The sequence below is a fragment of the Populus trichocarpa genome, chromosome 2, assembly GCF_000002775.5.
Source record: "Populus trichocarpa isolate Nisqually-1 chromosome 2, P.trichocarpa_v4.1, whole genome shotgun sequence".
NCBI lineage: Eukaryota > Viridiplantae > Streptophyta > Magnoliopsida > Malpighiales > Salicaceae > Populus > Populus trichocarpa.
In genome coordinates this window covers 3,552,197-3,622,195 of record NC_037286.2, presented here as the reverse complement: position 1 = coordinate 3,622,195, position 69,999 = coordinate 3,552,197, and the positions used below count along the sequence as shown (strand labels likewise).

The window sequence follows — 69,999 nt, the reverse complement described above, 5'->3', positions numbered from 1 at the left end:
TTAAATAAAAACCTAGAGCAGGAAACGTAATTAAATAAAAATAAAAACCTTGGTACCCTTAAATTAATAAAAACTCCAAAACATTTTCTTGGACACAATTCATAATTACCGTTGATTAAGTAATTGCACCCCACAGACATGTTCGTGTTCAAACTTTGAAATATTTGGGCTTCGCCATGCAAAGGTCAATAATTAAGATTCCAAGGGACAATGTATAACGTGTTTTTAAATGTGACGTTGAAAAGATAAGCACCGGCGAGCTCTGCGAAAGGATTCGGTTGAAACCGATCAAGTACGGAGATAGAAATTTTTACTATTAAATAAATATATAAATTTTTTTAAGATAAGTTACATGAATTTTTAAAGTTAACACTACAATTTTAATTCAAATACATTATTCAAAATATTAAAAAATAAATTTGAAAATATATAAAAATGAAGTAAAAATAAAAATAAACTCACTATTAAAGTTACATCCTTTGATATTTGTGGAATATAATTCATCTATAATCGAATCTGAATCGATATTGTAACAACCCCTCAACCTCAACCGGGATAAAATAACAATATCATGTCAATTGAAAAACAAAGTAATTAAATTTTTTTCCTCTCTTAATTTCTCCTTTCTTCATTTGATTCTTTCTTAGGTTAGTGTTTTATAAGTTGAACTTTGTAAGTTTACAAAACTATTAATTCACTTTTCTTATTTTTTTTATGTTTTTCCCTTATTTTTCTCTCTCGCCTTTTCTTTTCTTTCTTTTCCTATTCTGCTTCTGCCCAGTCGGAAACATATAAAAGGAAGGAAGAATTGATTTGTTTTATTTTTTAATGGCAAATAATTATTTTACCCTTAATGAGTCGTTTTGCTTTTATTTGACGATCCTTTTTATTTGTTAGCACTACCAAACTCTGTTCATTCTAAAATTTTAATCAGATTTTATTTAATATATTTTAAGATTCCTTGTAAAATTTTAGCTCAATCTGATGGTCAGATTGAAAATTACACCCAATAACGTAAAACTGACCAAATTGTAATTTTTTATCAAATTTCTAAATTTTTCCAAAAATTCTGAAATTTTAAACCAAGTTAAAAAATCATATTAGAAGGCTCCACATAAATTTTCAGAATTTTTTGATAACTCAATCAAGAATTAAAATTTTTTTATACATAAAACTAGTAAAAAATATTGATAAAATCTTGACCTGGGATAGAACCCACCCAAGCCTTTGCATTGCCTCCGCCGTTGAAACCGACCATGTCCATAACACTGTTTTTTAAAAAATGTTTTTTTATCTAAAAAAATATTATTAGATGTTTTTTTTATATATAATTCTAATGTGTCATGTTAAAAATAAAAAAGATTGAATTAAAAATTATTTTTTTTTATAAAAATATCATATACTGCCTTATCAAATAGACACTTAATAATTTGTTTACTTTACTGTTCTTATCTTCTTTCTTTACCGCTCAATTTTCAAAATGATCATGATTGCAAATGTTCCCCATTTCTTTTTAGATTTTTTTTATTTATATAGAAATGGGAGAAAACTTTAAAGAATTGTGATATTTTTATAATTGTTTAATGAGTTTTGAAAACTTTTTTTTTAAAAAAATCGGCTAATGGCTTAATAACTCTTACAAAATAAGTTCTATGAACAAGATATGAGAACTTTTAATACCTAAATTAGCAAATGTGTAAGCAAGATGCTTTGTTTTACAGTAAAAAAAAGAGTCTAAAGTGCAGGTTTGAGTGGCCCAGTATAGCTAGGCTTGTTACAACAAAACCCAGACATATATACGTGAGACATGTACACCTGAGGCAGATCCTCATGTCTAGGCAGTAGGCAGTATTTTTTTTTTTATATATATATATAAGATATAAATGACCTGTCATTCATCTTTTTTTAATGAAAAAAATAAATAGATAGATATCGTTTATTGTCTAAAAAATAATATTGCTAACTTGGACTCAGACCCACGCACTAACCAATTTAGCTACGGGACAAAGATCTTACCAACTGATTAAACAAAACATATTAATATGTTTCTGTGTTCTTGAAAGAATTGAAGAAAATACTGCTATTAAAAATGTTTAATTTAGCTGTGACTTTGTTTGTTTTTGTCTTTTAAAAATATATGTTTTTAAAATTAATATTTTTTTAGTATTTTCATATCATTTTAATATACTGATATCAAAAATAATTTTTTAAAAATAAAAAAAAATATTATTTTAATAAATTTCTAAATAAAAAACATTTTAAAAATAACTACAACCCTACTTTCAAATATTTTCTTATAAAACTTGAACTAGCAACCTTCGACTTTGACACGGGCTAACCACATGAGCTCCGGAAAAAAAAAGCTAAGATGAGAGAGAGAGAGAGATCAACTTATTTCACTCTTCAAATATATTATAAAATTGAACCCATGCCATTTAATTGTTTTATTAATTATTATATATTTATGATAAAGTCCAATTAAATAGTCGTGGTATATGATTAATTAGAAGACTCGTTGAATTTTGAAATTAGCTTCTTTTAATTGTGCTAAATTGCATGCCTTATCAATTAACATATATTTTGTGCTTTTTTTTCTTCGTATTTTTGGAATTTGAATCATGGGAACTCGTCTTATTTCTAACAAACTCATTAATTGGGACCTTTTTTAAGCAACAGTACCGTAAGCAAGCGCGCGCACCCATATGAAACATATTCGCATTTAGCTTTTCTAATTAGTGATTTCAAAATATTAGTGACATGGGTACAACTTCTTAGCTTCAACCAATGAGCATATTCTATGCTTGAGGCAAGCAGATCTTCAATCAAATTTATGATATTCTCGATCCTCGCTTATAATCCAGATTGATTTGATCAATTAAAGATCAGAAACTGGATTAGATTGATGACATGGGTGTGATCCAACAACTATAAAGTATTCCATATTAATCTAAAGAATGACAAGGGTATTTAATTTTTATTAAATAAATAGAGGTAATGAGATTTGAGTTTATATTATTTTGTGTTTAATTTTTATTAAATAAATAAGAATGATGAGATCCGAACCCGTGGTTGGTTAGTCATTAAAACTCTGATATCAAGTCAAAGAATCATCTCAACATAACAGTTTAAACTATTAGATGATATCCCAATATATATATGATTTATATTATTCTATAACACACCTCTTCAACTGAAAGTTTTTTTGAGCTTGAAAGTTGCACATATATACTTATACTACCTTGTGTTTAATTTTTTGTATAAATAAATAAGGGTGATAAAATTCAAACTCGTGACCGCTTGGTTATTGAAATCTTTTTGAGTTTGAAACTTGCAGATATCTATATTATCTTGTGTTTAATTTTTTTTATAAATAAATAAGGGTGATAAGATTTAAACTCGTGACTGCTTGATCATTATAATATATAAAATTTTAAGATATGTTTTATATTATTTTTTAATAAAAAAATAAAAATAAATTAACACTTAAAATATAATTTGAAAACCTGTCTCGGCTCGACGGATTTAACCGTGATGAGTATGTTAAGTTTTGTGCTGTCGCTTCGTAGGGTCTGTGGTATTTCTGGTGTCCAAGGTTGGGTGGACAGAGTGGTGGGGTTTGCATTCTATTAAGAACACTACTAGTAATTTCTTATGTTTGTTGGCCATCATGACATTAATACACACAACAAATTAAAAATAGTTTTCCACTTCGATCATTCCTGTGGAAGCTTATCACTAACCATACGTGCATTTCATTATTATGACCATGTACATAGCTACTCAGTGGTCACCTTTTCTCCCCAGCCAATGAACTCCATCTCTTTCCTAAATCTTTGGACTCTAACACACACCCACTCTTCCTCCTGAATTTAAAAGTGGAAAGGGAAAGTCAACCACTACTACATCCTCAGAATGAAGTAAAAAAAACACTACAAAAAGTTTCAATTTTCGATTCAAATTAACGAAAGACTACCTCCACCATCATGCACTACGCTTCTCGAATCCTCAAAAGGTTGTTTTTTATATTATTATTTTGAATCCAAACTTAATAAATAATTATTTTAGTTCGTTTTTTACGTTATTATTTTTGGATTCAAATTTTTTCATTTTTTTTTTAAATGAATGCAACAGTACTTCAAGTGTGTGTGTGTGTGTGTGGCTGTCCTGACCTGATGTGAGAGAATTTTCTCGCAATATATATATCAGAGCTCGTGCAAAAATAGCTTGATGAAAAATAAAGAAGACAATAATAAGTGGTTTTCTCGTACCAACTTGCATGAGTCTCATTATATGGTATTGACCACTGACTGGTGATGAAGAGACTGATATTTACATGATCACATGAAGAAGCAAGAAATGGTGCTTTACACAGATACTCAACTCGGAAACTTTCTTCAAAGTCAACGCACCTTCCAAGTCCAATGTTAGTAGAAATTTTAAGTATATCCACTCTCATTTTGTAGAAACTTTAATATCCCCCATCAATTGTATGATCCGTATATACTCCTTACTATTGATCAAGATCAACATTAATGTTTTTTTTTATTTATCAATTGTTTGTATTTAATTTGCTTGCTTAACTAGAGGATTGATCCGGCATAACTATCCGATTTAGCCTAAGGTTTAATATAAAAAACAATCTATATTAATGGATTGTTAAATCTATTTACCGATCATATGAAATCAATTCAAATTTATAAATATTTTAAAAAATATTATTATTTTAAAATCTTTATAATACTAACCTGATCGATCGGATATAAATTAAGTTTAGTTGCATCAATTTAAATAAATCAACTAGGTTAAACCTATCAATTCAACTTACAACTTGATTGTGATAGGTTTGGATTGAGATTATCCTCTTCAATCCTTTGTGTTGGATTCAACAACTATGCTTCGTTGTAAACCACCGATCGATGTGTGGTGTCGACCAAGATAGCCGCATCAATTGGAGCACGTGAAGTGCTGAAACGAGTCATGGACACACATTAATTTGGGCAGTACAAACAAACATAATTGACTAAGAAGTTAACTGGCATGAGCTAGCAAGTGGCATAAAAACGATAATGTTGTCTCCAATGCTGTTAGACTGTTTGAACAAAATACCAGAATATTAAAAGGTGGAAAAAAGATTGCAAGATCGAATAATTAGAAAATAGAGGGATTTGCGTATTAGAAATGTCGCCTATGAACTACTATTAGTGTATTCCAGCCATTTAACCTGCTAGCTGTCGCAGCGAGTTATAAATTATTTTATAAAAAAAAATACAAGCTGCGTAGGTTGTCTAAATGTGTTTTTTTATATATATATATATATATATATATATATATATATATATATATATATATCAAAATTCAAAGTATTAATTGAAAAACATATGCAATCATTTAACTAAATAAATTAATAATTATTTATATAAATAAATAAAAATTATTAACACTAATCAAGAAAGAAACTGCACAAATAAAATATTCACCCGATTGTATTTACTAAACTTATTTATTTAGTTAAATAAAAGATAAATCAGTCTTAAAAAACTCATGACTTAAATAGTAAATACAAATAAAATTGACTGAATAAATCCAAACTATACAAATATATATTACGCAAAACCGAACACTTCAACAAAATATAAAAAATGAACACCTGCTGATATGATATAAAAAAAGATGACGCATGCAATGCCACCGGTTACCCAAACTTGGTCTTCCACCGTGTCCATAGAAGCGCGATTGCATCCCCATTCTCCTAATGTGGCACGTGACAATGGTTGATGGGCAATTTATCACCGATCAACATCTTTTTTTTTTCTTTTTTCTTTTCTCTATCTCTCAGCATAACTACATGTTTGTCCTCTGTTTTTTTTTTTTAATTTCAGTCCTTGTCCTTATGTTTTGGATGGTTTATTTTTGTTCTTGGCCCTTTTCTTTTTTTCAAATTCAAAGTATAAATTTAAACCTTGTACTTTATATTTTTATATTCATTTAATATGTGGTATGTTCACTGACAATATTCAATTTATTTTATTTTCTATCTTACCTTTATTTTTTTTTAAATCTTTACATTCTTTATTTCTTTTAAACAACGAAGAGCTCACCTCTTTCAACCATCACTACCCCTTCAATTCTCTCTAATTTTTCTCCACCACCATCATCACAAACAGCCCTCAAAACCAAAATCAAACCCAAATACCCAATTCGAAGGCTCTATTTTTTCAAGGCTATGCAAGGCCTAAAATTGAGGACAGTGATATAAAATAAGATGAGATGAGAATAAAAGATAGTTTTGGTAGTGATACGCATGTTTATTTTTTATAGGAGAAAGAAGAGTGATAAAAGAGAGAGATCAGAGTAAGGGCCATTTTAAGAAAGCTGTTTTTTTTTTAATAGTAATGTCCACTCTTTATTGCAACAAATAATAAAATGGTTTGACATCTTATTTACTTTTGTATTATTTATAAAAAATAAATTTCATTTAAAAATCAATTTTCAACGCTCAAAAGGATTGTAAACGGTCACAAATATGTTATTAAGTAAATTTTAAAGTGGGAACTTGTGAAGATGCTAGATATAAAGTGTAAGTACTGCGTATAAATTATTGGTGGGTGGGAGCAATTAAATTGTAATTGATTTTTATATGCAAGCATCTTTTGGGATATATATACTTCATGTGATCACGAAAAAAAGTGGAGACATGCTCATTGCCTTGGAGATATTTGTTACTATTTTGTGCATGGCATGAGATCGATGGTGAGGGAATATGTGCCTAAACAAAAGATCAGAAGGTTCCTGAAGCACATGATCGATGTTATCATGGATATGTGCTTCTTTTATTGACAATTCTCCATTCCCTGAACTAACCACAGCACCACCATGAAAAAAACCTTAACGAATGGATACCCTAACTCCACGATTGGTTAATGGACAGCACTGCCTTCCTGCCCTCCTCTTTTAGGGCATGTTACCCTTTCCCGATCGCCTGGCCCATGCAGCCAACCATTTATTAGAACTTTCAATTCTTCTCTGGCTACCCCATCAATCCACCATTCTATTCCTTTTATTATTATTATTATTAAAATGAATGTTTGAGTTAGCTTGCGTGTATTTTTACTATTCCACAGACCCTGAAATTAACGACCATATAAATTTTCAACGACTTTGAAATTTATTGGATTTGAATGTGATATTTAAAAAACAAACCTATAACCTAACTAATTAAGATACACCCCTCACCATTCTATCCTTGTTTGCATGTCTGATATCTTAAAGTACTCCTGTAAATATGAGGAAACCTATGAAGCCAGTGTGGAAATTGGTGATACATTCACCAAGGCATGCATGTTATCACCTGGAGAAAAGCAAATAAGAGCACATGGATGATCATGTGTGTGTTGACGTGTTGCTCTCTCTTTATCGGGACCTCTAGTCTTCTTGATAGTTACCAGGCATTCGTACTCTAGCCGTACACCTCAACTTGCAATCTGTTTACCGTTGGAGCATCCGAATTACCAAAATGCCACCATCAACATTAGATTGAACATCTATTTTAAAGAATTAAAACCAATTTATCATTATAACTAGGGCATCTCCTATGGTGAGAGCCATTTGAAAAGGCCAAATTAGCATGATGACATCTTGAATGGTATAATTTAGCTTCTTTTTTTTCTCATGAGGCATTCCAATGAAAAATGATATTTTAACAAGCTATTTTGTACTTTACAATATTCAATGAAGAAAGAGAGGAAGTTTAAAGAAAAAAAAACAGTAAAAGATCATTTATTTTAACAGTTATTGTTTATGTTTTTTATATGACTCTCGCATTAGAGATGTTTTTATATTTTTAATTGAAATAATTTTATTTTTAAATATAAATTTTTCAAGTATATATTATCCAAGTGATCCATGCTGAACTTCTCTTCTTATTTGGGAAAGAAATGGCATGTAATGCCAAAGAAACATCCAGCTGGGAACTGAGGAGGAAGATTAATTCCAATATAATTAACGATATGAACTGCCATAAACATGTTTTACAAGATCCAAGGGTTCAATACCAAAACTTGTAATTAATCGCTGGTGAAAGTTAATTAAATACTAGCAGCGGTAATGGTGGTGGTAACAGTAGAAGCTAGTAGAATATGCAGTGAACAAATCATTCGTGAAACCAAGAGAGATCTAAGTGGCCACCCAAAATGGCTCCCAATTAAGTAAGCCTTCGTTGCTACTCCCACTTTGCTTGCACCTGCCTGGTCTAGCTAATTTCCCCATCCCCATTTCACCCCCAACACTTCCATTAATACCCTCCAACTCCTCTCCGCAAATATCACCACCACCACCAGCTTCATCATCTCCACTTTGATCATCACCATCGTCATCTTGAACAACAACTTCCTCACCATATTCTGCTTCTGCTTCTTGCACTTCATTGTCGAAGTTATTAGGAGAGCTGTCCTTCATCAAATGTAGCCGAAGCCGGCCATCGGTTCTCTCTGCATGTAAATGAACGTGGCAAGAAGAGACGGTTACTGCTTCCAAGACTAGCCTTCCACCTTCTCGGTGAGGCCTCACTCGAACATTGTTGGAGCCACTAATCGAGCTCAAAGGAGGTGGGAAGCTAACACTTCGACTCGTTGTTCTTGTTTCGCGCAATTTTGGTGCTGCCCTAGTCTCATGATCCACGTTTTCTAATGACAGGAAAGCCATCCCATCTCTGCTTTCGCTCCCCTCGCTACCAGTTTCACTCCCCAGGCCCTCGGTGCACATTTCTAAGCTCTTTTCGCTGAGCATAGAAGAAGAGCTCTTAAAATTTGGAGGGACATAGACTTTGTCGTTCTTTTCTGTGGTGGTTTGAGAGGTATTGTTAGCAATAGACTGGAGGAAACTCCAGCCACCCGTGTCAGCATTTTTGTTGTTTTCCAAGTCACGGTCTGAGTTAGTGACAAAAGGCTTGCAAATTGTTGAAGAGCGAGAAATGTTGGATTTGGATGGAGCCAATTTGAGCCTCAAAACACGTGGTTCGACGAGGTAGACCGGCTCTAGGCATGATTGGAGGCCTGGACAATAACTTGAGGAGGACATTTTTCACAACTGAAATGTGGAAGGTCGAAAACAGAGGGAATCAACGAGCCTAAACAGGGGAGGAACAGGGGAGGCTTCTTTTTTATTGAAATTGTAGGAGTTTGGAGGTTATGGGATCAAGGCAGTGAGATTGAGATGAAAGAGATGTTTTCAAACAGAACCTGTTGTTCGGTTTTGGTAGGATTGCAGATTAGGGACTTGTGCAGCAAGAGAGAAAGAAGCAATTAGGACTTGGGAGTAATCGGATAAGATAAATGAAGGGGGGAAGACATAAATTTATAGAAGGAAGTGGAAAGGGCAGCACCACCAGAGTTCTTTTATTTTATTTTCTTTTCTTTTAACAAAAGAGACATCCCACATTACTTTAAAAATGGAAATAACTTGACTAACTATGGTTCAAATTCCTTTTTTAATATTACAAAAATAATATTCTTATATTTTTTTTATAAATCATTGAGTTAATGAAAAAAATATTACATATGATCAACTCACTATTGATCCAAATTCATAAAATAATGGGTCCCATAATTATTTTTATGACATTTCTTATATAATTTATGTGAGTATGTCAATAATAAACCTTACCTATGTAATAATATATTTTCGGTTTGTCTAACCTAAAGTCTTTGATATCAAATTCTTCATATTAAAGAAATAAATTTATCAATAGAAAAAACACGTTGACAATAGTGTTTATATATAGGCATTTCTATCAATAGTAAGTAAGTTTGTTTTCAAGAATGTAACAGCTTCTGTTTTATAATGTATTTTTTTAAAAAAATAAAAAATTATTAAATTGATTCTTTTTAGTGTTTCTTTGTGGTTTTGATGTGTTTATATTAAAAATAAAAAAAATTATTTTAATATTTTTTTAAACAAAAAATACTTTTTAAAAATACAGCAGTACCAAATCCATTACAAAAAAGAGAACAACTTTTTAGTTTTTATGCCCACCGGAATTGTTCAATCTTCTAATCTACTTCAAGGTGGAAAGTAAAAGGGAAAGAGGGCGGAAAACTGAACCCAGTTGATAATAAGCGTAAAACTCTATACTGAGGATAAAAAGAATTGAATTCACCATTTTTTTGATATTTTTGTAAAATAAAAGGGTAAACTATATATATATATATATAATATTTGAAGTATTCCAAAATCCCCATTCCTCTCCGAAAAAAAAATAAAGAAAGAACATAAAATATGTCTGATGTACCTTAAAAACTATTTGACTTGGAAAAAAAATTACTAGTGGGATTCTAGATGCTAATTGCCTGGATTAGAGAGAAAACATTAGGCTTTCCTTCCAAATTAGCGATTAAACAAAAAATGCAAGACAAGCTCTCGTATTTTATAAGTAAGGATTCCTCCTTTACTTTTTTTCAGTTCTACTTTGTGCTTTTGAATATATTTAAAAATACATTATTTTTTAAAATATTTTTTATTTTAAAATATATTAAAATAATATTTTTTATTTTTTAAAAATTATTTTTAATATCAACACATCAAAATAATATAAAAATATTAAAAAATATAATTTAAAATAAAACTTTTAAAATAATAATAATAAAAAAAACATGTACGCCTTCTTATTTTATTATGAGTTGGTATCTTAGGGTCAAAACCTAGTCTGAGTATGTGGAGTACCTGTAGAATTCAAAGCTACGCACTGAATTTAAGGGCGGGCTAATTTGTCCCTATACAGTCACTAACTTTTTTTTTTTTAGTTTAATATAAATGTTCGGAACAGCCTGTAAACACTTCAACTAATCCCACGAGTCCTGAAGTTAACGACTATATAAGCTTCCAGTGGCCATCATATGAGCAACCACAGGGCTCGAACCTGAGATCACAGAAGGAGTAAATTTCTTGATCCCAAGCTCTTACCACTAGGTCACCAACTAGATCATCTGCAACTTAGTTACTGTAGTTTTTATTTTATTTATGTAGGTCCCTCAATCAATTTATTTATTTTTTCAAAATCACAGTGTAAAAGTTAAGGAGGTTTCAACAATTATATAATTCTCTGCCTGCCACCCATGAGCTGTTGTTTCCTATACATACTTCAGACTGTCATTGATACTTTTTAGACTTTGTGTTTCTTTATGTCTGAAATATATCGTATGAATAATATTTATATCCATTTATGTTAAATTAATTAAAAGAAAATACCCAAAATAAATATGACCACCTACTTGATTTCACGACTATTACAAAATTTTTTACTCGTATACAATCCAAAATTGCCGTCACTATCACCGTTGATCCTTTCCACATATCTTTTCCTTCAAGATTCTTAGTTGATATTTTGATTGTTGGGTGTTGAGATTTCTTAATGACAAGATGTGAGCATATTTTGAATGTTAATTTTTATTTTTCAAGTTATTTTATTTTCTTATGAAAAACTAATTTTATTTTGGTTTTTTAATTTTTAAATATGTTGGAGAATCACATGCTCGTACAAGCATGAATTTTTTTAGATGGGTTCCCGAGAGCAAGCGAATAGATTTACTTAGTTTTTGCAAAACAATCGCTCGAGGGACCTTCATAAAAAAATTAAAAGTTAAGGGATGGAATTTTCATTCTAAAATGTTTAGGGGGGCGTCCAACCAACTAACCACTTGATGTGTTTGTTTTTTAGGTAGTTTTTGTGGTTGTGATTTAAAAAAAACAAGTTTTAAAAAAATGTGTTTAGGTGTGGTTAATTGGATTTAGATACGTGTTTGATAAAAATCATGGTTGGGGTTTATGTGCAGCAAAAAACATGTATAAAATGTTTGGTTTTAATTGCTTTAAAAAAGTGCTTTTTATTTGGAAATGCATTTAAATAATTTTTTAAATAATTTTTTACATCAGCGCATCAAAATGATTTGAAAATATAAAAAAATAATTAATTTGAAGTAAAGAAAAAAATAAAAAAAAATTCAAATTTTGAAAAAAGTGTTTTTGAAACACAAAAACAAACAGATTTTTACGAAACTCAGTTAAAAAAGCATGTAAAAACTGTTTCATAAAAACTGCGTTTTAAATTCAATTTTTAATGAGCCCTATAATATAAAACACAGTTTGATATATTACCAAATATCTATTTTTTTACACCACAAACGCAAAATCAATTGCAAAACAAACCCGGTGGAACTTGACTTGAGAACACAGGTAGACGCGGCTTTTTGTTGTTCTTTTTTTCTTTTTCATTTTTTCCATTTTTGATAACCGATCCATCTCAGCTATTCTCGGTGGAATAAATCATGAGTTAGTACCTATAGTTTGGTAAAATTAATTAATTAGGTCTTGCAGTTTAAGAAACTGTATAATTTATTCCTTGAATCAATCCCATTTTTTTATTTAAGAAAATAGAAAAAGAAAAGAAAAGTCAGCAAGATAGAAAACTTTGATTAGAAAAAAGAAAGGATATATTTGGAAAAAAAATAATAAATTGAGAAGATTCGCTCCTAGCCGAAGACTTTTTAATTATCTCTAATAATGCAAAAACGAATAAATTATATTGATAAAATACAAAATTCAAACTATGATGAACACTTTTGGTGTGCAGATATTGAATTCTAAATCTATTACCACGCATCACACAACAAAAAGGCATAAATGTTCCATCTTGTAATGTAAAAAAAGAAAATTATTCATAAAAATGTAAAAACAAAGGATCATCTAAATTGTAAAATGTCGTTAACATAATGCTCGCACATCCCCTGATATCAACAGCTTCATGTTGTTTGAGATTGTTCTCTTGAAACCACATCTTCATCTGTTCACAGTTTTTCTTGTAATTGAAAGTACTTTACTTGGTTCACAGTTTTTATATAATGTTAGAAAATTTGTTTAAGAACATGGTTGCTAGGTATATTTGAAGCCAAAGGTCTGTTTATTTTTTAGGTTAAAACTTTATTGGAATTTAATCTTTAATTTAACGTGGAACATTAATATGATTTAAATAAATTATGAGTGAACGATAAATTGATCTAAAAAAACTCTTGGCTGGTATGTTTTGGTGAAATCCAAAACTCTCTAAAAGCTTCTATCCCATATAAAAAACAAATAGTTTTCCAAGTATTTATAAAATAAGAGTTTGGAAGATTTAAATTGGGCTTAATTGGCACCCAAGTTTTTACTGGAAATGTCCTAAGTAAAGTGAGTTTTGAGCTTAAACTCACATGCACGCTTTCGGTGCCTGAGTTCGGGTTTATTGTAAAATAATCCTTTCAGCTACAAAATATTATTTTTTACCAACTAAAATTTGGACTTAGGCTGGTACATGAAGAATTATTTATATTTTTTTCTGGTCCATGAAATGAGGAAAATAATCAATTTTCCAGAATTCTTTCAAGGTTACATGAGCAGATTTTTCAGTTCAAATGTCACATGATTTAAATAAAAAAAACATTCATGTTTAATTATGGTTTATTATAGGTAATCAAAGCTATTAATGGGGGAAGTTCATTAGTCTTTGGTTCCTAAATTCTCTATAAAAAGAGGCTGAAGTAGAGTGTTTGAGATTGGTTAAATCTACATTATTTTGACAGAATTTGACACTCTTCACCTTATTTTCCAGCATTGTGTTATGGTTTTAAACCTTTGTTATTCCTCTTAAAATTTCTTTTAATCTAGAGCTTAGGTTCAATCCTTATAGAAAGATTATTGGGCAATATTTCATTGGTTTGTTGGATTTTTGTTGAAATGTTGAGAGACTTATTGAAGAAAGTTATATTGTTTGCACCTAGTAAGTAGCAATAAAGCTTTAAGAACAAATGATTGATTATTGACAACAACAAGGATTGATCATTTTAGACAATTATGCATATCTTCGTGTCATCTTCAATGTGGAGTGACACGTGTCAGTTTTGGTGGTCCAATTTGTCATTGGTGGGCTTTTTTTTCCTCTTTATTTCCCTTAAAAATACAGTTTGACCCTTTTTGTAATTAGTATTTCAACTCTAGTCCTTATTTTTTTTATTTTTTGTTTTTATTCTTGGCTCTTTTGTAGAAGTTTTATTTGTTTTCAATTCCATCTTTCAATCATATTTTACCAAATATTATATTTTTCAACTTGGTCCTTATTATTTTGATTTTGATTTTTTTTCTTTAGCCCCTTTATAAAAGTTTTGTTGGTTTTTAATTTCATCATTCAATCCAAATTGATGTATTATGTTTTTCAATTTGGTCCTTATTTTTTTTTATTTTTAATTTTTTTCTCAGCCGTTTTGTAAAAGTTATTATTCTTCTCAATTTCACTCTTCATTCAATATATTTTTTTGTTTTTTATGTCAATTTTGATCCTTGTTCTTTTATTTTTTTTGGATCCTTTTGCTAAATTAATTGTTCTTTTCAATTTCACCATTTAATCAAATATAATTTTTTTTAATATTTTAATTTTGATCCTCATTCTTTTAATTGCTATTTATCTAGTTCTTTTGTATAATTAAAGTTATTTTTTCAATTTTATCCTTTAATATTGATTAATTAAAAATTAAACTTCATGGTTTTTTCATATACGATTCTTCGAGTCTAATCATAAGCTAAAGACTATTGAATTCACTATTTTATTCAATTTCTTAACTTTCAAGTCTACATTTTGAAATGCAAAACTTGCACCTGTCATGCAAAAAATCAATGATTAAGTAGCCCATCTGTATTTATCCACTGCATCGAGATAAAACAACCGTCCATTCTATAAAAAGTAAGGAGTAGGGTTCACTTTTCCAATAGAACAAGGGATGTTTATGCAAACATCCACCATGAAAACAGAATTTAAAAGAAAAGAAAAATAAAACCAGAGAGAACTAATTAAGAAGACAATGATCCTTTTCGGCTACTTGATGACCGGAATATTATATTACGACCGACCGACCGAGAAGAACCCATTGGCAGAGATTAAACACTAAACTAATCCTACCTTTAAATGTCTTGGAAGTCAAGCGGTCTTCCAACTTTTTATTTCAATAATTACAATTAATCATGATGCTTTTGCTTAAAATGCAAAACCTTACTACTCTGTCATATCATATTAAACAAATTAACGTGCAAATGTACCTTTCTCTGCATTGGCCAATTCTTTGCTTGTCTAATCAGATGCTAAAGACTGTACGGACATGCATGTTTACTTCTAAACAATTCAAGTTTTTTTATAAGCACAAAGATTTTCTTTAAAGCAGATAATCTCCCACTAATCTCATCTTGTCATTTTGCTTTTTTTAAAACCGGATCCTAAATACGTCACAGTTCTTAATTTTTTTTTTTTAAGATGTTCAGATGTACAAATGTATTTTTTAAAAAAAATAAAAATTTAATAACATGTGTTTCTCACTTAATACAAAAGATGGTTGCAATAAATTTCTCAAGATTCCAACAATAGCATCTTGTTTAGATGTATCTCTAAATAAAGTCTATGAATAAAAGATAATGTAACTCAAATATCTCTAAGCAATATTGAACTTAAACTCTAGATTTAGGAGGAAAATAAAGTTTAAAATAGAAAAGAAAACACTTAAAATTAAGATGAGGAGGAGTATGTAAAATCTAAAAATAATACTCTGTAGTTCAAAAGGTTATTTTACAGTAAACATAGGTCCAACCTAAATTCTGAGCACGAGTCGAGTTGTGCATGTACACGCGTGTGATTTTAAGCTTCAAGCTTACCATGCTTAGGTCCTCTACCCTTTAAAAACTTGAGTGTCTATGTTAACTTCTCACATTCTCACTAAATAAACAACTAGAAAAGTTTTTTTTTTTTAACATGGGATGTAGCTTTTAAAAGGTTATAGGTTTCTCCAAAACATGTCAATCAATAATTCTCTGAGATTAATTTCTCATCTATCCATAATTTATTTAAATCATATTAATATTTCATATTAGAGAGCTTATGTTGTAGATTAAATTTCAATAAAGTTTTAACTCTAAAAATGAGTGAACTCCAATTTTATTTTGGCTTTAAATGTGCTCATTGGTATGTTTTACATAAAGTTTTCTAGCAATTATAAAATTTTGTGTGCATCTCTTTTCCTATATATCTTTACTTTTATTTATGTTTGGATTGTGATTGTGTGTTTATGTTGAGATTAGCTTAAAAAGGTTGGGTGTGGATTGAGCTTATGTTTGATTTAAAAGAACTAAAAATTGAAAAAGTTACTTATAATTTTAAAAAACTCCTAAATCCACTCCTATTATGTGTCATAGAACTACATTATGTTGGACTCGATGAGTTGGTGAAAGCTTTTTAGTTAGTACAAAAGATTTAATGTTCGAATCTTACTTTAAACAATTTGATTTTTTCAAAGGAAACTTTTTGACCCAAAAGAGTCTTAATTAGATCGATCAGCTCAACTAGGTTTTCACGTGGTAGTTTGGGTTTGACCGAGTCAATATTTGACTGGTCTCATTACAAACTCGGTCTGGATTAAGTTCTAAATCAATGATTTTCTAAGTAAATATGTCTAGTTAGACCAAATTTGATAACAATAATTACAATTATCTTCGCATGAGTAGCATTAATGATAAGTATCAACTAATATAGTCCTGCCAAATACCAAATCAGATTCCCCCCAAGGTTTTAAAACGGACAGTCAAAGTATAGTACTCCCACTGCAAATAAACTAATCTTTCCTTTGAAAGCATTTCTTGAATTCTCTAGAATACTTTTTTCTTCAAAGGTTGGATGGATTATAGAACATGGGAAATGATCCAATAATGCTAGAATACCCATTACCACAAGTAGAATGGGTGGGCAATGATAATAAAGCTAGACATTTTAACGAATATGCTTCAGAATTCAAAACCATAATTAAGACAGCACTAGCCCCCTTGCTTGCCACTAAATTTGAGTCTAACATGAAATGCGGCTCAGTGAGATCGTAAACCCGAGCATGCCTTTTTCATTAGCGAAAGACAGGCATTGCAGACCGAAGAGATAAGATAGATTGTGTCTAACCTCCCCAGTAACGTAGGCTCAAGGCAAATGGATATGACAGTCAATGGGATTATGATAAAAATCCATCCTCGATCAGAGAGACAACACAAAAATCGAATCCTAAGCATGCAGCAAGGACACGTATAGTTTACATATACTCTTTCTAATAAAGGAATTGTTTGCGAGAGCTCCGATCTTTTGTGTTTGGTCCTTGTAGTGTATATATATTTTCCCATGAAAAGCCAGAACCTCCGATTGTTGCAGCGTGTAAACTTGGCTCCTCCTTTTTCCATGTTAAGAAAAGTGATAATGACCGACTCCATGAGTTTTGAATAATGTGCTTGTTACAAAGAGACATATGTAATGGACACGTAGAAATTATCACATAATGCTAGATTTTTGTCACCCTCGTCAAGCAAAATGATCAAATGTCATCATGAAGACTATAATAAAGAACTTAATAAAGCTGAGGCTATGGGATAGCCAGGTTTAATCCTTCAGTGTTGGTATAAATATGAAGATTATTCTGTGATATTCTTGTTAAATCATCCACTATGCACTGTTGAGATAATGAACCACGCATGCTTTTTTCTTCTTTTTTGAGTAAACCAGCTCTTTGAATCGAGCAATTAAAAGCAGTTTCCAATTGAGCAAGGCTAGATACCAAACCTATTAGCATGAACGAGGGAATCTTAGTAGTATATATTCATTGGCGGTCCTAAACAAAGCCTTTATCGCTCTCTGAATCCAAGAAAAGGTGTCCATGTGCTAGGCCTAGCAGTGAGGGAGACCAAAGAATATGTGCCGTTCACACACTCTCTCTCAGCCCCAGCCATCAAATTTGCTTTCGCTATCAATCTTGGTATGCTTTTGTTTTAGATTGGCCGAAGTAAAGGATCGACCCTAAAGGCAAAAGGGCGTCTAAAAGTCATGATGTCTGGCTATCGCCTTGGCCCCAGATGCACGAAAGCCCTAATCCCCTGATTGTTTATATAACTTTGTTAAATATGCATGGCTATTTGTCAATCGCTGCTTCAATAAGATCTTTACAAAGAAAGACGATGAGGAATCAAAATTCATGGCGTAATTAAAAAAGAGTGCGCACTCTCTCATACCTTTTGACCATTATAGTAGTATTTGCTTTTCGTCATTCTAGTGATCATGCTACTGTCCCTTGATGATTTTCAAAAAGAACCACGCAAAGCTTGCAGAGATGTCACGAAATTACTGGTTGCTGCATTTGTTAATAAAAAAGATCACTACAAGAATCCGACGACAAACTTTATGGATGGTCGGCATTTAGATATTGTTGTGGGAAGCTGATGCTGAGATTTCTCAACCCAAGCAAGCAGGGCGTTTAGATATTTAACAAAAGGGTAAAAAATCTGAGCTTAGCCAAGCTCTTTAGGAAAATTATGGTCCATGAACAAAACTAAACAAACATAGAACAAACTATGATAAATACTCATTGCTCTATATGGAAAATACGGCAATGCTTTTGATACCTGAAAAAATTTCGTCAGGTATGGTTAATGCACCTCATATCAATCAAGGTGATAGTAAGGGCACAAACAAAGAATCTGTCTCTTGTTTTCGTGTTCACTGAGTTAGGGAAGGGCTACTAGCTGCTGATCTGACTTTGACAAGCCGACACGCATTCTCGATGCATTACATCAGAGAAATGATCAGCTCGATATAGATTCCACAACTTTTATTCAATTGATAATCAATAAACTGAAGTCATCATTAGCATAGATTTGCTAAACAGTGTTTTTATTCGTACTATAATAGCTTTGCACTTGCTTCAAAAATAAAAAGCTGAGGGAAAACTGGCAGGTGATGAAGTTTAAACTTAAATCCATTTTGTCATGATACATGAACATTTTGTATTTCAATGCGTAGTGTTCTATGTTTTTTATCAACATTTGATAGTTCTTCTTGAAGATCTAAAAGTTTGCCCAGTCTTTTTTGTGCTGCATCTTGATAAGGCTTGCCAATAGTTTTTACAAAGTTTTCCAAATTTCCAACAGTTTCCATGAGATCCTTCTGCATGGCCTCTTCAACTTCACCTGCGAGGCCATCTGCAATCCTATTTACCTGGTCTACCATTGCTTGCCTACGGGCTGGAAAAGTCGAAATTGCTACAAACCTATTATAAAGCAAAGGTTCAATCAGATATTGAATACCTTATTGCATGTTTGGATTCAAAGATATCATCAGAGGAAAAGACATAATAACAAGAACTGCTTGCTGATAACTTGATATGGATCCAGAATACAAGGACTCGCGACACAAATGCAGAGTGAAAATATGAACAACCAGCCATTCAAGTTCAAATTTAGGGGAATAAGCCAGAAAATATGTCAAGTTTGAACGATGTCTTCAAAGAATTTGATGATATCAATCATGCAAATATGGCACGAACATAAAATATTTGCAAGTACACTTTAGCAATGTGGACAAGAAAAAGGAAAGAAATAACATTACCCTCCAGCAGTGCAAAGGCCAAGAACAAGAAGATCTTCTAAAGTCGTAGGCAGTACTGATGTCAGAAGTGAAGCAGATAAATTAGCAGCTCCTAGTCTGCCAAAAGTCCCAAGGAACTAAGACCAAAGAGAACATTTGACCTCAGGCACAAAGACCAACAAATTGACTAAAATGAAAATGGAACTTCTTCCATGGAAGTTCTCGCTGCATCTAAGATAAAAGTTACGAGGAATCCCATTGAAATATCATAAAAGAGCCGATACTTCAGTTCATAAAAGTACCTAAGGCAGAACCACTTCCTCTATGCCCTTATTCTTTCTTTTCCAATTACATGACTTGGGCTTTTAGATTATAATGCAAACACATAATGCTACCAGAAATTAATTGGGCTACAAGGTGTCATTCTAAAATTGCTGCCAGATAATTTTCTTATTTCATCCAAGGTTCCACTATTGCCACCAGAAATTATCCAGGCTATAATGTGTTGTTCGTAAATTGCTAGCAGACAAATTTGTTATTTTGTGCAAGGCTCCACCTTCCTAAAAATCCAAGAATGCACCAGTGCACACCAGATTCTGCACTCATGCAATAGAGAATGGAGAAAATCAAGTGTTATCAATCTCTCATGACACAAAAGGTATCATAGTTTGTTAGCAGGAAAATTATTTATGTTTAAATAAAATATATATGTCTCGACACAGACTATACCAGACTGTTTAATTATTTAATGATGCCAGCTTCTGCTCAACAAGGTTATAAAATTGTCTAAAAGCAACTTAAGAAAATTTGGCGCATGACCACAAAAAATTAGAACTAACCACTTCGCGTATTTGTTTTTCAAATAGCTTTGAAGTGACCCTAGCACTGAAGTTCTCTGTCACTCTCATGCTGAGGTCAACTTGTTTCGCCAAATAATGGGTTTCTAAATGTATCTGGGAGGGTTGGATAGTCAACTGAAGTCCATCATTTTTCAAATGATTCTTTGTATAGTTTCCCTCCATGAGCACTGTTTGATTTTAACCATATCACGTATTCTCCAAGCAATTTCTGTAAGCCAAAATAACAAAAACAAGAAACAGTGAATGAGCAATTAAAGCCAATGAACTCTGAAGGATATGCAGTTACCAAAGATGCCAATTAAATATTGAAGGAAAGAAAGGTTTTAGTGGATCTTAAAATGAACCACTAAGAGAAGCAGGCCACCTTAAGACTAAGAATCAGCCAAATGCCCCAGATGGCTATAACAATTATTTTAAGCTTTCCAAATAAATAAAGAGGAAAAAATGATTGATGATAATACATGTTAAAATACAGCATAGTAACAAATATAAAGCATCATCAACACAGGTCCTCGAAAAGGTAAGAAACAATAACTCACTTGTGCATCTGTTAGTGCAGGACCGATTATATCATTTTGAATCTTTGAGGTGGCCGGCATTGTGGCAGACTTTTCCCCTCTGAATATAGATGAAGCAACAAGATCAAGATTTGATAATTGTAGGGTTGAATCTTAGAGCTCCAAAACATGAGATTTTGTCACATCGATCTGCAATTTCATCCATCAGTTCAGCACATAAATGGTATAATTTCATGAAAAATTACCACAAATTTACATCTAATTCAATAGTGTGAGTCTGTGAGTAGTAAACATCTTTTCTGGAAAACTTACCAGCATAGTTTTTCTCCTCCATGAGATGCTCTCATTTTCCAACTGTGTAGCACACTCTTTCACACAATCAATTATTTCTGTTGCAGAGGTTAGGTCCTGCTTGGCATATTGGCAATCTTGGTTCACAAGAGTTTCACAAGCAGAAAGTAAACGTTCAGCAATCACAATTGGGGTTTCAAGTTTAAGCCTTGTTCTTTCCATTCCTGTTGTTGTTGAGACATCTAAAAAACTATATAAGAACTGTTCAAGTTCGTAGAATCCAGTGAATTTCAAATGAGATTCAGAAACCAATAATTCAGAGTATTCTTTTCCAGTATGAGAAGAAGCTGACAGTTTTGCTTCAAGAGCAGACCGAGCAGATATAGGATATAATATCATGTCATCAGTGTTCAGCAATTTCCTTGTATTCTCCCTTAATGAACAATATAGCTTCCTCGAGCTACATAAAATCACATAAACAAAAGTAGACTCCTGTAAGTAGCTTGAGTGGTGTGGATAACAAGAAATATCGACAAATAATATGGAAAAAAGTATATAATTAACCTCACTGGAATTCTGATAGAGGCCAGATTTATTTAACATGAAAATAACTTTCTTCTTCCACTGTTGAATATAACGAAGAAAAGCAACCTGGAAATAATATCAGGAGGGAGACCAAAATTACTTTTGGAAGCAACAAATCACTGGTTGAGATGCTTTAACCACTGAGAAAACAAATTTGATATGATGCTGATATTCTGTAAGTCCAAAGCGAGGGCCTCTCAAGACCACATCTTATATTAATATGCATGTGCCAAAGATGAAGCAATTGTTTGGATTTATATTGCTCCAGGTCACCTTTATACTAGGAATTTTCTCTGCAAAATTCACTTTCAAAATAATTGAAGGTACCTTCAACAGAACCTTGATGTAGTTCAATCTTATTTGGATGGCATTGAGGAGTTCAAATGCAGTTTTTCAGTAACTCATTTCTTACTAACATTTTCCTGGATAATGAGTATAAAATGTAACACATGGGTCAGGGCATTCAAATCCACTGTGTTTCGGAACTATAAAACATCATATATTGCTATGTCACATTCACAATCACACATACCTCACTTTCAGTTAATGGCTTGTCAGCAGAAATAACAAAAAGAAGCAAATCTGCATGAGGCACAAATTCTTCAGTAAGACACTGTTGCCTTTGGAGAATGACATTAGTCCCTGGTGTATCAACAATATTCATCTGTTTAAGAAAGAATGAAAAAATAAAATGCATTAGTATGAAATGCAATTTCCAGATAAAATGCAATTCAAAGCAGCAACTAGTATGAAATGCAATTCAGCAGGAAACAAAATATCATGTTGTAGAAGTAAAAAGAAAATTTACATTTGCACATGGCAGAAATTGCTATGGAGACTTCTTGTAAGGTTATGCACATCCAAAAAGTTCACATAAAAAGGATAGTTGCAGCTGAATGTTAACTAAACCGATCATAAACACACAAATTTCATGCTTTTGCACAGAAAAGAGGTAGTTCTGCCTATCCCTATGCATAAAATACCTTGGAACCTTGCATTTTGACATAAACAAGATGACCCAAGTAGGAATTTATATAGAACATCTCAGAACTGAATTCAGGAGTTCAAGTGAGATGAAAAGTGAAAAGACTTCCTTCTTTAAGAATTGGAACTGGCAGGTAGCATATATAGTGACCATCTGGATGCCTTTCATGGCGTTGTTGCTCTTCAGAATCACTCTTGGAGTAGCATAAGAAAGTGATCTCATTTGTTGGGAACAACAACCTCATTAAGGAATCTTTTTCCAAGAAGTGTATTAATAACAGTTGATTTCCCAGAGTTGAACTCACCCTGGATGGTATCAATAAAGACCAACAGTCATGGGAGAACAAAAACCTTTGGCAGCATGTTCATAAAGATAACGACACCAAAAACCAACCAATCTCTATATGAATCTTAGTATTTTTTTTCATGATAACAAACTTATCTACGTTTATTACAGAAAAAGTTTTTAAGAAAAGCATATGAAGAGAAAAATCAAGGAAAGCTAAAAGTGAAAAATGTTAATGTCAATGCCTTTCTCTGGAAGGGTTTTAGTGCATCATTTTCACTTACGAATGCTAGGTCCAACCTAGATAGAGGGTAGGATTGAGGAGAGATAAGAACAAGAAATGGATCCTTAGAAAGTATAAAAGGCATAATGACCCGTGATTTGATTGAACAAGGTATGGAAAAACAATGAAGTTAACACCCAAAGGCCAAAATGTAACAGTTTAGTCAGCTTGTTCATGGAGTTATTAGAACAAAAATGGAAACCCTGAGACATAAAACAATGCTCTGATCTCATGCAACATACAAATGAAAGTCAAGGCATAAACTTGACACAATTGTTTTTCTTCGTTAAGAAGTTGAACAAAACTACAAGAAAAATACTGAAGACCATTTTAACTCTAGATCTTTTCAAGTAAATAGTAAAAGATTTATAAAAAATGTAGAGCTAATACCAATGTATATCCCTGGAACCAGAATTTGTTGAAGTTCAGCACACAATTACCACTATAGCCAGTAAAAATGGCTCATCAATCTGAGATACCACATCAATGAGAAGTGAAAGCTCCCCCATCTGTCATTCAAGTCCAATACGCTCATTCAGGCTTAAAAAGCAAGAAAAAGAATTGACAAATATGTAGATTATCACATGAGCATCCAAATGCTAAATTTTTAAATAAAAGATCACCAGCGGAGTAGCTTTCTGCATAACATCAATAGCTTCAAGCAATATTGATCTCTCATTTTCTATGAGCTGTTTTTCTCTATCCTCCATTTAACAAAGCCTGCCACCGTTGTTTTCTCATGATTATCATTTTCCATATCCAATGATTTGAGCTTGCTGGAGCTTTTGAACTCATCCTGAGATTTTTTATCTGTTGCATTCGCAGTGTCAAACATTTGACTCAATCATCATCACTAAATAACTTCAAATCTTCCAATGACAAAACTAAACCACTAGCACCAGAATTGACAAATTTTGATGCTCCCATGGACACTTTGGCCTCCCCACGAGAAGCATAAAGGGAAAAGATTGGTATATTCACATTCCCAAATCCAGAGCTCATTTCTACATCAAAATCTTTCTCTAGGCCAAGAACATATATAAGAAAATCAGCACCTTCAGAATTTGACTCATTCAATGCAGCATTTGGTGTTTGCACAATCCTGGCTGCTAAAGGCAGAACAACTGATTCAGATTTGGAACCCATCAGCATATTTGTTACCACAAAGGCAGGAAGCCCTGTAAAACAACAAAGAAACACATTACCCTTCCATACATGAATTATTCCAAGCATCCATTACATGTATTAAACCAGAATGAACACAATTCTCTACAAAATCCACTTCAAATACTAACTCAAACCATATGCAAATAAAGAAATTACGCACAATAATCATAAAATTAATTTGGAGAGGCATTAAAAAGAAAGGAATCGTAGAAACTAAACTTAAAATGGATAAATGAAGCGAGACCGACCTTTATCAGACAGCACAACACCACGAGCATTAACAGCAGCAGCTATATATACACGTTCTCCAATCAACAAATAAGCACGATCTCTCACCACTGACTTCACCAAAAAGGCTGCCTCGTAAAGGCTCTTCCCGCTGCCGCTGCCACCACCACCATCACCATCACTGCTGCCATTGAGGACCACAATCCCTACCGACTTACACACAGCCACGAATGACGTCCTCCGAGTCCAGCTGGGGGACAATGTTGGGGACTTTAATTTCGGGGCGTTTGTAACCGCCAGGGAAAAGGGTTCTTGGTGGTGGTGGTGGTTGTTGTTGATTTGGAAAGTTTTGATTGGTGAACTGTTTTTGTTGGAGAGGATAGGGAAATGGTGGGTTCGGTGAGGGGGGGATTTGAAGCGAGGGAAAGAGGGGGAAACGGGTGAGAAAGAGTGAGGGTTTTGGGGTGTGGAGGGAGAGGAGAGGTATCATGGAAGTGAAAGGGGAGAGAAAGAGTGCGAGACGGGAAGTGGGAGAGGGAGGAGGAGGAGGCTTGCCTCTTGCTATGAATTTGTGCAATCGTATCTGTTTTGTGTGCGAAGGAAAGTTTGAAGACAAAGCTTCGACAACCTCGATCAAACTTGTCTTGCTGTTTTGTTTGAGAAAAGTTACGTACAAGTCCTCTAATTATGTAAGGGGTTTCAATTTGCTCTTCCATTATGTTCTAACTTCTAACTTTCAACAATTTTAACGTTCACTATAAAAAAATGTTTACAGTTTCATTTTGTTTGTATACTTAATTTGAAGCTTTAGTTTGGGTAGAATTTAATTAAGATATTTTAATAAAATTTAATATTTAAAATCAATTCCTTTAATTCACTATATTAAAAAAAATGTTAAAACTAGTTTTTTAAAAAAATAATTATTTACTCTTTTTTTTAGAGACTAGAATAAAGATGATAAGAGTAAAATAAAAAACTAAATAAATTGAAATATGTGTTTTTCAATGATATGAATTTAACTTTTTATCAATTAAATTCGCATAGAATATATATTGATAATGTCCCAAAAAATCTAAGCGCCTCTAAAGTAGACTTATATTTTGGATAATTGATTAATCTTTTAATTCTAGAATTTTATTTTATTTTTTTTAGCCAAGGTGGTTGGAGAAAATACAATAATTTTACAGAGAGATACTTTGAAAATAAATATATGATAGAGAATGGAGATTCTGAACCTTTTGTTTGAAGAATTCATAGTTTATTTATAATCCATGAATTTCTTTTTTTAGAGGAAGAGATAAAGTATACTATTGTCATGATAGTATTAATGAAAGAAAATATATCTGATATATATATTAATGTGAATGAAAATATGATGTGTCATTAAAAGATTTTTATATATTATTTCTTACACAATATTAATATTGATTTGATCTAGAAATGGTTCTTAAAAGATTTTTTAACCTGCTAAGGAATAAAGAGATAATAACATTGGATTTTCATTTTGAGTACTTGTTTTAGCAAAATAAAAAATACCTTCAAAAAAAAAATTTAATAAGATACCGAACTCATAAGCGCTTAGCCCGGAACATACCCGAGCCAAGGGGAAAGGCCGTTGAAGCAAAGCTTTGTTGCCGCATTCTGTCATCCTTGGCACAGAGGCCACTCTGATCTCTGCATTTTTTCCAAGTTTTTTTAATAAGATATCCATGAATAACACTGCGCTGAAATTGGCTGGACTCTCCAAGTAAGATATTGATGTGGGGATTCAATTGCCAGTTTATGAATCTCCAACCCTGACCAGATGCAGCAGAGTCTTCTTCTTTTTTTACCATTCCGACAATCAAGAGCAACTCGAAGGCCCTTGAAAGTGTACAATTTGTTCCTGCTGTTCCGAATAGACAGAATACCACTGAGACTCGATAAAAACACAAGACCATGTTTATTCCATAATATGATATATGCTCGAGCTTTTGCTCCTACTTGCTGTAGCGCATGGAAAATTCAAAATGGGTCGTAATCTCCTAGGTTATGTAGTTGATATTTGATTCCAATGAGTCTCATGAAACTTGTAAGGGTTGATTCTCTCTCAAATCTCTCTTTCTTTATTTCTCTACTCAAATTCCTTTTTCCTCAAATGGATTTCTAAATGCATATTTGTTGCTAATATAAACAGGTTTGATTTTGGTATTAGAAGAGTAGTTTTAAAGATTTTAGTTTTGATTTGGGAAAGATGTGAAAGAGAAATTTTTAAATAAAGGGGAAATGATGTTCAAAAGGAGAAAAAAATGTGTTTTCGAGAGATAATTTTTTTTTTTTTTGTATTAAATATATATGTGAAGATATTATAGTTATTTTGACCGATTAAAAAGATATTTAAAAGTAAGGTAGTAAATATTTTTTAAAATAATTTTTACTTATAAATATATTAAAATAATATTTTTTAAAAAATTATTTTAACCGTTGATTTAGGATTAAAAAAAATATAAATTACCTATAATTTAAATTGAATTTTTTTGAAATTGTAATGGATGCTTAAAGGTGTTATATATATATATATATATAGACACACACACACACAATAATACAACGACAACAAAAAAATATATATATATATACAATGAAAATAACTAATTAATAAATAAGGGCGCAGGGGCAACAATAACGCATGACCTTCTTTCAGTCACCTCATCTGACGCCTCTTCTCTACTGTCTCCGAAGCATTTTGCCCGTGAGAGAAACACCATGGGAAGGAAACCCAATGCTCTTGTCAAGCTCAAAGAAAGGGTTAATGTCGTAAGTTTAACCACCATCAACAACATGCTTGCCCTTTCCCCCCTTTTAACAATTGTCCGTAGACCAAGTGATTCTATTTCTTTTCTTTATATTGTTTTTCGGTCTGTTCGTCCTGTCTTTCACTTGTTTTTTTTTTTTTTTTTCCAAAAGACTGGTTTTTCTCTTTTATAAATTGTTTTTTTCTTCCTTCTTTCAGTTCGTATTTTGTATGTCCTGGTTTATTTTACTCATTTTTCTATGTAGTCAATGTTTTTGGTTAAAGTTTTCATCTTTTAAATTGGATATTGAGAAGTAGCTTGGAAACAACAAAGTTTGTTAATATGCAATGACCCTTCGTCTTCTCTGCTTTTTAGCATCTTGCGATTGCTTGATAATCATCCTATGTAATCATGGTTCGGGGTTACAAAGTCGCTATTCCAAAAGGTGGTTTTTATAGTTTAGTTTTGCGCTTGTTTTATTCTATGATTTTCCTTTGTTAATGTTTGTGGTTTTGAATTACAAATGTCGTATATGTGGCATAGAGGAAATTTCAAATTCTAGCCTCGTTATCGATGTGCAAGGCTTGAAGTGTCCACCCTTTTAGTGTTGTTTTTTGGAAATATCACCATTTAGCATTTATTGTATTACCATTCTTACAGTTCCTTGAAATGCTTAGTTGTTTGATTTGATTCAGTTTTGAACTGATAGTTGTTTGATTTTGATGGAAGGCTGAGAGTACAGTTCCTACTGTTACAGAGGTGCACTTGGAGCACAATAATAGCAATTCCTTCTTGCAGCCTGAAAGCTCGAAACAGCCTGCAAATTCTTCCTTGGAGGGAGTGGAACTGAACCTTCAAATGCAAGCAGACTTTGCTAAGTCATCTTCAAAAAAGAAAGCAAGGCAAACCCCTGCCAAGGTTAGGCGATCTGAGCGTCTTCAAACTTCAGCTGTGGATACTCAAAACCAAGATATTGAGCGTGTCATTGAAGAGATAACTCTCAGTGGAAGCGATGAAGAAGAGGACCCTGTGGATGCAGAATTGCCGGAGCCTACTTTGACGGGCAAAAACTTGGAAGGAAAAGTAGACTATATTCTGAAAATGCTAGAGGTGCAACGTAAGACCACAGATGTGAAGTTTAAGGTATTAAGTTATTACCTGGGATGTAATTAGCTTTCTTGTTCTATATATCTTTGCCATTTTTATTTACTCCATATGTAACAGTAGTTGACTTTGGATCAGGCAACCAAGAACTCTTTTAGTGGGAACTGTAGCGGTGGGGGTGATATCACATATAAAAGCTTATATATTGATTCCGAAAAGAAGGTGATCTTACTCCAGTGGCATGTTGAGAATCCTTTCTTTTGTTATGTTATCATCCTTAATTATTTTTAGTTTAATTCTTGGATTTCATTTTTTGGTTATTTGCTTTGTAGGTTGAAGCCTTAATGGAGGAAAATTATCAGCTTACTTTGAAGTTACAAAATGCTCTTGGCAAAATAGAAGCAGTATGTTTTTCTTCCTTTATTTTGTCTATGTTTTAATTGGACTTGTTTATAAGTAGATGTGAATATTGAGAGGTAACCATTCTCTAGAAGCATTATAATGTCCCATGCATTGAGGAATAAATTGGATGTTTTTCATTGTAGTGACAATGTTTCATTATCTGCTGATGAGCTTTTGTTGACACCGCTGAGTGAGTTAGTACGGGTGGTTTCTTGTATGTTGGAATTTCCTAAGTTTTTGGTAATAGTTATCTGTGTAAAGGCTTGGGGCACATCTTGGGATCATTTCTTTCCAATCAAAATGTAGGTAGCAAAGTGTAGGTTCTATACATTCTTTTACTAGTGTTTTAAAAATAAATACTTTAAAGTTTTCATTGTTTCTTCTATATCTCCTCATGGTGTCCATATCACTTCACTGATTGCCTAGACAACATGACAACCCTCTTTTGCTTGAGTTCTTTAATACATGTATACCAGAAGCATGCAAGATCAATTCTGGGCTACTTCTGTTTTCTTTACACATTTTTTTTTTGTGAGACAGAAATACATTAGTTTACAGGCATCATACTAGTCTCTCTCTGCTCCCCCCTCTTTTGCTTGAGTTCTTTAATACATGTATACCAGAAGCATGCAAGATCAATTCTGGGCTACTTCTGTTTTCTTTACACATTTTTTTTTTGTGAGACAGAAATACATTAGTTTACAGGCATCATACTAGTCTCTCTCTGCGCCCCCCCCCCCCCCCCCCCCAGCCTTCTTTGCTTGAGTGCTTTAATACACGAATAGCAGATGCATATGACACCAATCCATGGGTTTAGGCCAGTTCTGTTTTCTTTATCTATTTTTTTTTTCTTTTTTGAGACGGAAGTGGTGTTAGCGCTGAGGATTGAAATTGTAAAAAATTCTCTCAAACAAATCACACTCTTCAGCTTCCTGAAAGCAATGAGTTTTTCTTTTCCCCTGCTAAGTTCATATTATCTATAAGTTGTATATGACCTGTCCAGCTGGCAAATTTGATGCGTTTGAATAGGTCATGCGTTTAACTTCTTATTTATTTCTTAATTTCTTCTTGAGTTGTGATGTGCTTGTTTGCGTCCTTTTCATAACCAGAAATGCTTTACGGATGGAAATGGGGGAAATAACGCAGTTGTTTTTGTCACGATCACACATTTTGACATGACTTTGTTTTCTGTAGTATGAGAAGGGGAACCCTATGGTTTGTGAGATGCTGGAGAAGTTCAATGAGATCTTGCTCTCACAACTATCATCTGAAGCAATTGATGGCAATTTTACTGCACCTGAAACTGGTACTGCTGCTAAGAGAAAGAGACTCGACAAGCAAACAAGAGGGAACGGACACTCTGACAATCTCATGTAGTCTTTGTTTTGCTTCGATGGAACTAGTGGGCTCTTGGACAGAATATCAGGAGCCCACGATCACTTCTTTCTTTTTATCAAAGCAATACTTTTGAGGTTCAAGTCGCTGTATCATTTGCGCGCGCCCGTTTATCCGCAGCAGGTGTTTTTATCCTTCACTTTTCAGCAACTCTCTGTTTGATTAGCCATGAAAGGAACTGAACAGCTCTGATAAGTTCATTATATTGCTCACAAGGAATGGCAACATCGGGCACTCAAAGGAATTGAACAGTTCTGATAAGTTCATTATAGTATATACACTCTATTGCTCACTTTTGAGGTTCCGCTGTTGGTGAAGGAGATGGATAAACAAAATATACGCGCAGTGAATCCCTTAATTGAACAGTTCTGAAAAGTTCATTATAGTATATACACTCTATTGCTCACTTTTGAGGTTCCGCTGTTGGTGAAGGAGATGGATAAACAAAATATACGCGCAGTGAATCCCTCCTTGCAGCCCCATTTATTCTCATTATGATAATAGTGGGAACAAAATTACATCGTACATGGGGAAGGCACCGAAGATCCACATATCAAGCAACCCCCATGGCTTCATCTGGTGTAAGGTTTTTAACAGAGAAAAACACGACAAAAATTTACAGTTCAAGTGGAACTAAAATAAGAACCCTGATCAAATTACTGACAAAACCGGTGACTGCCTCTCATTACTCTCCTTATTTATTTACTCATCCCCACCTTCGTAACAGGATTCATCGATTGAAGTGGCAAATCCAAAAACATTCTTCTGAGGTGTTTTTGCAATTTCACAGTCATCTTCATTGTCTTCCATGATAGAGGATGATGGAGAAGAAAAGTCCAAGCACATTCCACGTATAACTTGCTCATAGGATGCAGAGAGATCTTGTGTTGTGATTTGGTGGTACTCTACAAGCTGGTGAAGACATTGATTTTCCCGTTTAAGATTAGCATTTTCATTTGCTAATCTGGATTTTTCTGCAAGTAGTGCTTCCATTTGAAGCCTCATCTGCGTCGATGTATAGGCATATCGTGTTGATCAAAATTGCAACCACAATTATTCTACCATAACCTAGTCAATTTGAGTTGTACATCAAGGGCTTACCAGATCATCTTCTTCTGGTCTAGTCCCTTCACAGAATCCATCTCGAATCCTCCTGTTTTCCTCTTCAAGCAGAGCGCATCGCTCTTGCATAAAACATAAATCGGATCTTATGGACTTCAGTTCCCTAGCAAGTGCAGCTGCTTTTGTTGCCATGGAAACTGCCAGCTGCAGAACACCAAAGGACAATAGCAATTAGCACAAAACTTGATAGCATGCAACAGATCAAACACAGCACTAAACAGAAAGGAGAAACCAACATTTTTGGCTCTCTTCAGCCTTTTATTCTCAAGGCATTGCTCATTTCCCTTGTGAAAATCATTTTCTTGATCTTCTGATCTGTCATCTGGGTCAAACTTCCTCTTCAATACTTTCTTTCCTTCTTCTTCATTTTGTAGCTTTTCTTCATCTTCTCGTTTGATCTCAGAGTCCTCGAGTACACTGTGGAATATTTCTCTCAATGTGGGTGGTTCAGCTAGATGTCTAGCTCCCTGAAAACAGAGAAAACAGGGAAGTAACAGATTGACATCAGAACCAGAATTTATCTGATCGAAAAGAACAGCTCCAGGATAAGCAGGTAAAATATATTTCTTATGGAGACAAAACCAAGTTTGACAAGTACAGTAAACAAGTTTTAAAACTCTGAAAAGAGTTTCCATCTACCTGAAGAGCATTGTCCAGGTTATTAGAGAGCTGAGAAAGGTTTTGAGAAATGGAGTCGAACCCTCTTAGGAGAAGCAACGAATCTTCCTTCATTCTCTTAGCTCGATCTGATTCACCTGCTCTCTGTAAAAAAAACAAAAACCATCTGTATTAAGGCTACAAAGAAATCGAAACAAGAATCAATGGAAAGAAAGCTGAAACTTAAAAGTTAAAACAGACCACATATGTGCCAAAAGAAGGATCAAGATTGAGCTGATCTTGACCAATTGAGACATGGCGTTGCCGATTCTCAAGAAGCGTGCCCATCCGGCTACGCAGAGCGCTCCAAAAACGCTTGTCTGAATCCGGGCTAAACAGAGGTGAAGAAACCATCAAGCTAGTAGACTCCTTTAAAAAGCAACCAATGTAAACAAAATTAGAGTGTAAGAAATCAGCTTAAAAGAAGAGAATCAAAGAGAAAAGGAAGGAGGGGGGGATACCTTGTTGAGGTGGGCAGCTGGGGATGGGGAATCCACTGAAGCAGCCATGAGAGGGTTAACGGCTAGTTTCTTAGGAGGAAAGACTAATGGTGGTGGTGATGGGCATTTAAAGGATAGGGCACCGATCTTAGGCTAACGTTCGAAAATCAATCTGAAGTATTTTTTTTAATGATCTTCTTTGTCTTGTTGGACTATCTAAAAAGTGTACGGACTTGGTCCACTCCTTTGAGATCATTTAAAGCAGTTGTGTTTTTTCAACGCGCCAGGTGGGCCCTCATTTTCTGATCCAACGGTTGCGATCTGCGATTCAAGATCCGGTGAGATGGGGTAAATAAAGTAAAGTAGCAGCTCCTGCCAACGTTTCCTTGGAACATGACACTTTAACTTATCTTACATGTAGTGATTATTAAGTTTCAGAAATTAAATACAAATATAAATATCTTTTTATTACTTTAAATTAATGTCTTTTAGATTACGAGAATATATCCATTTGTTTTAGGATGAGAAAAACAAACACGAAGATCAATATAATCGACATGAGGAGGCATTGATGGGACAAAACAAAAATAATTTTAGTGTCTGTTAGATTTTAAATTTATTTTTTAATGGTTATAAGTTTGAGTTTTTTTAAGATCATTGAAAATTTACATGGTCATTAATTTTAGAATTCGTAAGATTAATCGAGATACACACAAATTGATATAAATACCCACATTAATAAAAAAAAAATTCAACATTAAGAATTAGTCAAATTTTGAATATAACCTTGTAATATAATGTGTCAAGTATATATTAGAGTTTTTATTTATGGTTGGATATTTTTACATCATAAAAAAAAAGAATATATATATATATATATTCAGCTCAAATGATTGGAATTTTAATTCGAAAATTCATTTTAAACCTAAAATTTTTTCATGCGAAATTTTTTTTCTATCCAAGCCATGCTAATGGCAAACCATCTCCGATTTTTTTATTAAAATCATGGATAACACAACAATTATGGTATGAGCCATCATGGCCAGCTAGTGTTTTTTATTTCTATAAAAAAATACATGGATAGCATTAACAAATAAACCGCTCAACAACCAATACTAACATTAATTTTTCAACAATAATATGTCTCTTTCCCTATATATAAAAAAAAAAACTTAAGAGCTAGGGTTTATAAATAAACCCAATCACCCATGCAAGAGGGGATGCGATTCTAGCACGATGCAATCTTCATACAAAGCCAACATTCCCAAGCTATACTTAGCCATAAAAAGCAGGACCATGCTAACATAGAGCCATACAACCCTGACCATCCCGAGCTACACTTAGCTATAAAAGGCCAAACCAGGCTACACACAACCATACAAAACTATACCATACACATTCACATTCCCTATTTTTTATTTTTCTCTTTATGTATATTATTCCCTCTTTATACACTAACCCATTCATAGAAAGCCTAAGTTTTATTTGAAGTTTTTCTACTATTTCTCCAAGAATATTGTCCGGGGTTAAGTGTATACTTAGTAATGTTGTTGAAATTAATTTTTTTAAAGTGTTTAAGAATTATTTAAAATATAATTAATTTACTGAATTTTCAAATAAAAAATATTTTAAAATCATTTTAAAGATATTAACTGCAATCCTGAATAAAGCAAGGTAGGAAATTTAAAAAAATAAAAATAAATCTGTGAACTCATCACATTCATGGTTCGCTCTGTAAATTTTCTCATTAACTACAACCAATCATCTCAATTGTAACATTGAAATTACCTGGGAAATTAACTGCATAAAATAAATGAAAAGTCCGGCCGTTACCTTTATCTCCAAAGAACTGCTGGTTCTCAATTCTCATACCATCAAAAAGGCAACAGTCTATGGCTACTCTTGCTCCTCCATCATCCTCCTCTCTCACCTTCTCCGGTCCATCTTTGAAGCTTTCTCATCTTTCTCTCTTATGCTCATCACGCCTTTCTCTTTCTTCTTTGTCGCAATTATCCCCACTCTCTTCTTCTCTCTCAATATCTCCTTCTTTTGCTGCACAACCCATATGTTCAAGACGCCTCTTTACCTCTTCTTTCACAGTCAAGGCTAGTGCTGCAGAGAAAAAGAAGGTCCTTATAGTTAATACGAACAGTGGTGGTCATGCAGTTATTGGGTTCTATTTTGCTAAAGAGCTTTTGGGTTCTGGCCATGAAGTCACTATCTTGACTGTTGGTGAAGAGAGCTCTGACAAAATGAAGAAGCCTCCGTTCAGTAGGTTCTCAGTAAGTTCTAAAAATCAGAATATACAGATACGCGTGGCTTATAATTATCTGGGAAATTCTCTTCTTAACTTTGGCTGTTGGGGCTTGGTTTTTGCTTTTGAAGGAAATTGTGAGTGCTGGAGGGAAGACAGTATGGGGAAACCCAGCGGAGGTAGGGAAGGTTGTGGAAGGAGCAGCATTTGATGTGGTGCTGGATAACAATGGCAAGGACCTGGATGCTGTGAGGTTTGTTACTATATTTCTCGTTGCTAGCGAGTAACTAGTATTTAAACATGTAGGCGAGGCATGTCATGTTGTTAATTTGCAATGTGATCCAATATGTTCAACTCCATAATTCGGTGGTTTTAGTAATTTCTGATTTGGGACTGTAAGCAATATGCTGAAGGATGAAATGTTGGAATATTTCAGTTAGGGAATGGCCCATTTGCAAATTATTCGATGGATTTGGCTTGAAGTTCATGAATTTAAGCATTTAGCATGTTTACTAATTACTAATTTCTGAGTTGATTGCAGGATTTTATATTTGAGGGTACTGGGAATTGACATGGTCAGCGAATACTTCTGTATATTTTATAGCTATGAGATTGGCAAAATTGAAGATAAGGAACTGACTGGGGGATTCTGAAGATGAGAAAACAGTTCACAATTCGAATAAGCAAAAACTAGCATCTAATACCTACGGGCTTATAATGGTTGTTGAATTTTAAGGGATTAGTAACTTTGTGGTGTTTGTGCTGATTGTTTAACAATCATAATTCCAGGAAGATGTATTCCTGCAAGTATATACAGTTCCAGCTTCTCTTTTGATCACATCTGTTTTTCTCCCTGCATAGGCCTGTAGTAGACTGGGCCAAGAGTGCTGGTGTGAAGCAGTTCTTGTTCATCAGCAGTGCTGGAATCTACAAAGCAACCGATGAACCTCCTCATGTTGAAGGGGTAACGTTGTGTGTTATGTTTCCAGTAGCATTCAAATAGATTCGAACCTTCTGAACTTGACTGAGTTTTTCGTCTTTACAGGATGTTGTTAAAGCTGATGCTGGACATGTTGGGGTGGAGAAATACATAGCAGAGATTTTCAGTAGTTGGGCTATATTCCGTCCACAATACATGATTGGGTCTGGAAACAATAAAGATTGTGAGGAGTGGTTTTTTGATCGTAAGTACTAAGTAGGCAGCTAGGCGATAGGGGTATTGTGCAATGACTCGATGTGGAGGCAATAGGGGTTTACGATTATCTCTGAAGATTTCGTTTCAGTTTCATTTTAACAGCTGCTAACGATTGTTTTATGTCAATGGTGTCGAACTCTTTACTTATCTATCATTAAAACTTTTATTAAAAAAATATTGGAAAATTTCCCAACTGTTAACTTCTGTCCATGAGAAAACCTGATTTTGATCTACTGTGAACAGGAATTGTCCGGAAAAGGCCAGTGCCAATCCCTGGCTCTGGGATGCAACTGACTAATATCGCCCATGCCAGGGACTTATCCTCCATGCTTACTCTAGCAGTAGAGAACCCAGAAGCTGCATCTGGCAGGATATTCAACTGTGTAAGCGACCGCGCTGTGACCCTGGATGGAATGGCCAAACTCTGCGCACAAGCTGCAGGTCTACCGGTAGAGATTGTGCATTACGATCCAAAAGTTGTTGGAATTGATGCAAAGAAAGCTTTTCCTTTCCGAAATATGGTAATGGCTTATTTTCATCTCATCATGAATTACGCGCTTAATTACTTCAGTTCATTATTTGTCCACCTTGAATCATCACTTACAATTCTACTGGACAGTTTTAACGATTTCATCTCCTCCTGCATACCTTACCCCCTTTATGTACTTCATGGCGAAACAATAACAGTAATTAGATTGTAGAAAACACCAAATGATGCGCTTCAGCTGTATCATATTACTCAAGTTGCTGTAGAATTTATACTGGAAGCCATATAATATACCTTAATGTGTTCTTTACACTAGAACCTTGCAACTGTTTGAGCAAATAGATGGCCTAAATAATTGGTCCATGTATATCGTGCAGCACTTCTATGCGGAACCACGAGCTGCCAAGGAAATATTGGGATGGCAGGGTACCACAAACCTTCCTGAAGACTTGAAAGAGCGATTTGATGATTATGTAAAGATTGGCCGAGACAAGAAGCCAATGCAATTCGAGATTGATGATAAAATACTAGAGTCACTCAAAGTTCCAGTAGCCGCGTGAATAATAATCACGATATAAAATCTACCTACCCATTGTAGATGGCTGTAGGAGCTGCATTTTATCTCTCATCTCTGTTCTATATTTTGTCAAGAATTATTTAATTTATTAAGAAATTATTCATCTGTTAATATAATTCTGCATTGGTTATAGGTCTAATGTGTGTTTGATAATGCAATTGTGAATGCTTTTCGTGCAGCTCTCGCATGAAAAACATAAAAAACATGAAAGGTTTAATAAAAAATAATGTTTTTTAAGTGTTTTTTCTGATAATTTTGAAATCTTTATATCAAAATCATAAAAAAAAAACATCGATTTAATAAATTTTCAAGAATAAAAGTACTTTAAAAAACATTCAAATGCTAAATGTTTCGATGAAAACTCATGTGTTGCTCTGCCCAAAAAAAAATAAACATTCAAAATTATACTTGCAATATATCTTCATAAAAGCTTCAGAAATTCATGCCTTGATATAAAATAAAATTTATCACGATTAAAATATTAGGCTTTGATTACTACAGGTCTGCTTCTAATGAGATTCTGATGATCTGCCATGGCTAAATACAAGGGACCCGTCCAGGTTATTAATCATCTCAAATCCTCATTAAAGAATTTAGAGAAGGAAATAACAAGCATTGTCAAGATAATTTATCTGTTAGCTAAAACCATGGTTTTAAGCAAAGGGTAGTGACACAACTTTCAGAGCAAAATCCGACATCCCTATATGTGTGATGACAGCAATAGTAGCTCAACAGTGTGATCATGGATAGAAAGCTCGTCTGCTCCTGGATCTTCATCAATGACAGTCTAGCTTGAACTTGATTGTACCTGTAAGATTCTATGAATATTTTCATGCGCAGATTGTATTTCAAATGTCAAGAAAGGAAGCATAAACTAGATCAAAAGACGGGAAGCACCGAGTGCATGAAGCAACTAGAAAATGAAAGATAAAATATTGCCAGCAACAATACAACATTGTTTTGCAAATTCTAAAACTAATCCAATTCCAGGTACATTAAAACTACAGCTAGTAAATTTGCTAGTTTGATATCTGAATGGAAAGTACTTTTCTCTGCAATGGTCTACAACGGATAAATCTATTACCCTATGCTATCGCAGTGGACTCCCTTACACAGAAAAGGCTAGTAATCCAAAACTATCCATGGTCCATGGATGAATTTCAAATATAAGAACTCCAAGGCAGTAAAGTACCTGCGATGAACTACTCTTCATGCTTAATTTCTAGTCCCTTGAGTTTTGATTCCAATTCATCTTCATTGTCAGTATCCTCATCCTCCTCTTTTGCATCTTCATCAAGATCTTCTCCATCTGGATCATTCTCATCCAAATTTTCAAGCACATTAGGCAAACCCTTAAATATATCCTTCACCTCATCAATCCCTTCATCAGATATGTAATTACCATTGATATTTAACGATTTAAATCCAGGCTTATCCACAACAGCCTGTGCCAGGAGCCTTGCCCCAGCTCGTCTAATTGCATTAATGCTCAAATCAACTTCATTTAGCTGGCCATGGCCCACTTCAATTGCCTTGGCAATCAAAATAGCACCTTCATCCTTCAGTTCATTCTCAGAAAGATTTAATTTAGTGAGAAATTGTTTTGCCGCAATGCAGGCAGCCAAAGAAGAAGCACCTTTGGCTGTAATGTCATTCCCAGCCATATCCAGAACTTCCAATGAAGGTGCACATTCCTTTAAAGCATTAGCAAGTGCTTCTGCCCCCTCGTCCTCCAAATTAAGATAACTGAGGTAAGCTTCAGTAAGGTCTGCAAATGCAAATAAAGACCTGCTCAGAGCAATACCAGCTTCCACACCAAACATATTATCACGTAGATCAAGCTTCCTTAAATGGTTACATGATCCAAGAGCTTCAGCTAGGGCAACACCACCTTCCAAGCCCACCCTTGTTGAAGAACATCGAAAATCCTCCAGCGCAGTGGAACGTTTCACCATCTCAGCAATAGCAACTGCACCTTCATCTCCAGTCATGTTATTGTGAAAATGAAGGACCTTGAGCTTCTCGGTTGAAGGAATCAGCTCACAAACTGCACGTGCAGCTTCTTCCGAGATACCATCATTTATCAAATAAAGCTCCTCCAAATTATTCTGGGTCTTGAGAAGTTTCTCAAAAGCCCTGACACCCTTTTCACCTAAGGCATTGTTTGAAAGGTTCAGATACCTCAGATTACAGCCTTCTAGGGCTGAAGAAAATATATTCATCACTTCAAGAGCTTCTGATTCCGATCTTCCTGCAACAAAGTCCGAAAGGTCCACTTCTGTCAATTGATCCCTTATGGACAACAAGATTGGTTCTGTGACATGGGCTGCCTCCAAGCCAAAGCTTCTATTGCTGAAACATATCCTAGTATACAAGTTTCCTGGCACCTTGAGGGGTTTTAAAACTTCCTCAGCCTCCTCTCCACTAATAAATGCCCGCCGGCCACCAGATATATCAAACACGTTCGCAAGAGTAGCCGCACCTTTATCGGCTGTCGCTGCCACCTCTTCATCCTCCTGTATTCTGGGGCCCCTTTTGAGAACCTCCAACATAAGCCTACTAGACTCTTTAGCATATATCTGCACAGCAGAACTTCCATCACCATCCGGCTGTTTCTCATAGTGCTGGTTTGCAGCTGCAAAAGCCACCTCTTCAATTTTCTTGGCATCCTCCTCAGCCTCCTCTTTGCTCAACAACCCATACTTTCTGGAGATAAAGGATGGGGTAATGAAATTCTTTGTCATCCGCTCTACAAGCATTAGCCTTGTACTCTGACCAGGGGGCCACAATTTGACAGATATGCGGTGCTGCAAAGTCTGTGTTGCAGAATCCATGTCGAAAAGTAACCTGGAAACATACATACACACCATAACTACTATCATCTATAAATCCATGCCCTAATCTAAATAACAGTCCTTGATAAGCAATACAGAGGGGCATTCTTCTCTAGCAATTTCGAAGATCTTTCCTCTTTAAGAGTTATAAGACTACAGTAACTTTAATCAATAAAATAAAATACACAGTGATTAATTTGTCAGCAAATACAGTTCCAAAACCAAAAGGCCACCTTGAAAATCCAATCAACATTAACTTAAGACTAAGTAATTGATAATATTATCCAAATGAAAATAGAGAAACCACACAGATCCATGGATCCAAAAAACCAAATCGAAGCTTATCCTTGATTTCTTTGGAGGAAGGAAAGGCAAAGGTGAGTGAGTACCTGAGACGAAGCGAGCACGAGTAAAAACCCTAATTTTTCCGGAGAAACTATTTGTTTTTTGGGAGACAGAAAAATGGGGGTTAAGGGAGTCGCCGAATCGGTATTTTTAAAATAGGTGGGGCCCGTGGGGGAGTGATAGTGCAAACTGTAATCTTCGAGCTGCAGATGACAAGGAGAATAAAATAAAATAAAAAAGGTAAGCTTGCGGGAATTGGAGGGAACTCAAATCATGCTTCGCTTAAAATTAGTGCTGGGAAAGGCGAAAGGCTGTGGGTTTATGGTAAAATGACGAGACTATCCTCTTTTTTTGTCCTATTGACGACCTTGTCAATTAGAGGCTGGACGGGCATTTCTACCTGGGCTGACCGTGTTTTGTTCATTCGGCCCTTTTCCCTTCGGCATGTCCAAAAAGATGACTAGTAAAGGACATGTGTCAATTTTTTTATCCTTTGAGGCAGTCTTGTCATTGAAGAGCTTAGATTTTTTACTGGTGCATTGGCCTCGCTGCACCACGGGTTAAAGCAAAATTTATTTTAAGTGCCAAACAAAATTTAAATGTTAGTAAAAATATCTCATTAAAAAAATACATAATGATATTGATATGATGCACTATAATTTTGTTATAGTGATTTTGTCTGGCCATTTAGTTTTTTTCTTTTTTTACTTGAGATGGTTCAAAATCTAATACACCTAGATGCCCTGAAATTCGTGGTTTAAAATGCTTCTGTTAATCTGAATGGAGAAGAAATCCCCTCATTCAAAACGACAACTATTCCCGTGCTTCTTGATGAATTCCGAGCTGCCGGAATTTTACGAATCTAGCATTTTATATTTTATATTTTAACAAAATGAAACACGGCACGCGATATCTCGTGGACACCAGGCTGTAGCTGCCAGGCTTGAGCAGTCGATCCTGTCTCTCGTAACGGGCTATTGGCCCTGCTAATGTTCAGCCTCCAAGTATTTGGGTTCATGTGAAGTAGATGACTCGTTGTTGAATGGGCTCTTATAAAGTGAAGAACTTCATATTTTAAAGGGCAACGCCTTGCTCGTCGTTTGCACCTCTTCATCCATGATAAATTCAAGCTTCGTTAGTTTATCTTCAAAAAGTAATCCATTGCTATAGACCACACAAATAAATTCTAGATGGCACGAGACAACGTCTGCGTTAGGGCGAGCAAGACACATTAAATTTGAAGATTTTTATACCTAGAATATGGGTGGATGAAGGTATGATCTATAGTTGAAATTATCTATAATGTGTAGTTTTTTTTTTAATCAACTATGATGAAAGATAAAATGTGAGATTTTCTGTAAAATCAATTACCTCATCCTCACATTACTAGAGCAAGCATGTTCGAGAGCAAGCTGAATAGTGAATCCTCTAAACAGGAGAAAGAAAATGCATGGCAGTGAGAGCCTTGTGTTGTCTCCTGCGGGTAAAATTAAGAACCTCGAGTTTTCTAAGCGATTCGTAAGAGAAAACATTGGATCTCCATAGACAAATGATCACCCTCTAGCCCTCCGAGACCAAAATCTGGATCCTATACCAGAGAAATTACCCTTTCAACTGTTCGACGCGTGGGCATGGGACCAGTGCATTTTTAACCACGTTGGATTGCTGGTTTGGAGGTAGCTGGTGGATACAACATTTTCCATAATTCAAAGGTTTGTTTAAGATTAATATAAATGTCGGAACCGACACTTTGCCAGCTGTGAACACTGTTGTCTGGTGGTATTATATATATAGACCACCGTGGCTGGATGAATTTGCCAGATGGGTGACATGGACATTCCAACAATTATATTCCTCATCCTGGGTGTATGGCATGCTTCTCATTATTTAAATCAGACTAGTTCAGGACAAAGACAAGGAAGGCGTTACAATTCAACACATGAGAGGAACGAGCGTATACTTACAAGGCGACTTATGGCACCTGGTAAAATCAAAATTTAAGCCTGAGAAAATCTCTGATACGTCAAGAAATGATGCCGCCGCGGGATAGCTGCAGCCCAATTCACACCTGATCTCTCTCTCTCTCTCTGTTTTTTTTTTCCTGGAGAATTTGTGGTCCCCTCTAGCTTTCGTTGTTCCTGTCAGGTGGAAGAGCATGTTGCGTCTTGTTATGGAGAAATGAGGTGATCCTGAAAGCGGAGACCGATCAAGAATTTGACTCGTGACTCTGCTTTCACTGGTGGTGTTTTGGTCCAATTATACTGCCGTGAATAATGGTGGTCGTGTTAGTAATAATGCCGAACACCGGGCATGAGTCTAATTGGATACACCTCGTCCGTTTGGATAGATCTTGTCAGTTTTCTCTCTTAAAAATATAGATCCTGGGCATACCCACAAAAATAAAAAATAAAAAAAAAAATCCTATTAGGTCTCCACTATTTTTCTACTTCTCACGCAACCTTCAAGCATATACGAATTTACGAATTGGATTTTGGAAGATGTTCGAAGTGAACATCTTAGTGACAAATCTTCTAATTTCTCTGCCATGTACGAATTTATTACTATTTTTTTTTTGCGTTACAATTAGATTTTTAAGATATTTTTAACTTAAAATTAAATGTATTTAGACGTGTTAATATATAAATAAAAAATCTTATTTTAATTAATTCCGTGGTGTAGATTATTTTAATGATAAATTTTTAATATATTTAATTAAAAATATATTAAAATAACATACACCACCACAAAAGAGTTAATTAATAGTGAAATGATAGAAATTCTGAGGAGTGTAGTTCAACGGTCATGTTCTGAGTTTGCTCTCTAGAAATCACCAGTTTGAGTCTCATAAATTTTAAGGCCAATGAAGATTTATATGATCGTTAACTTTAGGACTTAGGAGATTAATCAAAAAATTATTTGGATATCAACATTAATAATAAAAAAAAATTTAAAAATAGTGGGATTATAGGATTCCACCATTATTAAAACTAAATAATTGATGGATAAAAAGGTCACATTCTGACTCCCAATGATTATTGCGGTAAGTGAGGAAGTGGCGGTGGCTTATCTTGCGCCGTGATTTAATAAACAAACAAGCTCCCGTTTTTTGAAAATTAAAAAAAGAAACAGGGAAAGAGAAAGAACTAGACAGTATTCGGTAGAAAAGACGCGGAGTTGACAAATATCACCCTCGTGATGATGGTGTATACTGTATTTAAAGCATGTATATAAATAATTGTTTTTAAAATATTTTTTATTTAAAAATATATTAAGGTAATATTTTTTATTTTTTATATTAATATATTAAAATGATACAAAAATACTTAAAAAAATATTAATTCAAATTAAAAAAATAAAAAATTTAAAAACACGGCTGAATTATGATACTAAACTAAAATTTATATACAAAGTTTAATTGTATAAATGGACTTTTAAATAATTTAGTTAATTATATTTAAAATTAAAAAGAATTTATAATAAAAAGATTTAAATTTCAATGTAACTTAAGTAGATACATTATATGAACGTTATAAAAATTAAATTCATGCATCTTTCTTTGTTTATGGTTGGAAAAGTTTTTCTCGCAATAAAAGTTATATTATTAAGGATCCAAACTAAATCTTCTTTTTTGAACGATTCTAAAAATATATATCATCTTGTATATTCAAATAAAATTATATTTTTTAAAGTATTAACTTCAAGGTTTAAACTTGATAAATTAAATAAAAAATTATATATTTTTAATTATCAACTAAATCATGATTTTATATATATAATTGGTAGGGGTGATCATTTTTTGTTCGGTTCTATTTTTATAAAAAAAAGTAACCAAACTGAATTTTTTTTCCAGTTCAGTTTGGTTTTTTAGGACAAGAATCGGTTCAAACCAGTTTGACTCGATTTTTTCGGTTTGGCTCGGTTTTTTTCCGGTTTGGGTTCGGTTTGGTTTTTTCAGTTTTAGGCTTATAAAACCGAACCGGTTGATTTTTTCAAAATTTTAATCGGTTTTTTTTCACGGCTCGGTTTTTTCGATTATTTTTTTTTCGGTTTTTTTGATTTTTCGATTTTTTTCTCACCAATCACCCGTAATAATTGGTACACCTGTATAATTATCATATTTTTTTTACCTAATTACTCATCAAATTAGGTTTGTTTGTTTTTTTATGGTGTATCTCTTCATATTCGAACATATAACAAGGAGGTTGAAAGTAAATCGATTAATCACAATGTTATAATATTAAAATACATGGAGCTTGAACAATCTTCCTAAAATCTAAGAATCTAAATCATGGATAATTTTTCACTTTCAAATATTTTAAACGTTAACTACAATTTTTCTCTTTGATGTATGTTTAATATTACGATATGTGATATTTTTTATTTAAAAATATATTAAAATAATTTTTTTAATTTTAATTTTAATATATATTAAAATTATTTAATAATTTTTTCAAGCTAAACACATCAGTTTTTCCAGCAAAAACAAACTGATACTTCTTCAAATTCCCAACATTTTTTATCAGCATAAAATAATTAGAATATAAAAGAATCAATCTTGAAAAACATTATTTTTTCAGGAAAAATACCAACAAAAAAGATAAGAAAAGGTAAAGTGGGTCCCCGCCCTAAACCAGATTAGAGGGCAAAGAATCCAAGAAGAGCTTTTATTTCGCAAGCCTTTAACCATCTTAACAATGGCGACTCACTTCCATTCAATATTACAGCAAATCATTGATAGATAGCACCACCCTACCGACACTATCGTCCATTTAAAGTTTTTGCACAGAGAGAGAGCTACTTCCCCTCTTCCATGTGACGAGAGAGAAAAGAGGGGTCCTTGTAAAGAACACTTAACATATCAAACAAAAACAATAAAAAACCGAACTCTCTCTCTCTCTCTTTGTTTTTCTTTTCTTAGTTAAAGGGAATAGATATGACAGAGAGAAAGAGAGCGAATGGTCAAATTTGATGAATCAAGATTCACAGTACTCTCTCTCTTTCTCTCTTCTGTGTTCAGTGTATCTACTTCGTCAAAGAGAAACATCTCCTCAAGAATTCTGTAAGCTTTCAGTTTCTTGTAATTTTATATTTTGTTTACTGAATTGGGCACTTGATAAATACTTGAATTTTGTCTTCTCTGTGCTTTATTTGATCCGGCTAACAGTGCTCAATTTTATCTGTCAACTGTAACGTTTCATTCTGATTAACTGCTTAAATCAAGGTATTAGGTTCAAAGTTTTTTACTTTACAGCCAAAAGTAGTTTTAATATTCCATATCTGGGAAAAAACGAAGTGGGTGGCCTTGAGATCTGGACTTGGTTAATGAAGTGAGTATTTATCTGGCTTTAATCCGACCATTAATTATGGTCACAAATCAGTGTGTAAAAATTGGGATTTTTTTTAATGATAGCTAATCAGTTTGCTATGTGTTTTTACCAGCAATTGCAGTCCATAACAAGTGAAAATTGGATTGAAAGTGACTGGATGAGCTTTTGAATTCCGCTAATGTTTATTCTGTCAGTTGATTTTGCCGTCCAAAATGTTTGTCTTGTAGTATGTAGGTTTCTGGACCTGCATTTAGGTTCCCTCTCTCTGATTGAAAAGTAGTACCAAGGAGAGATGCTAATGAATGATAAGCATCTTATCTTGTTTGGTTGTGGAGAAAAGAATCGAGAGAAAAATGGGCGCATAGGATGCTAGAGTTTAATTTTGTTTTTCTACTACTAATTCCTGAAAAGTTTAAAGTTGAGCTGATGCCCTTACTCTGCATGACAGAATGACAAGAGATCTTATCAGTTCCTTCATCTTATTTTCCTTCCCTTTGTTTCTATCATTCCATATCGGCTTCTTTAGAAAATAAAATGACATATTAGGCTCTTAGAAAAGCTATAGAAATTATCCTGAAAAAGAAAATTTGTTAAGTTTGATGCATTTGGTACTTTTGGTGATAGCGAACTTATGGGTTATGGGTTTTAATTCAATGCAGCTCATTTCAGATATGGAAGATCTTTCACCTGATACTGGAAGTGCAGACTCGGAAATATACCAAACTTTGGGGCTTAAGGTATTAAGAAAAGGAGTTTTCAAAGTTCCTAGGGTTTTAATGCTTCTTTCTTCACTTCTTGAGAGGTCTGTTCAGAAAAACGAAATTCTAATGGAGAAAACACAGATCAAAGATGTTGTTACAATATTTCATGGTTTAAGACCACCTCCTGTAAGCATTCAGCAATATGTTGATCGCATCTTCAAGTACTCTGCCTGCAGCCCTTCCTGCTTTGTTGTTGCACACGTGTACGTGGATAGATTTCTCCAGCAAACAGATATTCATTTAACCTCCCTTAATGTTCACCGGCTCCTGATTACAAGTGTAATGATAGCAGCAAAGTTTGTAGATGATGCGTAAGTTCCAACTCCCTAAAGTAGTTTATTTCTGTTAGCTAAAATTCCAACAGTCTGTATTGATCCTGCTGAGTTAAAATAAGCACACAAGTATTACTTTGAGTCAGATACTGCACACATGAAATTTCTGCACGGAGTTGATTATATATGCTCACATCTCTAAGGTAACCTGGTATTAAATCTGTTAGTTCATCTGGCAAACAATCGTTATATGGGAATTGGTTTTCTTTTTTGCATATTTTATTGCTTTGGACTCTTAAACCTAATGTTCCTTGCGCTTTTGCAGATTCTTTAACAATGCGTACTATGCCAGAGTTGGAGGAGTAAGCAAAGAAGAATTGAACAGGTTGGAAATGAAGTTTTTGTTTAGTATAGATTTCAGACTTCAAGTAAATGTCAATACATTTGGAAAATATTGTTATCGGTTGGAAAAAGAGTCTTCTGATGGGCTTCAGATAGAACGGCCAATCCAAGCATGTAGAATCAAAGAAAGTTGGTCAAGCAAAGATGATTCAACCACTTGTGCTTCCACGATTGCAAGATGAAGTAACCAAACCATGTCAATGTATCATTTGTAATCCCACGTTTGTTTGAACACGGTCAAGTCAGAAATTCTGCAAATTGAATTTAGATGTAGGTGCTTTGATTGATTATTGGAGAGACAGCATTCTTGCTTGCTCATCTTCGTATCGTCATTACCTCGTGAAAGTTGTCCCATGTTTTCTACGTTGGGCTTTATGATATCTTTTTGAGGCCCCTTGGTTCCCGTTGTTATTGTTCCTCGAGAGTTAGCAGGCATCTTGCCTGCAGAATTTTTCATGTACAGGTGAAGCGATTTAAAGATTGATTGTATGAGTTGCTGTGTTTCAATTAATTACTGCCAGACTTGACGAAAACTTTTCTCCTTTGTGGTTGAATTGGCTACCGGTATACCTAAATGCAACATTGCATTGGAAGCAATCATCACTGGTGCCATTTCTATGTATGCTTCTTTCTCTTTTTTTGAGAAAGCAATTTCATGTCCGCATGTTTGGTTTGTAATGTTACTTTCCTTTGCTTATTTAGAATGCTGGATTTTATTTTACTATATAGGAAAGTTAGAATGAGCTGAATAATTGCTGAATCCTGTGATTTTTTAACTTGATGAGGCTGGATGGTTTGATAACTTTAGGTTTGGGGTTAACTTTGAGCATAGCAATTTCTTTTTGCCAGCTTTATCAGAAAAATAATTGTGATTCGCAATGTGAAGATCAAAACATCACCAGTATCAATGAAGCTCGAGAGCCACGGCTATGCTAGGGGGATTTTTCTTTCTGTTCTTTATTTACCTGGAGCACCAAGCGGTACACCCTGAAGCAGCACCACGCATCAGCATGTCAGCTAACCTGTCTCGGAAAATGGTGAGCACCGTGTCATCACCCCACCGTCAAGGCTCCCGGAGCAGCTTCTCAACTTTTCAACCGGAGAAGGCAAATAAGTAGATGAAAAACAGGTAGAAATGTAAACAGAGATGCATTTGCATTAACTGGCATGTGGTCAAGCTCGAGCAAATGGCCTTTTTAGATTGGAAATCCAAAAACTAGAAATTATTACAAACTACTGCTGCGTTTAGGGAGCTACTTGGTAAGCCTTTTAATCAGGTTGTGATTTACAAGCCTTGCTGTTTTTAAATTTTGATGCTCGACTGTTGCAAAAGGGTTTACGTAGCAAGTTCTCTTGCAGACGACAATTTCTAAGAATAGGCATAACCCAGTAGATTACATCAAAGGCAGGATATTTTCCTTTTCTAGACAACTCCAGTTTTTATCTTTGCCAAATATTCTGAGCTGTGCTATTTGATTTCCGCCGAAGGGGTTTACAGTAAAAAAAAACTCAATAAGTCTGCATATAAATGACGGAGTAAAAAAACTCAATAAAAAAACATAAAAAACCCCGATATAATCAGTAAAAAAAGTGAAAAAAAAAATTAAGGGCAAATAATTTAATATAAAATGATGAAATTAAAAAAAAAATCATGAAATTTTTTTTTAAATCAATTTGAGTTATCTCGACTAACTCCCGAGGAGCAAAAAATTTGAGGGGTAATTTAAGAAATAGTTGCCTGAATGGTAGGAGGTGGAGAAGAGAGAAGCTGAAGTTGCAAGTGTTGCTACAGTTGGAGGAGGAGATGATAAAAGTGAAGCAATGGTTTCTTAAACCTCACTGCTGGATTGGGTAACCATAGTCCCAGGACGGCAGGACCTCTACACCCATGCCTCCCCTTTGTGGGCTTCTCCCTTGGTTTCTTTTCTTTTCTTGGGATGAAATATTGATTGGGCCTTTCCTTTTCATGACAGGTCCAGGTTCTTAATCTAAATAAGGAATGGGCCGTGATGAGCATACCTTTCTTTTTCGAGAGAGTAATTAATTTAAGATGACACTAGATCATTGACATACATGCGGATGAGATCAATTCTTTTAATATAAAGAAAATATTCAACTTCTAGTATAAAAAAATTAAAATATATAAAGATTAATGTAATATGATTCAGCATATTAAGATTTCTTTAGTTAAATTATATTCTTAACAATTATTTGAATTATTTAAACAATCAAGATAATTTTATAAAAAACAAACAAAAATAATTATAAAACCTAATTTAAAACCAAAATTAACTTGGATGGTTCAATATTAAAAATAAAACTAAAAAAAGCAAATACTATTAAAATAAGCAATGCTTTATTGAAAAGGGAACAATAAATTCTACTTAGGATTTAATTAGGGACTTATAATCTAATATTGTTTTGATTAAATTCCTTTAATCATATCACTTCCTTGACAAATTGTGTGTACGCCATAAGTAAATCTCTCCTGCACAAGCAGTACAGTAAGAGAATGACTCCTTCATTTCAATTCTCAACAGTAAGGAGTGAAAAACGATTCCTTTCAAGGAAAATAATTGCAAATGTATGCTCCCACGAACACATATCGGGTAATCCATAAACATCCTGCTTCACTACTGAATTAGTCCGACAAATGATGTACGTGTTGCAACATGATTGGGCAACCAAACCACTGATTGCTTCAAGATGGATGAATGAATGATTGAAGAAAAATAAAGAACAAAAGTGGCATTTGCATTAACAGGGGACTTCACTAACTGCTTGTGCAAAGAAGACTGTAGCTGGATTCCCCCATATTAGCTCGACAACTTGAAGATTTCTGTACACTTTGCCTTCCATCTTAATGGTTAGTTGAAAGATCAAGACCCGGGCCAAATCAATTTACAGTTGCCTCAAGTTAGTTTGGTAGGCTTGCTAAGCGCTTTCTCGAAGTAATGGCGTATATCAGGCATAATACGTTGGATCAAATGCGATGACCTGCGTATTTTCAAGATCAAACTTGCAATCTTCAAAACCCAATTTAAATCAGAATTATTGGCTCGTAACCTTTTGAAAATGATGGCATTATTATCAACGGAAGACTGAAATGTATGCTCAAAAGATACCTTCAAATATCAAAATATGCATTTTAAAGCAGTGTAAACAGAAAACAGAGCCTTTGTTCTTGGATATGCTTTAACAATAGTTGTTGGTTGCCATTTGCTTGCCCAACCAATAAAAACAACCACAACTTCTGGCTCAGACTTTGACACCATGCAAAGTCCCAATTCCCAAATGATAGAATCTTATAATGAATTTTATGGAGTGGATAAATGCATTGAGAAGACAACATACCATGGCTTGGTACATAATTTGTCAAATTGCTCCAATATGAATAGAATGCATGATTCCCTTAATGACATAGCATTGAAGCCCTCGGACAACTCGTACATGAGAGAGACATTTTCCACAGAAATATCCTTGTGAGATGACAATAAGAATTCGTCAGACCACTTTTCATGTGCTAAACTTTTCATGTGCTAATAATGTTTATTCAAAGCAACCATTGACATAATATATCAGTTAACCTGTGCAATGGTACATTCACATAGACGCTTGAGACCATCCAAAAGATATTGGTCAGCAGCTCTAAGGAGATCCTGAGCAAGATCTACATTGATTTCCACTGATCCTGTATATATGAACCTAAAAGTGTGCACAACCAAGCTATCAGAATTCCAACACGCGCTTCCTTCAAAATTTAAAAAGGGAAGTGCAGGGCTCACCTCATCATCAATTCAAAAACATCCCATCTAATATTTGGAATCTCCACATCTTTTGCATTCCTTTCCTGCAATTGTTGTGTCCTTATATGAGTAAATCAAACATCCATTACCATCTTCTCCTACAAAATTCTTTACAGCTGGCTCATAATAACTAATTGGAAAATATTGCACAGGTCAGTTTAATCAGCTTAACGACAGTCCCTAACAAATTGAGCAGCTCATCAATAATAATGAATGCTTGTGTAAGGAAACCAGATGAATTATGAACTCTCAGAGATAATATTGACCGTTGAATTACTGTGAATAGTGCATGCCTAGGTGGACAAGGTGAAATGATTGAGGAACAAAGCTATTGTGTAATTAAAAGCCAAAAGAAAGTTCTTAAATAAGCTGATACTCACCCTGTACCCCCCATCAAACATCGCACGGAAAGCATCCGAAGAAGCAAGCAGACAAATTCGGTGAGCATAGAACCGCTTTCCTAACAACAACAAAATTACATTCATTAATGCTAGCAGAAATCCATAAACATACTACCATGATTTATCATCACATAAAAGGACATCTTATCACACATAAACAGACTGCACGTGAAAAAAATTTGGTACCTTCGACTAAGAATGTAACATCAGACAATGTAGGATTGTTGACGTATTGCTCACCCAAATACACCTGAGCAAAAATAATAAGTAAAAAATCTGTTGTTGGAAATGAACATTCTGCTGGTTAAACATTTCAAACATGGCAGACCATGAGTCACATCCAAAAGTAAACACTGAACAAGCAACAATCACAGAGTTCATTTTTAAGACACTAACGTTTGATTAAAAATAATTGTCCAATTCAAAGTTCAAACACATCCGTGCCCTGTATGGTCTAACTCCTAAAAAAAAATTAGGGAAGGACAAAAAACTAAGATTATACATGTGGAAAGGAATCAACATGAAAAGGAGTTCCACCTGCGGGGTTGGAGATAGAGGAGCTGCATCCACAGGAAATACTGAGCTGGCTTGGGTAGCCAACCTGTATAATGCTACCGAGCCATCACATTGCAGCTTCACGCTTCCAGACTCCAAAAGCCCCAACAACAAATCTAACCCTGTATGACACGTATTTAGAAACAAACCATTAAGGAATTCAGTACTGTATGAATATAACCATTACACATAGAAAGACCACAATTTTTGGCAGATCAAGAAGTTTTACCATTTTTATCAAGAAAAACTACTTTTCTGTCATCAGGAGCACAAAGATGAGCAAGAGCCAGAGCAACTCGTCTCTGAATATTCCTTTCAGCAACCCGCATCAAATATAAGAGATGGTTCAATACCTGTTCAGAAAACCATAATAATCAGTATACTGTTGATAACAAATTGTTTCTAACATATCTGGCGAGATAGACAAATTTAAAATTCAAGACCCAAAATATCAATTATATGCATGAAAACTTACCCGTCCGTGAATCTTCTCCTCTAGCCTTCTCATTGTTTTCGCAACACAATCCTTTGTTTGCTGCAAAGTATCAGATTATAACAATGAGCTGGACAAGAATACTGCAATGAACTGCGCAAGACTGGGAAGATAGTGATAATCTACCAACTCCATCAGTGTGAGAAGTTAGTCCATCTGAGCACAAAAAAATTTAACCTAGGCTGATCAGATGTAACTCTATGAAACATACTTGGACAATGAATTCTCCATATTGGAGTTTCTGAAAACCCCCAACCTTGATAAGATCTGCAACATTATCCTACAGAAGAATCCAAGTAATTTTCAGTAGATTCCAGTGTTGGGTGAGGAAGTAGGGACTAACAGTGCTGAGGAATATTCTTTAAGCCATGAAGAAACAAACTTATCATACCTCATTATCCACAAGACCATATAGGGTAAAAGCAGCATTGTGTTGAAGTGGTCCACTTTTGGAATCAAGAAGCCTAAGTAATGGAACGATACCACCATTATGTGCGATTCCAGCTTGGTTGTGTGTTTCCTGAGATTAAGGGGGGGAAGGTAATAGAGGAGATGTTTTTAGAAACCCCAAAAGGCAAATAACCTTGCAAACCATAGTGCATAGTGTACAATACTTAACCATGTACAACTAGTTATCATTCCATGTAGACAAAAGTTTGCTTTATAGTCGATTAGGGTGCTAAGACTTTTACTTCCAGACTTCCTGCTTTCACCTAGGGACTACAGAGATGCATTGAAGATCAGATTATAAAACAAAATGCCTATTTGTGCAGAGTGGTTTGCACAAAGCCAAGATAGATGTAAGCAATCAAAAAGACGAGAATGTGTCAAAAAAGTCCAGAGATCCCTTTCTTCAGAAATTAAAAGCAGAACAAATGAGTGCATTCACCAGTTTGATGCTCAGAGCTGTTTTTTCTGCAGTCTATACAAACACACATGCAGACACGCACACGCACCATGCTCAACAGACACCAAGATATACATGTATGCATGCTTTAAATAAAGCATAGCTCCACAATACAATCAAAGAAACAATAACCTGAGCCAACCTCCCAAGCGCAAAGGCTGCCATTTCTTTGAGCTGCACATCTGAGGACTCAAGCATATCAATTAATGGCTTGACAGCTCCTCTCTGAACAATGTGCACCTGCACAAACCTTGTTCTAGTTAGTGCTTAAAAGGAATATGTATCAAACACACAAATACACACACAAGAGCAAAAGCTTTTGGCCTTAAAATATGAATGGTATTCAGCCTACCTTGCAATCTGAATCAGCTGCTGCAAATTGACCCAATAACAAAGCTGCTTCTCTTTGGCTTTCTGAACAGGGAGAGCTGTGCAATATATAAATTGAGAAGGATATCCATGAGGATCTTGCAGAAGACAATTGTACTGTGAAAAGGGTGATTGAGCAAGAACAGGCAACAACGTGAAAGCCAGCAATACCTTAGCAATCCAATTACAGGTTGTAAAGCTCCAGCAAGAAGAACTGCTTTCTTTATGTGTGGGGACGAGTGAACCAAATTTCCAATCACACCAACCTGACAACAAACTCTTGCACAGTCAGCTGGTACAAAAAACTATACAGTCCACAGAAAGCAAATCCAACTAAAGAAGTTGGGTTGAGAATTAACCGCTTCATAATGTATAGCAGTATCCTCGGATCCAAGCATTATTACAAGAGTGGGTAGAGCATTACATTCTGCAATCTGTAAATCCACTCTTCATTTCAGCTATAGAACTCATAACAAAATAATACCATATGGATGGAGAATGCAAGAATTCCCTCTACCTGATTTTTGTTCTCATCATTTTTGAATGCAAGGGTCCGCAAGGCACCTGCAGCTGCTCTCTGTACCTTAGCATCAGCATGTTCAAGCAATTCAACAAGATAGGGGATGGCACCTTCAATCCTGAACACATAATCAAAGATGCCATGGAAGTGGGTGATAACTGAAACCAGACTTGGGAAAAAAAAAAAAAAAGATGTACATAAGCAAACCTGACACGTGTTTTGATGCCACTATTCTCATGAGCAAGGTTAGTGATTGCATCAGCTGCTTTCCTAACAACACCATTGACTGTTCGGGAGTTATCAACACTCTTATGTCTCTTCAACAATTCCACGAGATGGGTCAGAGCTCCAGCATCTACTATTAGTTGTTGATGCTCCGGCTAATGAACAGCACGTAGGAAAATTATAAAATCAGGATCAAGGTAAAGAAAGGATAACATTTCCATACAGATTGTAGAAAACTTGTATATGTAATCATGGTCTAGCAGAATAAAATTGATATAAATTAAAAAGAAAAAAGAAAATATGATTAGCTATAATTGCTATATACAAGAGGTGTTGGCCTAATTATATGCGTAGGCCTGTCAATACAAATACAGTCATGGAAAAAACTTGATGATATATATGTAAAGCAACGAAAAGAACAAAGTAAACATGCACCCAAACTTCAAATTTTAACACTCAAAACCTATTTGCAAGTTTTTTGCCCGGAAGTGCAAAAACTAAAACAAATCAACAAAAGAGCGCAGACCATACACAATAAATTATACTGTTATATTTCATGTATTGATTAATGCATCAACTGCCATCAATGCTAAACAGCAAGCTCGGAGATCCTTAATATGATCATGCGGCATTAAACAATCCAAAACCAGGAATAAGCAAACGTTTAACAGTAAAATAAATTGCTAGATTAGATTGATAAATCAAATTAACAAGTGATATTTGTTTACTTTTACAGCAAGAAGTCCAAGAGCCAGAGCACTTCCTTTCTCTACTTCATGTTCATACAGTTTTGAACCATTTTCCCCTCTCGTATGCGGTGGCGCTTGAAGGTGCATCACCAACGCGGGCACCGCACCACAATCCACCATCGTATCCACGAGTTCCTCTTAAAAACGGCAAAGAAAGAAAGAAAGTTTCAAATTACAAAGGAAAAATGAAATAGTAATTCACTAGATTAAACAATTACTTTTATAAAAAAAATCGAAAAGCTAAGAGAGAAAGCGACAGTAAGGTACCTGTTTTGGCAAATTGAGAGAGGACGCTAGTGGCGCGCCTGGCGGCGGCGCGATCTGCCTCAAGAGAAGAGAAGGAAGAATTGAGGATATCAACTTGCGTTTGAATATGACGCGTTAGTTTCTGGTGACTCTCGTAGCCGGCGGCAGTGTCGGTGGCCGGGATCTTGTGGCGATCTTGATTTTCGTGTTCGAAATCTTGCTCCAACTTTCGCTTCGAGCCTTTTCTCGTGGAGATCGTCCGGCGATCCATAAAGAAAATTGGACGGTGGCTGGGGGAGGAGAGGGCAGTTTGGGGATTATGGACAGGCAATGCGAGTTTGGGTTCTGTGATTTCGTTGAAGAGATGAAAAAAGGGGTTGGGTATCGGTTAAAAAATAATCCCGTTTGTTTATTTTATTTTATTTTATTTGCTGAAGTGTAATCCGGAGAAGGCCCGCCAAAGATTTAGATTATTGAAAATGGACAAAGGTTGAATTGCGGTTCCCGCCCTTTGACTTTTTAGAATTGAAATATTTATTTCGCGCGCCGTTGTGTTATAGCGAGGTGGCTGGTAAGTGGGCTCTGGATTGGCGGACCTAACTTCTATTCCATAAACTTTCCGATCCATTAAAACAATTATGTTGAAAAGGGAATAAAACGCAGCTCTTCTATGAGTTTTTGTTTTTCTGTCTGAAAGTTATATAAATAATTATTTTTTTGAATGTATATATTTCTTCTTTGATAAAAAAAGGTTAAGGGTTCTAGTTTTTGAACGGGAAACTAAAAGGTAAGCGTCCGTCTGTGTGTAATGGATAGTGGCATGCACATTTTCTAATCATCGTCTAAAAAATAAAAACATGGAGCCTTTCAATTATTAAATAAATATGTAGTTAGATTTAAAAATAAAAAAATCTTTTATTTTTATCAGCAGTCCAGACCCACCAGAGAAAAGGCAACATTCAACAAGACCCAGCCCAGGCCCACAAATCCAAGAAAGTGATGTCCCACATCAAAATAGCCCATAAAAATCACAGATCACATCAGGGAAGGATTACGGTATGCTAGCTGTACTTGCAAACTACCTGCCATGCCGCTGCTTATCTTTACTCCTGAATGTGGATGTCGTCGGCTGTGAGACATGACGAGTAAGGCTTAAACGACACGAAAAAATACGGGTCAAGGAAGGTTCCCGTGGCCTTTCCTGCAGACATGTCCTCAGATTCCTCTACCGGCGCATTTGCAGCCATTTTTCACTGCTTGCCCCCGGAGTCTTGCCCTCTTCCCTCTCTCTCCCACAATTAAATTACCAAAAAGTCAATCAAATCTTACTGTGGCCAGCTTTTTGTCTCTAAATAAATAAAAAGGAGTGTGTTATCTTATCACAAACGGTCATACCAAATTCACGAGCTTCGACTTGAGGGATAATTTAATTGATTAATTTTAAATTTATTATTTAATAACTATTTAAGTCTTTTCATGTTATTAAAAACTTATACAATTATTAATTTTAAAACTTATATAATTAATAAAGATAAATACAAGTTGATACAAACATTCATATTAATTAAAAAAAAGAAAAAATCACGAGCTCCTTCACTCCTTCCTTGATTTTTCAACATACAAGCTAGCGTGTGCGTCCATGAAAGTAGCCACGTAAAACTGTACTGTTGCATTACGTGTTGGTATTATCCTAGGCATGCATCAGGAAAGTCTCCGGTATGTTTCCTGGTAAACAAAATTAAATATCCAACGATCAAGATCAAAGAAAATCTACACTGCCCTTGACTGCCAAATTAATTTCGTCGTGCGTACATGATAAATTAATACTTAATCAGATCCTACGAGTGAACTAGTTAGCTAACTAGCTTAGTGGCAGTAAACGGATGCTGGCAGGGATAGCTCAGAGAAAAGAGCAAGTGGTATTAATTTGCGTGGTATGGATTTAGGCGCTAGATTTAGTGTAGGATAAAAATATATATTATAAAAAATATTCATACGGTCAATACCCATTTCATATACTATATGCATCTGATTTTTTATTTAATACAAATTTAAATTCAAATTATATCAAAGTTGATTTTACATCACCCGGTTAACATGACCGGCACAAAAACAATCAATTAAGTTAACCAGTAAAAAAAGTTTTAAAATAAAATTAACAAAAAAAATAATTTTAACCCATTTTTTTCTGAAACCAGGGTAATAATAAATTATGTGGGAGGGATGCTCCAATGTGACTCGATGAAGTTATTTAGACTAAAAACAATCTATTTAATAATAAATAAAATTTGAGGATGAAATTAATATAAAAATTATCAATCTAATTCTTTATTTAGTGTGAATTTAAAATTAAATCACATGTAGTATGGATAAAGATTTTATTGGTTAAAGGACATGTGAAAAAATGTTAAAAAAAAGAGCTGAATTTAAAATAAATGAATACAGCACTGTTGATATAAACAGTGAAGTTCCTGCCGCTGGCGGTGCCAAATTGATGAAAAAGAACCTCATTTTATAAGCTAACATGAATATTTAATTAATGAAAAAGAACCTCGTTGTTATACGCAAATTTTATCCAATCGGATCAATACATATATGAACATGATTCTCACTCCATCAAAGATTTGCATGTTTTGCCGAGATATGGTTGACCAGCCGCGTGCGTGCCAAATGTGTAGCACGCAATGAGCTTTGAAGTTTGGATGGCATGGTTGACAGAGGATCCAAACATGGTATTCAGAATCAAACCATATTCCTAAAAAGCTTCGACCTTCCCTTCCCTTCCCTTCATCGATATCAAGAACTGATGGACATAATAACTTGCTTGTTGTATGTCCGATGCCAATGCCCGTGGCTTTTAATAATAACTAGCATATTATTCGTAATTCATAGTAGGTTAATATTATTTTTAAAAAGTATATAACAAAATCATTAAATATATAAAAAGTATTTTAACCATTTCGAGTAAAATAATCATATCAAATCTAAAAATTTTAGGTGTTACAGTTATATCAGATCCAAGTAGCTTGAGTATGATATTATTGCTATATCAGATACAAGACAAGTTATTTATTTGAATTTTTTACGGGTATAATTGCATTATATTTGCATAGACTTGTAAATAATTTTTCATAATTACATCATTCATGTAAATTAGGTAGTCAATATATATAGATAGTGATGCAGGCAAAAACACAAAGATGGTAAAACAATCACAGCTTAGACATATTTAACGAGTGAAAAAGTTGTAAACTTGATCCCTGATTTATTATATACAATGAAATAAAACTTGATGATGTATGCATCTAGAGAGGTTTACAGTGTTTTTTATAGGCTACAAAAAATAACCTAGACTAGGTAATGATATCATAATTCTAAAATACAAAGAACAATTAATAACATAAAATCTAAAATAACACGAGATCGAATCAAGGAAAATTGGCAAAACAAGATATTCTGGGACTAATTTGGAAAAATCCGTGTAGCTAGGCTACAAAACAAGCTTTATCTTCCTTGATTCCCTTTAAAGCTGCTAGGTCCCCTGAAGAACTTAGCTTCGAGATTCTTTTGTAAAAATTAAAGCTAAATTTAATGATCAGATAGAATGTTATAGTATCTTTTAGTTTTTATGTTGGATTGACGTGACCAGACTTTTGTTTAGACATAGCTTTGTTCTACTTGTCTATAATAGCACCACTAGGACACTCATATAGTTTGTTGAGTACAAATCTCGCGTATCCTCGTCAGATTTCTTATAACTATCAGTTTCGGTTGACTCTAATGCATCATGAACACATAATTAATTACGCTGATGTGTTTTTCATATATTTTTTATAACGTGTTGCATGCATGCTGATCTTGATCTACCGCGGGCGTTAGTTACGTTCTTCAATGTGGTTCATGAACTTGTGGAGGAGGGGATATTGATGAAGTCAATTGAACTTGTCGGCGAGGGGATTAATGAAGCAAATGTAAAGAGAAGGGTTCAGAGACAGGTCCACAATCATACTTCTAGTTTGCAGGAAGAAGAAGACAAAAGGAAATGAGAATAATGAAATAATCAAGAAAATGAAAAGGAGACAAGATCTCATCACAGTCCATGCAATACAATATATACAGTGGACATGAATCACACCGGAGAAGAGAGAGAACCACACGTGTGTATGAGATCAGGGGACATGGTGAAATGGGCGGTGGGATCTAGTCAAGAAATGCAAATCGTTTGCAAAATTGTTTTGTGTTTGGTTGCTTACAGTGGAAATCTAGTAAAGGTGTTGACCCTGAGGAGTCAGCAGTCAAGTGTATCTCCATCTCGAAATTGGCCCGGCCAGCTAGTGCATGGATGAAAGAGAACAAAAGGCCAATCCAAACTCTTATGGAAGAAATTGAGAGATCTCCCAAGACAAATCGCAGAGCCTTTGACTATCGATCTAGCTAGCTGTCGTCAAGAAAAGAAAAAAACTAGGCAAACCTCAAATTAACCTTCAAAGTACGTACAGATATTATCAAGTCCTTGAAAAATTGTAAAATTCTCAACTGAGTCTCCCGTCCATTCTCCTTTACGATGCAATATAGAATGGATGTAATTTCATAAGATATGCTGTCAAATTATATGAAGCTCAACATTTTTTGCTAAAGAAAATCTGAGCCGGAAAATTCAAACCAAGCTCTAAAATCTCACTGGGTTCACCTGTTTTTTATTTTTTGTTTCGCGGAGCACGTCGAATTTAGCTAGATGACGTGCCCAGACTGCACAAACCATGTTAGGTTAGACAGTTTTTTCCTTCTTGCAGTTCGATTTCATAATTTATAAAAGGGCTTTGATTGTCGGGTTGGAATATCAAGATCAATTTATTATTGTTTTTTTAAAAAGCAATATTTTTTTTTATATTAACTTGTTTGATTAGATAAAAAATACATATCAATAAAGTTTAATGGTGAAATAGTGTTAAAATTAATTAAATTTAATTGGACTTGGATGAAATCTTCAACCGTACGTTTTCTGAGTCAGCCTCGTAGATCATAAACCGGGTCCTGTAACCATTGTCGAGAGTAAAGGAGAGAGACGTCGATCATGTCACTGCGGAGTTCCACTGGCATTTGCTATAAGAAAGATTTTCCAATCTTGTGCTGGCATGGTTGGTTTACAATCCATCGCGGAAGAGTTTGATATTAAGAGTTAAAAGAAATTAATCCGCTTGAGAAACCACTGTAATTAATGTTTTTATTGTTCGCTATTTTATAAATTATTGTGGATTAAAATAATGATTTTTGTTAAAAAATTTAGTTTGGTCTTAAGCTTCTTTATTTATAATTGAGTTATTTTAAGCCTAAATGAGTATTCAATTGCATACCATTTTGGAATGATGGGTCAGATTGAAAGTTAGAGGATGAAAGTAAAAATGATAGATAAAATAGGCCAGGCTTTAAATTTTTTTTTAAAAGTTTATTTTGATCTTTTTTTTTTTTCGGTTTATAAGTGGTTGGTCCTTTTAGTTTTTAAAAGTTCTATTTTAATACAGGAATTCATTTCTTTTTTTTTTTTGTATTTTTTTCACGAGAGGGTAGAGAGAGGATCACCAAATTCCGATACAAAGAAAGAAAATAGACATGTAATGGTTTTGTTTTGTTTAAAAATATTTAATATAAAAAATTATCATGATCATTATTGTCATACAATTAAATAAAAAATAATATTTGGGATAAAAAATTTATTGAATTCGATAGCGTGCATGACTCGTGTCACGAGTTTGCTAAGTTGATTTAAGTTTACTTAATATCTTTTTATTTAAATTTTATTTTTTTTATCAATTTTTAATTCAATATTGATTCAATTCGGGATTGAGTTTTCTAATTTTTTTTTAAGCTTGTTCCTTTATTTTTTCAGGTTAACCCTAAGTGGATTAAATGTCTTTCAATTTTAATATTAAATGAAAATATACTTCAATTTATGATTAAAATCTATATTTAAAAAAAAAAACTTGTCACCAATACCCATGTATATTTCTTGCCTTGACCCGTATTATAGCGTGTGGCGAGGCAATGTATTAGTTCCATGATATACATGATCCATGTGATTTCAATGCAACTTTGCTGTTTTTTTTTTCTTGAAACTGTGTTTGCATACCTTTTAAAAGTGTTTGGCTGGGAAAAAATAAAAAAATTATTATTTTAATATATTAATATTAAAAATAAAAAAAAAAATTTTAATATATTATTAAATAAAAAAATACTCTTAACAACATCATTATTCACATTAAAACACACGCAAATGAATCCTCCAATGCTACCGACGAAAAGAATTACTCACTTCGCACACCACTCGAAAAGAGAGTGTGTTTGGTATTGCGGTAGCTGTTGTGATTGTGGTTTGAAAAAAGTTGTTTTATAAAAAGTACTTTTAGTTGAGGTTGGTTTGAAAAAATAAGTGTTTGGTTAAAACTGTGGTTGAAATTGAGGTGGAAAAAAAAATAGTTTTAATGTGTTTGGTTAAGAATACTTTTGAAATCGAGGTTATAAAATAATTTTAAAAAATATTAATATTGATGGTTTTTTATTTAAATATTGTGGATTTAATATTGCTATTACATCATGAAATAAATCACAATTTATATAAAAAAAAATTACTTTAATAAAAAACTATCTACAATTCCATTACGTACAAAATTCATCTGACAAAAACTACAAAATTAGATAAAATATTATCAAGAATAAAATTAAGATTACAGTACGAGTAAATTTAATTAACCTTAAACTAATTTTAAAAAAAACAAAAAAAAATTATTGTTCACGTGAACGTGAACAGTGCGAGTAAAATCAATTAACTACACTGATTTTTTTTAAAAAAAAAAACCTATTCAGCTAACAGTGGAGGCATGCCTCCACTGTTCACCACTATTTCAAAAAAAAAAAAAAAACTGTTTAGCAATATTATTGATTATCAGCTGTCAGCTTCCAGGCAATCTTATCTTTCATTACAGGAGAAGGATAAACTAAGCCACTATCAAGATAAAAAAAAACAATTACTAAAGGTTGAAACTTGAAACTAGATAAAAGTAAAGGTTTAGATCCATGTCAGCAAAACAGGAAAACTCAAGAACTTTCATAACAGCTTTGTCTCAGTTTGGCCACGCATAAAGCAGCAATTTGCTGCCTTTTATTTTCCTGCGTCTCGCGCGCAATAAATTGAGGGATCCATGCATAATAAACAATTTTTTTTTTTAACCAAACACAAGCTCAATACATTTTTAAAAAAATACAACCTCTACCTTGTAGCCAAACAGGCTCGAAGACGAGACATAAAAGCGAAGCATGGAAGTAATGACCGTGAAATCAGCATTTAAATATACGTGTCCTGGTAAGTATATATTTACTACCACGGAACTTAATACACTCGCACTCACATATTAAATGTGCACACCTATAAGAAGTCCTTGTGATGATAATTATATACCAATTAACCTCGTAATAAATGTCTATATGTTACTCGGTACTTTGAATTATTTGAAGAATAATTAAATGGAAAGGACATCCTAGAAAAATGAAAGAGAGATTTTCAACAAACCCCCCCTTTATAGTCTCAATTTATTTACTCTAGATTTTGATTTTTTTTTAATATATAAAATAATATTTTTATTGTTTTAAAATTTTATTTTTATTATCAACGCAGCAAAACAATTAAAAAAACAATACGAGAAGAAAAATAATTGCCGACTATCAGCATGTATGTGAAATCTTTCTCATTGATATAAAAGACTAGCCAAAATCAATAGCGGGGAAAACAAGTACAAAGAAAATCAATATCAATCCAGAAAAGATTTTAACCAAATGGACTTGGATAAGACTGAATTTTTGCTGAGATCATATCTTGAGTTTCGTCTGCAGAAGTTAGCTAGTTCTTGTGTTTTGTCATGGTGTTGTATGGAGATTTTGCTGGAGTTGATTTTCTTGCTGGGTTTGAAATGCAGCTAGAGAAGTACCAGTGTCTTTTCAGCTTTTTCTAGCAATTCAGGAGGAACCGACAAGGAATTGGTGTTTTCTTTGCTTTTAGTGGTGGATGTTTCACTAGAGTTAAAGGGAGATGCTGGCCCTCCGGTGGTTATCATGGCTAGACAGTGGTGATCGAGGACAAAGATGGAGTTAAATTTTAGAATGTAAACTATATTATTTCATATAATTTCAATGAAAAAATAGAGAGAACTCATAAAACTGAGGTTAATTGAAATTACCCAAAATTAAGATGCAAGCTGAACTAACTAGATTTACCAGTACTGCCCGGCCCTAACATACACATAAAACATCATATATCCGTATGATATTTTGGAACACTGCATATACCCAAAATAAAAAATGTAAGGGAAGAGCTGGTTACTGACAAAAAAAAAAAAAAAAAAAAGTTCAATGATTCATCACAGGCTGTCCTCCCGTCCTTTGCTTGTCTGTATTTGCTCGAAGCCCAAGAAGAATGGAGCCAACTGCCACAACCTTTACCAAGTTCGCGTTTCATTCAGTACGTACCTACACGGAGCCCTCTTTCCTTGTAAATGATAAATCGGCAGAGAGGACAATCTTCGTATCCGAGGTGAGAGGAATGATGTTTTTATTTATTTTTTAATATTTTTATATTATTTTAAAAAATAAAAAATATCACATTAATATATTTTTTTTAAAAAAATAACCACTATTCAACGGTAAATAAAAGTAGCATCCTACTTCGTACCCAGCAGCAGAAATTTCAAGTCCTACGAGGCCGTCCACTCAAGAGCCATGGTGCGAAGAATGAATTCTGGTTGCTCCATCCAACTACCTAATTTATAACTGCATTTATGTGCAGATTAATTGGCGAGTGGGTTAGATTTAGTTGGTTCAGATTTAAAGGCAATATATTCCTGTCTTGCCTGGACTAGATTATGCATCGGCAAGCAAGAGACCTGGGTAGTTGGGTTAGGTCAAGTGAGATGTCACGTTTCAATTCGAATGATATGGAAACTTAGTAACAAAGCTGGTTCCGTAACTGTTAGTGCTAGCTAGCTAGAAAACGAACAAATATAGATACCAGCCGAAGCCTTTCCTTGTGATTGAATCACCATTGCAAGCGTCTCTCCTTTTAGTTTATTCTTACTTCTTGCCACGCGCAATTAATTAGGACGTGAAGCATCCGAAACACCGGCTTGATTTGGACACCCTCTCGGAGTCTCTTCGCTCTTGATCTGGAGAACATGAAGAGAACCGTGCATTTAAGACGTGGACATCGCATCTAAACTATGAGTATCCGTTGACTTCGGGACTTTGTTTTCGGGACCGGCACAATGTCATGGTCTGCATTTTATATTCTCCAACGTTCACTTCCGATCCAACCCCCCATGCTTTACAAAGCATGGAGATTGGAGAGCAACACAAGACAAGCACGGCAAATACTATGATTTGTTTTTTCTATCGAGAGGTTCGATGAAAAGCTAGTAAAAGTTTAATCGAAGAATGAAACTTCAGGAGAGAATGATATAGCCACCGACTGGGATGTTACTTCGTTAAATAATGATATCTACTAAAAGTTTAATCAAAGGAGTCTCATGCTTGGTTGCTGGAATAGTGACGATTCTTTCGAGTTTTAAATATTGCTTAATTCTAATTGACCAGCGGCTCCATGCTTGCTTGAACATTTTCACCACCGCCACTGCTCCCTGAATAACTTGTGGGTCGTAGTGAAAAAATACTGAGATTACGAGGTCGTTTTCAATGATAGAACCGTTCGCCGATCACCAGGGGCGCCTCACTTTCAATGCTGCTCAGTTATTTCTTCTTCTCTCTCTTTTTTCATTGCTCCTCGGTTCCTACAAGTTTTGTACTTAGATACTGTTCAGGTGCGCAATAACTTTCGTTCGCAAATGCTTTTTAAAATCACACTTGAAAAAATAATAAATTAATATTTTATAGTATTTTTTTAATAATTTTAATATGTTTGTATAAAAAAATTAATATATTTTAAAACAAAAAAATATTTTTTAAAATATTTTACACCATTTAACCCCAATTAATGTAAACACACGTGTAGTCAAACAGGTAAATTACTTGAAAATTATTATTCTATAAATTTAGTTTATTATGAACCGACTCACATAAATTGCAGACGAGATTCACCATTAAACGACTTTGTGAGTATGGCTCACAGTGAGCGGAGCTGATGTCATGGTATGCTTCTCAGGATGGTTGTGGTTGTTTTTTAAATAATTTTTTGTATTGAAATACATGTTAATGATATTTTTACAAACAATTAAATTTTAGAAAAAATAAAATAAAAATAAAATTTTTTAAAAATACAGCTTGCACCGTCTTCCCAAACAATTAAACCTTTTGGGCATCATGTTTCTAAATTATGGATGGTGTGTTTTTCATTTATCAATTACTAATGCTCTATGTGGTTCTACGAAGTGAACGTGATACATGTTTTCTGCCGAGCCGGTGGTGGTAAGATCTTCTGTTTCCTGGCTTCCAATAAGACTTCAATTATCTCGTAACGATAAAATTACCCTTAAGAAACGGTGTTAAATTTTCTCTCGTTACTTAATTTAAAAGTTAGTATCATTGGCATTGGAATTGAAGTCTAGGAAGACAGGGCTATATAGGTCTATATAGGGAGAAAAGTTATTATCTCAGTGACTAATTAACTTCCCAAGAAAATAACTGTATTTAGTTACTAAGTTTTCATATAATTCATGAGTGTGATAATAATAATTGTTTAAAATATGTAATAAAATAATATTTTTTGAGCTTAGTCTTCTTTAAATAAGATGAAATGTACAGAAATATATCGGAATTTAAGTGGAGTAGACTCGGCTCGTTTGCAGCCATAATTTCGTCTAAAAAAATAAATGTGCATTCCAAGGAAATGATGGACTTCGATGGGTTAATTAAAATTTCCACAAATGTTACTAGTTTTCATGGCCAATCTGGGGGTGTCCTTGAATCACACCAGCTAAAAGTTTCCGAAACAAAACGGGAGTGTCCGGTTTATGACGTACCTTTTGTTCTACTCCATAATTTAATTTGCAAAGATGCCTTCAAAGTTCAAATACTGCTGCAACATAAAGCATAAATAGAAAACGTGCTTCGGACTCGGGATTTGACTTGGTAAATGGCTTAGGTTGTGGGTTATCGGGTGAAGCTATTTTTTTTATATATATAAAACAACTTCATTTTATTTATTTAATGTTTTTGAGAAATAAAATAGCATTGTTTTAGTTAAAAATACTTAATTCAAAATAAATCCCAATCTAGATTAGGTTTAAAGTCCGTAGAGTTAATGAGTTGATCTATTGAGTTAGGTTTTATATACATAGCTAGCACGGGTGAAATTTATTTATTTTTTTGTTAATTTAATGCCCTTAAACGTTTTTCTCTACTAGAATTTTGAGACCCACTCAACAGTTTAAGCACACCTTGCACACTATACACGACTACAGGCGATATGGAAGGGGGTTTTCATTTTTCAGCGAGTGAAAATCCTCAGCACTAGAAGGCAACCACATCAAACACCTTCCCTGCATCTGTATAGTTTATGAAAGAAAAGCCATGGCTGTGAAGAATTTATTACCAACCGGTTAGTTCTACCTTATGAAAGCAAATTGAGTAAGATAATTGCTTAAAATGGCACAACCTTCTAACCTTGTCACTCTCCCTTTCCATGAAAGCCAAGGTAATATGCGCTCCCATAGGATGCTAGCAACTCGTGCCAGGATCGAATCCGCATCACAGGTTGGTTAAGTTTCGGACCCTTTCCAGCAACTGAAAACAACACTTTATTAATCAGACCTAAATATTGTCTTGTCTAATGGCATTATCATACCGTATTCACATAGGACGTGGTGGGGAAAGTACTATTCTAATTTCTACCAACCATCCCATATATTAATATTAACTGCATGCAGTGCAGTATCTTATACATACAAGGCTATGAAGAGAAGGAAAAAAAAAGATTCAGAGAGTAAAAATATTGCATGCTTGGGTTTTTTTTAATCCAACCAAGCAAGTAACGAGTAGTGTCTGTCTCGTGCCCAACACCGGTGAAAGAGCAATGTTCTTTACTTCTCACCCACCAACTTACCTACCGAAATTGGATGACAGAGGGTAAAAAAAAGAAGAGCAGCGGATCGAATATACACTACAGACAAGACTGCAAAGCGATGAACAAACTAGAAAAATCCTGTTCTTTTCTTAAAAAAATTACTTGCTTTCGGTGATTGAGATTGGAATTTGCAAAGTTACATTTGCTCCGACAATATATGGTGTCTTTCTAACATGTAACAATGGAATTTGATTCAATAGTAAGAAATATATCTAGGGTTATTGGGGCAGCCCAAATTTTCTCAGTGCTGGACGAATGCTCGAAAAATATTTCTAACAATTACCCAAGTTATTGGCTGCTCCCGGTTGTCTCAACAACGAAAAATAAAATGACTTGGATTGAAAAAAGAGAAACCTCTACCGACAATTTCGAAATTGTTTTCTTGACTGTAGATTCTTAGCAAAACAAAGTAAAAAATTGTTTGGACCACTTGGTTTTTTTTTTCTTGCTGTTCAATGACACATGACAATCCATATTTTCTTTCTCTTTTCTCAAGAAGTACGATCAATCATCTATTTTTTTTAGACCCATTAGTTTGTTTTTTAACGTGGTGCATTGCTATTTCATGCTTTTGTTTACGGGTGTGTTTACGAGGGAGATTGTTTTATTTCTATGTGATTTTTTAAAATATATATTTTTAATATTTTTCAATGATCAGTAATGTTAAAATTAAAAAAAATATAATTTAGAACGAAAAATAAAGCAGGCCAACAAACTCTCGAGCCATCAATATCTCCAGAATTTATGAAGCCTCACCACAAAAGTTTTCGCTGGCAATTGAAACATAAAAGGGAAGGTCAATTGCAATTTCATTTCTACGCGGCGGTTCATAATGATGGTATTTATCTTCTGTAATTAATCAATTAATTAATTTGTCCTTAGTCAAAGGAACTCCCAATTGATTCAATCTACCAGAAAGAGACAGAAATCAAGCAAGATGGTCTGATCTAAAATTGGGCAGAAGAGACAGTTAACTAACTAGTCGAGTGAACCAAGACTGGTTAATGGTTAACATGGTTAAAAACACAAAAACACGAGGAGTTTAAAAACCATCTAACTACCGTCAGCAAGAGGAACAGCGGAATTCTTGCTAGGGCTGGGAGGCAAGCTACTCTTCCCGGAAGCAACAAGTCGTTGCACAAAGCTCTCAATTCTTTCAGCATTGGTCTCCGTTAGTAACCGCTTCCCCCCAAACGGTAACGTTTCAAGTCCTCTCTCCTTTAGCACCTCCTCCTCCACCATCGGCCCCGCGCTCGCCAATCCGTTTGCCTACACACATTTAACGCCGTTAACAAAGATCATGCATGAATCATAATAAGAACTGGAGATCACTATAACTTGAAATTGAAACAAAAGAAGCAAATACCTGAATTCTGACGTAATCAGTGCGGTTCCAACAGAATGCGTTACCCAACATTTGGTCAACAGTCTCTGAAACTCCGTCAAGCACAATGTCAACAACAGACGACGTGGAGCATTCTCCGTTACGACGGAGCTTCCTCCCACTCAGCGATCCACTTCCGTTTCCCAACGACAGAACCAACAGATCTTCTACGCTATTAACAGAAGGGAAATCACGCTTGTTGTGGAGCACGTGCGTAACTGCCGCTGCTGTTGGATTGTTCATCACTAGACCTCCGTCTATCGCGGAGCACGAAGTTTTGCCGTCAACTGACGTTAAGTTAAACGGCTTGAAGAGGCTTGGAGTTGCTGAAGTGGCAAGGCAGACTTTCCAGAGCTCGAAATTAAAACTGGGTGATTCGGTCGCGTCGGCTCGGGAAAAAACGAAAGGGGCAGAGCTCTTTAGGTCAAAGCAAGGAACAAGGAGGGGCTTGCACGTGTCCTTCAAGGTCAAAATCACACCGTCATCTCTCCTCAACGCTTCTTTCATTACTTTCTCCATGCTCCTACCAGAGCACCTCCTGCGGCGGCTGAGGAAGCCACTGCACTTCACCCTGAAGAGGCCGGAGTTTTTCTCAGCAACAAATGCGACGGCGTCTCTGGCAGTAAAGAGTGGGCGGCCGGAACCATCGTCGGCGGATAGCATGGCAGCGAGGAGAGCTCCGATTCCGGTGCCAGCAATGATATCAAAGAAATCGGCGATTCGAGCTTGAGGATCGCCTGTTTTGAAGCGGATCTGATCCTCAAGGTGGATCAGAGCAGAACCGGCAACAATGCCATTCGTGCCTCCGCCGTCAATGCTCAGCACTCGTGTTTTCTTGGTGGTTTCACAGTGCGAGAGCCATTTCTGCTCCAGTTTTGAGAAGATCTCTAACGTTGCCTTACTAAGGTCCATTTCAATAGCACTCTCTCGATACCTTACAGGCTTAAAATGCAGCTGCTCTTGCTTTGTGTTTGTGCGTGTGTAAATGAAAGCGAGGAAGAGATTGTTTCCCAAGTTTTATAATGGCGCGTGTTTTGAAAAAAAAGGGCTCACGTTTTGTTGATGAAGGAATTAATTAATGGCTGCACAATGCTCTCTCTCTCCCCATCAAAATCTCTGGCTTTCCAGGTGGAGGAGATGGAGAGCAGCACTGTGTTTTATCTCTCTCTTGTTACTCTCTGTGGGCTCTGTGAGTTGTGGAGAGTTATAACCGGGAGTGA

At 34.4% G+C, this 69,999-nt stretch overlaps 8 protein-coding genes and 1 pseudogene across 12 annotated transcripts in view; 3 read left to right on the top strand and 6 right to left on the bottom strand.

The window, feature by feature from the left end:
• Positions 1-8,172: 8,172 nt before the first annotated feature.
• Positions 8,173-9,075, bottom strand: LOC7480046 (protein FANTASTIC FOUR 2). The gene has a single exon (XM_002300813.4). The coding sequence runs from the start codon at positions 9,073-9,075 to the stop codon at positions 8,173-8,175; it is 903 nt and encodes a 300-aa protein (XP_002300849.3).
• A 9,749-nt stretch (positions 9,076-18,824) lies between these two features.
• On the bottom strand, positions 18,825-25,291 carry LOC7480045 (probable transmembrane GTPase FZO-like, chloroplastic; annotated as a pseudogene).
• Positions 25,292-27,312: 2,021 nt separating this feature from the next.
• On the top strand, positions 27,313-30,533 carry LOC7480044 (uncharacterized). Its single transcript, XM_002302079.4, has 5 exons — positions 27,313-27,451; positions 28,159-28,572; positions 28,672-28,755; positions 28,866-28,937; positions 30,130-30,533. Exons 1-5 carry the CDS (start codon positions 27,401-27,403, stop codon positions 30,310-30,312), a joined length of 804 nt encoding a protein of 267 aa, XP_002302115.3. The 5' UTR covers positions 27,313-27,400; the 3' UTR covers positions 30,313-30,533.
• A 248-nt stretch (positions 30,534-30,781) lies between these two features.
• LOC7480698 (uncharacterized) lies at positions 30,782-32,738 on the bottom strand. 2 transcript variants are annotated; one of them, XM_024594896.2, is made up of 6 exons: positions 32,571-32,738; positions 32,311-32,478; positions 32,092-32,214; positions 31,689-31,919; positions 31,432-31,596; positions 30,782-31,335 (listed from the first exon to the last, which is right to left on the bottom strand). In XM_024594896.2, exons 1-6 carry the CDS (start codon positions 32,616-32,618, stop codon positions 31,033-31,035), a joined length of 1,038 nt encoding a protein of 345 aa, XP_024450664.1. In that variant the 5' UTR covers positions 32,619-32,738; the 3' UTR covers positions 30,782-31,032. The 2 variants fall into 2 exon arrangements, with proteins under 2 accessions (XP_024450664.1, XP_024450665.1); XM_024594897.2 differs by having other exon boundaries at positions 32,311-32,440; positions 32,571-32,715.
• A 1,645-nt stretch (positions 32,739-34,383) lies between these two features.
• On the top strand, positions 34,384-37,178 carry LOC7480043 (chloroplast stem-loop binding protein of 41 kDa a, chloroplastic). The gene is made up of 6 exons (XM_002302078.4): positions 34,384-34,831; positions 34,935-35,056; positions 35,665-35,767; positions 35,849-35,987; positions 36,242-36,519; positions 36,863-37,178. The coding sequence occupies exons 1-6, from the start codon at positions 34,442-34,444 to the stop codon at positions 37,043-37,045; spliced, it is 1,215 nt and encodes a 404-aa protein (XP_002302114.1). The 5' UTR covers positions 34,384-34,441; the 3' UTR covers positions 37,046-37,178.
• A 304-nt stretch (positions 37,179-37,482) lies between these two features.
• Positions 37,483-40,508, bottom strand: LOC7480697 (RAN GTPase-activating protein 1). Of its 3 annotated transcripts, none has more exons than XM_024595382.2 (3): positions 40,286-40,508; positions 38,255-39,909; positions 37,483-37,880 (listed from the first exon to the last, which is right to left on the bottom strand). In XM_024595382.2, the coding sequence occupies exon 2, from the start codon at positions 39,894-39,896 to the stop codon at positions 38,265-38,267; it is 1,632 nt and encodes a 543-aa protein (XP_024451150.1). In that variant the 5' UTR covers positions 39,897-39,909; positions 40,286-40,508; the 3' UTR covers positions 37,483-37,880; positions 38,255-38,264. The 3 variants fall into 3 exon arrangements, with proteins under 3 accessions (XP_024451150.1, XP_002300846.1, XP_024451149.1); XM_002300810.4 differs by having other exon boundaries at positions 37,483-37,870; XM_024595381.2 differs by lacking the exon at positions 37,483-37,880 and having other exon boundaries at positions 37,968-39,909; positions 40,286-40,507.
• Positions 40,509-44,892: 4,384 nt separating this feature from the next.
• Positions 44,893-47,536, top strand: LOC7480042 (cyclin-U3-1). Of its 2 annotated transcripts, none has more exons than XM_002302077.4 (3): positions 44,893-45,300; positions 46,238-46,640; positions 46,927-47,536. In XM_002302077.4, the coding sequence occupies exons 1-3, from the start codon at positions 45,210-45,212 to the stop codon at positions 47,183-47,185; spliced, it is 753 nt and encodes a 250-aa protein (XP_002302113.2). In that variant the 5' UTR covers positions 44,893-45,209; the 3' UTR covers positions 47,186-47,536. The 2 variants fall into 2 exon arrangements, with proteins under 2 accessions (XP_002302113.2, XP_006386270.1); XM_006386208.3 differs by having other exon boundaries at positions 44,905-45,300; positions 46,228-46,640.
• A 1,806-nt stretch (positions 47,537-49,342) lies between these two features.
• LOC7480041 (ARM REPEAT PROTEIN INTERACTING WITH ABF2) lies at positions 49,343-55,693 on the bottom strand. Its single transcript, XM_002300809.4, has 19 exons — positions 55,296-55,693; positions 55,008-55,165; positions 54,262-54,434; positions 54,052-54,172; positions 53,894-53,968; positions 53,706-53,800; positions 53,518-53,593; positions 53,298-53,405; positions 52,650-52,778; positions 52,470-52,538; positions 52,241-52,300; positions 51,995-52,118; positions 51,748-51,887; positions 51,397-51,460; positions 51,190-51,269; positions 50,789-50,853; positions 50,591-50,708; positions 50,358-50,482; positions 49,343-50,000 (listed from the first exon to the last, which is right to left on the bottom strand). The coding sequence occupies exons 1-19, from the start codon at positions 55,543-55,545 to the stop codon at positions 49,916-49,918; spliced, it is 2,115 nt and encodes a 704-aa protein (XP_002300845.2). The 5' UTR covers positions 55,546-55,693; the 3' UTR covers positions 49,343-49,915.
• A 12,630-nt stretch (positions 55,694-68,323) lies between these two features.
• Positions 68,324-69,999, bottom strand: part of LOC7480040 (probable inactive patatin-like protein 9) — a 1,687-nt gene continuing 11 nt past the window's right edge. Inside the window, exons 1-2 of the mRNA XM_002300808.4 lie at positions 68,762-69,999; positions 68,324-68,664 (exon numbers count right to left, since the gene is read on the bottom strand). The exon at positions 68,762-69,999 is cut by the window's right edge and continues 11 nt beyond it. Coding sequence (XP_002300844.1) covers positions 68,449-68,664; positions 68,762-69,691 — 1,146 coding nt within the window. The 5' untranslated portion in view covers positions 69,692-69,999 and the 3' untranslated portion in view covers positions 68,324-68,448. The remainder of the gene's footprint in view (positions 68,665-68,761) is intronic.

What these genes read in the sequence shown, in the direction of transcription:
- LOC7480046 (XM_002300813.4), bottom strand. Translation starts at nt 9,075, where the DNA reads ATGTCCTCCTCAAGTTATTGTCCAGGCCTCCAATCATGCCTAGAGCCG.
- LOC7480044 (XM_002302079.4), top strand. Translation starts at nt 27,401, where the DNA reads ATGGGAAGGAAACCCAATGCTCTTGTCAAGCTCAAAGAAAGGGTTAAT. An exon ending in CCACAGATGTGAAGTTTAAG is followed by an intron (nt 28,573 to 28,671) that starts GTATTAAGTTAT and finishes ACTTTGGATCAG; the next exon opens with GCAACCAAGAACTCTTTTAG. An exon ending in CTCTTGGCAAAATAGAAGCA is followed by an intron (nt 28,938 to 30,129) that starts GTATGTTTTTCT and finishes TGTTTTCTGTAG; the next exon opens with TATGAGAAGGGGAACCCTAT.
- LOC7480698 (XM_024594896.2), bottom strand. Translation starts at nt 32,618, where the DNA reads ATGGCTGCTTCAGTGGATTCCCCATCCCCAGCTGCCCACCTCAACAAG. An exon ending in ACCTGGACAATGCTCTTCAG is followed by an intron (nt 31,920 to 32,091) that starts GTAGATGGAAAC and finishes CTCTGTTTTCAG; the next exon opens with GGAGCTAGACATCTAGCTGA. An exon ending in GGCTGAAGAGAGCCAAAAAT is followed by an intron (nt 31,597 to 31,688) that starts GTTGGTTTCTCC and finishes GGTGTTCTGCAG; the next exon opens with CTGGCAGTTTCCATGGCAAC.
- LOC7480043 (XM_002302078.4), top strand. Translation starts at nt 34,442, where the DNA reads ATGGCTACTCTTGCTCCTCCATCATCCTCCTCTCTCACCTTCTCCGGT. An exon ending in CTCCGTTCAGTAGGTTCTCA is followed by an intron (nt 34,832 to 34,934) that starts GTAAGTTCTAAA and finishes TTGCTTTTGAAG; the next exon opens with GAAATTGTGAGTGCTGGAGG. An exon ending in CTTTTCCTTTCCGAAATATG is followed by an intron (nt 36,520 to 36,862) that starts GTAATGGCTTAT and finishes TATATCGTGCAG; the next exon opens with CACTTCTATGCGGAACCACG.
- LOC7480697 (XM_024595382.2), bottom strand. Translation starts at nt 39,896, where the DNA reads ATGGATTCTGCAACACAGACTTTGCAGCACCGCATATCTGTCAAATTG.
- LOC7480042 (XM_002302077.4), top strand. Translation starts at nt 45,210, where the DNA reads ATGAATCAAGATTCACAGTACTCTCTCTCTTTCTCTCTTCTGTGTTCA. An exon ending in AACATCTCCTCAAGAATTCT is followed by an intron (nt 45,301 to 46,237) that starts GTAAGCTTTCAG and finishes AGCTCATTTCAG; the next exon opens with ATATGGAAGATCTTTCACCT. An exon ending in GCAAAGTTTGTAGATGATGC is followed by an intron (nt 46,641 to 46,926) that starts GTAAGTTCCAAC and finishes GCGCTTTTGCAG; the next exon opens with ATTCTTTAACAATGCGTACT.
- LOC7480041 (XM_002300809.4), bottom strand. Translation starts at nt 55,545, where the DNA reads ATGGATCGCCGGACGATCTCCACGAGAAAAGGCTCGAAGCGAAAGTTG. An exon ending in CAGCTGATTCAGATTGCAAG is followed by an intron (nt 53,406 to 53,517) that starts GTAGGCTGAATA and finishes AGGTTTGTGCAG; the next exon opens with GTGCACATTGTTCAGAGAGG. An exon ending in CGCTTGGGAGGTTGGCTCAG is followed by an intron (nt 52,779 to 53,297) that starts GTTATTGTTTCT and finishes CCTTAATCTCAG; the next exon opens with GAAACACACAACCAAGCTGG.